This window comes from Schistocerca piceifrons, chromosome 6, assembly GCF_021461385.2.
Source record: "Schistocerca piceifrons isolate TAMUIC-IGC-003096 chromosome 6, iqSchPice1.1, whole genome shotgun sequence".
Lineage (NCBI taxonomy): Eukaryota > Metazoa > Arthropoda > Insecta > Orthoptera > Acrididae > Schistocerca > Schistocerca piceifrons.
Genome location: NC_060143.1, coordinates 199,490,802 through 199,562,890, shown reverse-complemented (window position 1 = coordinate 199,562,890; position 72,089 = coordinate 199,490,802). Strand labels below are relative to the sequence as shown.

Sequence of the window (72,089 nt, the reverse complement as noted above, 5' to 3'; positions counted from 1 at the left end):
ATGGCAATGTCATCAGTGTATTGTATCATTGATATCCTTTCACCTTGAATTCTAATTCCACTCCTGAACCTTCCTTTTGCTTTGATCATTGCTTCTTTGGTGTATAGATTAAAAATTAGGGGCGAAAGACTGTCGTACACCGTTTTTAATCTGAGCGCTTCGGTCTTGGTCTTCCAATTGTACTATTTCCTCTTGGCCCTTGTACATGTTGTATATTACCCGTCTCTCCCTAGAGCATACACCTATTTTCCTCAGAATTTCGAACATCTTGCACTATTTTACGTTGTCGAACGCATTTTCCAGGTCGACAAATCCTATGAACAAGTCTTGATTTTTCTTTAGTCTTGCTTTCATTACTAACTGCAGCCTCTGAACTGCCTCTCTGGTGTCTTAACCTTTCCTAAGCCAGATCAATCGTCATCTAACACATCCTCAGTTTTCTTTTCCATTCTTTTGTATATTATTCTTGTCAGCAACTGGAATGCATGAGCTGTTAAACTGATTGTCCGATAATTCCCGCACTTGTTGGGATTTTCAGTCTTCGTAATTGACTGAATGATACTTTTTTTAAGATAAAATGGTGTCTCGCCTGACTCATACACTCTACACACCAACGTGAATAGTTGCTTTGTTGCCACTTCCCCAATGATTTTAGAAATTCTGATGGAATGATCTACCCCTTCTGCTTTATTTGATCTTAAGTCTTCCAAAGGTCTTTCAAATTCTGATTCTAATACTGGGTCCCCTATCTGTTCTAGATCGACTCCTGTTTCTTCTTCTATCACATCAGACAGATCTTCCCCCTCGTAGAGGCCTTCGATGTAATCTTTCCACCTATCCGCTCTCTCCTCTGCATTTAACAGTGGAATGCCCATTGCGTTCTTAATGTTACCACCTTTGCTTTTAATTTCACCGTCGGTTGTTTTGACTTTTCTGTATGCCGGGTAAGTCCTTCCGACAATCATTTCTGTTTGGATTTCTTCACATTTCATGCAGCCATTTAGTCAGAGTCTCTGAACTTCCGATTTATTTCATTCCTCAGCGATTTGTATTATCTGTATTCCTGAATTTCCCTGAAAATTTTTGTACTTCCTTCTTTCATCGATCAACTGAAGTATTCTTCCCGTTACCCATGGCTTCTTCACAGTTCTCTTCTTTTTACATATGTCTTTCTTTCCAACTTCCGTGACTGACCTTTCTTCAGCTGAACTGCCTACTGAGGTATTCCTTATTGCAGTATCTATAGCGTTAGAGAACTTCGAGCATATCTCTTCACTTTTTAGTACTTCCATATCCCACTTCTTTGTGTATTGATTTTTCCCGACTACTTCCTTAAATTTAAGCCTACGCTTCATCACTACTATCTTGTAATCTGAGTCTGTATCTGCTCCTTGGTACGTCTTACAATCCAGTATCTGATTTCGGAACCTCTGTCTGATCATGATGTAATCTAACTGAAATCTCTGCGTATCTCCCAGCTTTTTCCAAGTACACCTCTGCTTCTTGTGATTCTTGAACAGAGTATTCGCTATTACTAGCTGAAATTTGTTGCAGAACTCAATCAGTCTTTCTCCCGTCATTCCTAGTACCAAGCATATATTCTCCTATAAATCTTTCTTCTACTCCTTCGCCAACAATCGCTTTCCAGACCCCCTTGACTATTAGATTTTCATATCCTTTACGTACTGAATTACCTGTTCAGTATTGTCATATACATTCTGTATCACTTCATCTTCCACTTGCGACGTCGCCATGTGTACCTGAACTAGCATTTTTGGTGTTGGTTTGCTGTTGATTCTGACGAGAACAACCCCATCACTGAACTGTTCGCAGTAACTAACTCTCTGCCCTATCTTCCTATTCAGAACGAATCCTACTCCCTATATACCATTTTCTGCTACTGTTAACATTACCATATAGTCATCAGACCAGAAATCCTTCTCTTCTTTCCGTTTCACTTCACTTACTCGCTCTATATCTAGATTGAGCCTTAGCATTTCCCTTTTGAGATTTTCTAGCTATCCTAGCTCATTCAAGCTTCTGGCAGTCTGATATTCACCTCTTTTCTCCTGGTCACCCCCCCCCCTCCCCCAACCTGGCATTCCTCTCGTCCTCTCGACAAGATCCGATTGGGGGAATGTTCTGGAATCTTTTGCCAATGGAGAGATCATCACGACAGTTTTTTAATTGCAGGTCACAAGTCCTGCAGATACACATATGTGTCTTTAATGCAGTGGTTTCCATTGCCTTCTGCACCCTCATTCCACTGATCATTGCTGATTCTTCTGCCTTTGCGGGAAGTTTCCCTCCCCAAGGGCAAGAGAGTGCCCTGAACCTCTACCGGCTCCTCCACTTCTTTGATGATGGTGTTAACAGAGTCCCACTATACTGCCACAACGGAGCATTCCCTTGTGATTCGGTACCACCCAGGTCTGGAGCAACTGAATCACATTCTCAACCAGGGTTTCGACTATCTCTCGTCATTCCCTGAAATAAGGAATATCCTACCCACTATTCTTTCCACCCCTCCCAGATTGGTATTCTGCCACCCACTGAACATACACATTATCGTCATCCCTCCCTACTCCATTCCTGTTCCCAGCCCCTTGTCTCATGGCTGACATCACTGTAATAAACCTAGATGCACGACCTATTCCATACATCCTACCACCACCACCTACTTTGGTTTGATCACAAGTATCACCAAGGTTGAAACAAGTTTCTCTAAGTGAAATTCCCCGATTTTCGCCACGCAGTCTGAGGCGGCTTGCCACGGTTCTCCCAGCTCCCCCCCATCGGAGGTTCGAGTCCTCGATCGGGCATGGATATATGTGTTGTCCTTAGCGTAAGTTAGTTTAAGTTGGATTAAGTAGTGTGTAAGCCTAGGGACTGATGACCTCAGCGGTTCGGTCCCACAGGAACAAATTCCAAATTTCCTGATTTTCAGTACAGTTTTAACATTTTTCCCAGATAGATTTTGAGCCTGAAGGGCAAGTAAACAGGTAAGTTGCGTACAGAAAAACCATTTTTAGTTAAAGCATTTCTGTATTTATTAACTGGCTAATTCGAACTTTGAATTAACAGCAAGTTTTTGCTCCTCCTCCCGTACAGGATTTATGAACTTTCTAGCGAAGATAACGCATCAGACCAGACAGGAAGCAAGAAAATGAATATGTTGTATAACATAACACTAAAGTTTCAAATATAGAATGACGGCACTGGGGTAAGTAGAGCGACATTTTCTCTGCCAAATAATACTTAGCGTTTTGTCAAACAATAAAAGGTCAACAAACAATTAAAATAAAGTTTCATTGAAAATCAGTCCATGCAAAACCAGTCAAAACTCCTTTGTGAGAGAAGCGGTCTCTTCGTCAATTCCGCTCATTTGCGCCCAGATGAACTGAAAAACTTAGGCCCCTTGAAAGGAGTGAAAAGTGGTGGATGAGTTGTATGAACGAACTTTATAGTGGGCGACGGTAAAATGTTGCTTGTAATATGTTCATTATTGTAGGCTGTTACCCATAGTGTTATGCGCATTATTTTATAGGTGCTGTGTGACTTTTCTTTCGTGAATATATGAGTACATAGAATACAAACCGACGGCATCTGCCGCAGTTTTCTTCCTAGCATCGTCCATATTTTCTCTAGAATACATGAACTACTTTCAGAGCGCAAAAATGTACTACAATAAATAAAATGCCCACTACACAACGTAACTGCGTAGGGACACAATCACAACTCATGAAATTTCTCGCCCATGGCCACTGGACCGTTGACCATGCACTGCAAACCTTAGTCAACAGATAGATCACGAAAATCCTCCGATTTACGTCATGCACAAACGGATCTGGCCTGCAGGCAGATCAGAGAGTTTAGATCTAATAGGCGAGGCCTGCACATTAGTGGAAAACAACCGGCCTCATATTGGCAGGCCCGACTAGTCAGATACCCACAGAACTGTCCAGTAGTTCTAGCCCATCGTGGAAATAGCTCGTGCGTGGCCAGCTACTCATCCCCAGTCATAAGTCACGACGGGGTGTTGATGAAGTTGATGAACTGAGACAGTAGTGATCAATCCGTGCAACGGATAACTTATGCAGATACTCTAAAGACCACTCCTCGCGCCACTCTACCTCTTTCGTCTAGAATTGCTCGTCTAGTGGCAATCATCAGTGACGGTACTGACTGCAAGCTGAGGAGAGCATTGGGGAGGAGAGAAGCGGTAGGAAGGCTGGAATAGGGAGCGGGCCACAACACCTTGCACCTACAGCGACGACGTGTGTAGTCTCTGTACACAAACCATCAGAACTGTTGAGACAAAAAGAGTTTGCCAGTGGTTTTTAGAACTTCACTAAATGTCTGAAATTCCCTGATTTCCAAAACCTTTTGCAACACTGATCACCTATCCCATCAAAGGTTCGGCTACCTGTGAAACCAGTCATCTGATCCAGAAGGTAAGCTGTAAACACTGTGCTGTGTTCTATGTGGGCATGACAACCCACAAGCTGTCTGCCCACATGAATGGTCACCAACACTTTGCAGCCAGTTAGACCACCCAGTTGCTTAGCATAGTGCTTAACACAACGTTCTTCACTTCAACGACTGCTTCACAGCCTGAGCCGTCTGGATCCTTCCTACCAACACCAGATTTTCTGAGATTCACAAGTGGGAACTCTCCCTGCAATATGTCCTACATTCCCAAACCGTCCTGGCCTCAACCTTCGTTAATCCCTTTCCTTCACCCATCTATCCTCTTCACTGCTCCCACTACAGCGCTATACAGCCTTCTATTCCACCAGTAGTCCAGTATTTTTTTTCCTCCTCTACTTCTCGCCTTTTCCCCCCTCCCCCCCCCCCCCCCTCATCCCCCAGTTAACCTCAAGACTCCACCTCGCTGTCCTACCTTGTCCCTACTAGGCCCCTGAATGCTCCCACAACCACTAGCAGCACTTTACCATCCCTCATTACCTGCTACCCCTCCTCTTCCCCAACTCAGCCTCCTCCTTACCCCTCCACCACTGCTTCTCCTATCATGTGCAGTTGCTCGAAGTCTGGCCTCAGTGGCCACTGACAGTGGTCAAGTGCAGGGGTGTGGTGATCAATCTGTGCAGACAGATCTTCTTCTTCTTCTCCTCAGCGATCACAGGCCCTGTAGACCACGCACTGCATCAAAGTGTGTGCAAACAGATAAACAGATAACTTGAACAAATACTCTGAAGACAACTCTTCACGCCTCTCTACCACTCTCATTGGTAGCTGCTCGTGTAGTGCCACAGTTGCTCACAGTCTGGTCTTAGTGGCCACAGACAGTTGTGGTGCACGTGTGTGTGTGTGTGTGTGTGTGTGTGTGAGCTCCAATGTATAGCAGTCATTCTGTCTATTTCATAATACTGTCAAAATTCATTCTAGACACTTTATATTGTTGAAAAGTGAATGGATGCCACACCTTGTTCCTATGAAGTGGTCAGTGACATACAATACTAACGAAATTACATCTGTAGTCTATTCCCACTGAGCAGGAAGCTTATCAAGTTGCAGGGACGACACACTTCCTATTTTGGTTAGTGTATAGATAGAGCAGAGTTGGTGCTTTTCATAAGATTGCTCATAATTAGAAATACTGAGTGGAAATTCTACTCAGTATGATATCTTGTTTGATGAGGTATCAGCTAAAGGTTATCTGGTCTACTTCTTAAAATTCATTAGATGGAACAGTTGCTAAAGAAAACATACTTACTGTACTTGGTGCATATTATAAAACATTTGAGGAACACAAACCCCAGCATACAGAAAGTTAAATGATCAACATTCTTTGTGAACAAGGTACTCAAACTGAAATTGAATTAAGTAATATGTGTGACAGTGGTTTGGTAAGTCTGGTAAAACAATAAGGAAGATAATGTACATTTCGCAAACAACTCGTCTTACTTCTCAATATAGTCTCCTTTGAGTGATATACACTTGGTCCAGCAATCCTACAACTTTTTCATCCCACTAGGAAAGTATACTTTGTCAAACTCTGCAGAATAAATCCTCATTCAATGAATATTTCTTCCTAGCAAGCCAAAGTTTCAAGTTGCGAAAACGAAAAAGTCACTTGGGGCTAAGTCTGGTGGGCAGACTGGATGATAAACTAACTTAACGCCCAATTCATGCACTGTCGCCATTGTTAATGTGATTGGTGGGATGGTGCATTATCCTGGTGAAAGAGCACATTGTGTGCCAGCCTTTGTCTTTCCCAGCCAATGCAAGTTTCAAACGATCAAACAGAGAAGCATAATAGGATCCATTTATGGTTCTGCCTTTTTTTCAAATGGTCTATGAGGATTATTCCTTATGAATCCAAAAAAAAGGTGGACATCACTTTCCCAGCTGAAAAAATGGTCTTTGCCCTCTTCAGTGCACTTTCACCAGCCTTTATACATTATTTTGTCTGCCATTTTCACTCTGGTGTGTAATAATGGATCCAGGCTTCATCGGCAGTCGCAAATACACACAAAAAGTCTTTTGGACTGTGATTAATCACCACCAGACATTGTGTTGAAATGTTGTGCTGGATGAAATTTCGGCTGACTGTGAGCAAGTGCAGCAGCCACCTAGCACACAACTTCTCCTAAGCAAATTCTCTGTGCAGGATATGCATTTGCTCAGTTGAGATGTCTACAGTCTCAGCAGTCTCACGAATTTTTATTCGTCCATCTTGCATTACCATATCATGGATATGGCCATTAGCATCCTTTGTAGTGACCAATTGGATGGTTGGACTGCAATTCATCCTCAGCGCTTGTTGGACGACGTTAAAATTAATTAACCCAAAAGTGAATGGTCTCCAATGATGGCGCAGAGTCCAAGTGAACTTCATCCAATTGTGTTTTGGTTTGTGCAGCAGTCCAGCTCTTCAGATGAAAGTGTTTAGAACAGCATAAAACTTAGTTTTCTTCATGTTCAATCGCAGTCAACACACTGACCAATTCAGATCGCTGTCAACACTGGATTGTATGCCGTACATAGTTTAAATTCTTTACAGACCTAATTCCCTGTAAATGCAGAGCTTGTGAGAGAGGTATGTTATGTCACAAAACTGTTGACAATTTTCACACTTCTGTCGCTAGCGCAACCACAGATAATGTCTAATATGACTACACTTTGTTTAATGGGCAATTATGTACGTACTATATTAAATGTTTTCTTTCGCAAGGGTTCGCTTCCTTTTTTATTTCTTGTGAGGAGAGCGAGCGCCACGGCCAACTGGGGATCGTCCACTGCTTAATAGACAGGCATCTGCTGGGCAGGCCAAAGATGTTAACAGAACGAGCTCCAATACGCCTTCTACACACCGATTCAAATTAATTTGTGATTGACAGATTGCAATGGCAGTGGGGAAACGTTGCTGGGCTGCAGACAGTCACGATACGCAAGACGCTGCACATACCTACAAAACAAGCTACAAAGCGAGCACGTGGCGCTCAAGGAAGAACTAAGATTGGATGGTGGGTGGCCCCTGTCATTCGACTCGCTGAAACGTCAGTCACAAAGTAATTTTATCGTAGTATCGACGCTGTTTTCCATAACAAATTGTTCTTAATTGTTTTTCTGGATTGAGGTTATCACAAACATATCGGAGTATCGACGCTATTTTTCGTAACAAATTATTGTTAATTCTTTTTCTGGACTTCTGAATGTGTTGTTCTACTGAACCAAGGAAAGTCTCTTTCACTATCTCCGACGCAACGGATCGAAGTCCACAGAGGAAAAGCTGTTTCACGGTTCAACTGTAATGAATAGTGTGACCCTTGCGGGATTAGTAAATCACGGTGACTGCGAGATAAGGTAAGACAAGTACGAAAAGTAGCGAGATACCGAAGTTACAGATCGACTACTGCACTGTTTCAACGGGTAAATGTCTAGAATAGGGCCAGTGGTGTTCTGATGTGTTTCATGCAAGAATGTTGTCAGCGCTTGGCGTGAGGTATGATGGGAACAAAAGAAGGTGTGTCAGCTGTTTGTGTTACGCAGCCAATGACAGAGCAGCAGAAAGACGACATGTTTCGAAGTAATACATTCGGAAAAAATGGTGAAACGTGGGTGTGAACGAGGATTATAAAATTAATTGCTCCTTGTTTGAGTCACAGCTGTTAAAATTGCACTGTTATCTGCAAACCGAGGACAAAGTCACAACCCATGCTGCTCTGTGTAGCTAAGCAATCAGCCTGTGCGAGGAAGTGGATCAGTGTTAATTAGATCATGGTAGGAGGTAGATGAATCAATGTTTATTAATATGTGGCGTCTCTGGCGCAGAGTGCCCTATCTTTGGGAACATTTTTCCTTGGACTACCCAGTCTGGCGTGAACTTTCTGCTCGTGATATGTGTTAGCAGCCATCATTGTCGTATGTACAAGTGTTCAATAAATGTATATTTCATATTGCAGTGAGTTATCTCTCGGCTAATCTCCCGTGATAACTACAGATATATCGAAAACGCGAGTATTATGAATAAACATTGATCAATATCGCTTCTCCCGTGATTTAATTAAAAAACACTGATCCACTTTGTACACTCGTACAGATAGATTGCAGTCATTTCACCATCACATCATACACATTTTCGTGTCTCTGCAATTCATCCATGAGACTTGCACCAACGTCAGTCCACCTTACAGCACTCGCTGCCATAATCACAGAATATTGCACTCAAAACTCACTAACACACCGAAAAACAGCAGGCAAAACAAAGGTTTCACATTCGGCGATAGAAATACATTGTCTCTCTTCATGTCTCTCCTTGGTTCTCACAAAGAATCATCCCACTGGCTACGTGAAACTAGCCAACCTATGAGCAGAAGATAAGCACTGCTATGACTACAGCTGGCACTGATCTAGACTTCAGACGTTTCAACGGGCTATTCCTGACACCCCAACTAGGGAAATAAAGACTGAGGGAACACACTCCATTTGGGGACCTCGGCGAAGGACACAAAGAGAAGATGCAGAGACAATAAGGAAGGCTAAAAAATTCACGAAAATATCCGAGGATACACAGCATTGTCAAGGACAACGGAACATATAGCTGTATTCAAGTTATTCACATATTAAAGAAGACATCTGAGCGTGTCTGAGGGAAAAAAGGAAGACATTTGTGGAGAACTGGAGGATATAAATTGCGGTTGTCTTCATTAACTGAGTCAAACGGTACATTATTGTGCGTGTTTACGAAAGGTGGACACGAGTCCCGCACATACAATTCAACATGTAACACGGAAGAGTTTACGTTGTGTTTGGAGTAGAAGATAAACGACGTCTCAGCAGCTGATGGACCTTGAGAGAGGAGCTCCACTTGGTGTGCAGTTTACAGCGCAACGCAGTTATGTGTCGCTGGGGCAGGACAGAAACAAAATATGTTCAGAGACAGGCTGAAAATGACATTCATTGATCAAACAGGCAGCCAGAAAGCAAATTTCACAAAATCAGTCATCCTTATCGCATCAGAATATACGAGGACTAAGGGGTAAACTTAATGAGTTGTTTATTTGTGTTGATGAATTAGAGCTGAGCAAACCAGTTGATATAATCTGTCTCTCTGAACATCATGTGACCACTGGTATAGATATGTTAAATGCTGCAGGATTCAAGTTAGCTGCTTACTTCTGTAGAGAAAATATGGAGAAAGGAGGAGTTGCCACATTTGTCAAAAACTGTTTTGATTTCAAGAATATTGATATTAATAAATTTTGCTCAGAGCAGCACTTAGAAGCTTGTGCAACAGAAGTAGTATTTCATGATACGTCCTTTATAACAGTAGGTATATACAGATCACTTTGACCCACCAGGTTAGCTGAGAGCTACTTCCTGGACTCGGGTAGGTGCACCAGCCACAGATCGAATCTGCCCGGTGGATGAACGACAAAAGCCAGCCTGGGTATGGTTTTTTGGCGGTTTTCCACATCTCACTAGGTGAATACCCGGCTGGTCCCCATGTCCCACCTCAGTTACATGGCTCGCAGACATCTGCACACATTTGCACTATTCTATGCATTACACTAGATGCAGACAGTTGGGGCACGCTTAATCCATTCCAGGGGGTACAGGGTGGCGTCAGGAAGGGCATCCGGCCACCTGTTAAATTAATCTTGCCAAATCCGACTAACCATGCCAACCCTGCACAATTGCAGGACAAGGCGCAAGTGAAAGAAGAAGAAGTATATATAGATCATCTTCAGGAAATTTTAACCTCTTCATAAAAAATCTGGAAGCTCTGTTGTCCCATGTAACAGTAAAACAACAATGAAATAGTGTTTTCTGGTGATTTTAATGTGAATTTATTGAAAAGCTCTGTCAGTGAAAAATTATTGCAGTCAGTAACACTATCATTCAATTTAGTTCCTACTGTGAACTTTGCAACTAGGATATGTAAATGCTCCGAGACTCCTAGTGATAATATCTTTGTAAACAAATCTAGGGCAAAAGTTGTATCACAAAACCGGTGGTAAATAGGCTATCTGATCACGAGATGCAGCATCTTCTATTAAATGTTGAAACTTGTCAGGATAAAAATATCTATTAAATCTGAGTACAGGAGGGTAATAATTGTTGTTGTTGTTGTGGTCTTCAGTCCTGAGACTGGTTTGATGCAGCTCTCCACGCTACTCTATCCTGTGCAAGCTTTTTCATCTCCCAGTACCTACTGCAACCTACATCCTTCTGAATCTGCTTAGTGTATTCATCTCTTGGTCTCCCTCTACGATTTTTACCCTCCACGCTGCCCTCCAATACTAAATTGGTGATCCCTTGATGCCTCAGAACATGTCCTACCAACCGATCCCTTCTTCTGGTCAAGTTGTGCCACAAACTTCTCTTCTCCCCAATCCTATTCAATACTTCCTCATTAGTTATGTGATCTACCCATCTAATCTTCAGCATTCTTCTGTAGCACCACATTTCGAAAGCTTCTATTCTCTTCTTGTCCAAACTATTTATCGTCCATGTTTCACTTCCATACATGGCTACACTCCATACGAATACTTTCAGAAATGACTTCCTGACACTTAAATCAATACTGGATGTTAACAAATTTCTCTTCTTCAGAAACGCTTTCCTTGCCATTGCCAGCCTACATTTTATATCCTCTCTACTTCGACCATCATCAGTTATTTTGCTCCCCAAATAGCAAAACTCCTTTACTACTTTAAGTGCCTCATTTCCTAATCTAATTCCCTCAGCATCACCCAACTTAATTAGGCTACATTCCATTATCCTTGTTTCGCTTTTGTTGATGTTCATCTTATATCCTCCTTTCAAGACACTGTCCATTCCATTCAACTGCTCTTCCAAGTCCTTTGCTGTCTCGGACAGAATTACAATGTCATCGGCGAACCTCAAAGTTTTTATTTCTTCTCCATGAATTTTAATACCTACTCCGAATTTTTCTTTTGTTTCCTTTACTGCTTGCTCAATATACAGATTGAACAACATCGGGGAGAGGCTAAAACCTTGTCTTACTCCCTTCCCAACCACTGCTTCCCTTTCATGTCCCTCGACTCTTATAACTGCCATCTGGTTTCTGTACAAATTGTAAATAGCCTTTCGCTCCCTGTATTTTACCCCTGCCACTTTTAGAATTTGAAGGAGAGTATTCCAGTCAACATTGTCAAAAGCTTTCTCTAAGTCTACAAATGCTAGAAACGTAGGTTTGCCTTTCCTTAATCTTTCTTCTAAGATAAGTCGTAAGGTCAGTATTGCCTCACGTGTTCCAGTGTTTCTACGGAATTCAAACTGATCTTCCCCGAGGTTGGCTTCTACTAGTTTTTCCATTCGTCTGTAAAGAATTCGTGTTAGTATTTTGCAGCTGTGACTTATTAAGCTGATAGTTCGGTAATTTTCACATCTGTCAACACCTGCTTTCTTTGGGATTGGAATTATTATATTCTTCTTGAAGTCTGAGGGTATTTCGCCTGTCTCATACATCTTCCTCACCAGATGGTAGAGTTTTGTCAGGACTGGCTCTCCCACGGCCGTCAGTAGTTCCAATGGAATATTGTCTACTCCGGGGGCTTTGTTTCGACTCAGGTCTTTCAGTGCTCTGTCAAACTCTTCACGCAGTATCATATCTCCCATTTCATCTTCATCTACATCCTCTTCCATTTCCATAATATTGTCCTCAAGTACACCGCCCTTGTATAGACCCTCTATATACTCCTTCCACCTTTCTGCTTTCCCTTCTTTGCTTAGAACTGGGTTTCCATCTGAGCTCTTGATATTCATACAAGTCGTTCTCTTATCTCCAAAGGTCTCTTTAATTTTCCTGTAGGCGGTATCTATCTTACCCCTAGTGAGATAGGCCTCTACATCCTTACATTTGTCCTCTAGCCATCCCTGCTTAGCCATTTTGCACTTCCTGTCGATCTCATTTTTGAGACGTTTGTATTCCTTTTTGCCTGTTTCACTTACTGCATTTTTATATTTTCTCCTTTCATCAATTAAATTCAATATTTCTTCTGTTACCCAAGGATTTCTACTAGCCCTCGTCTTTTTACCTACTTGATCCTCTGCTGCCTTCACTACTTCATCCCTCAAAGCTACCCATTCTTCTTCTACTGTATTTATTTCCCCCATTCCTGTCAATTGCTCCCTTATGCTCTCCCTGAATCTCTGTACAACCTCTGGTTCTTTCAGTTTATCCAGGTCCCATCTCCTTAAATTCCCACCTTTTTGCAGTTTCTTCAGTTTTAATCTACAGGTCATAACCAATAGATTGTGGTCATAGTCCACATCTGCCCCTGGAAATGTCTTACAATTTAAAACCTGGTTCCTAAATCTCTGTCTTACCATTATATAATCTATCTGATACCTTTTAGTATCTCCAGGGTTCTTCCATGTATACAACCTTCTTTCATGATTCTTAAACCAAGTGTTAGTTATGATTATGTTGTGCTCTGTGCAAAATTCTACCAGGCGGCTTCCTCTTTCATTTCTGTCCCCCAATCCATATTCACCTACTATGTTTCCTTCTCTCCCTTTTCCTACACTCGAATTCCAGTCACCCATGACTATTAAATTTTCGTCTCCCTTCACAATCTGAATAATTTCTTTTATTTCATCATACATTTCTTCAATGTCTTCGTCATCTGCAGAGCTAGTTGGCATATAAACTTGTACTACTGTAGTAGGTGTGGGCTTCGTATCTATCTTGGCCACAATAATGCGTTCACTATGCTGTTTGTAGTAGCTTACCCGCATTCCTATTTTCCTATTCATTATTAAACCTACTCCTGCATTACCCCTATTTGATTTTGTGTTTATAACCCTGTAGTCACCTGACCAGAAGTCTTGTTCCTCCTGCCACCGAACTTCACTAATTCCCACAATATCTAACTTCAACCTATCCATTTCCCTTTTTAAATTTTCTAACCTACCTGCCCGATTAAGGGATCTGACATTCCACGCTCCGATCCGTAGAACGCCAGTTTGCTTTCTCCTGATAACGACATCCTCTTGAGTAGTCCCCGCCCGGAGATCCGAATGGGGGACTATTTTACCTCCGGAATATTTTACCCAAGAGGACGCCATCATCATGTAATCATACAGTAAAGCTGCATGCCCTCGGGAAAAATTACGGCTGTAGTTTCCCCTTGCTTTCAGCCGTTCGCAGTACCGGCACGGCAAGGCCGTTTCGGTTATTGTTACAAGGCCAGATCAGTCAATCATCCAGACTGTTGCCCTTGCAACTACTGAAAAGGCTGCTGCCCCTCTTCAGGAACCACACGTTTGTCTGGCCTCTCAACAGATACCCCTCCGTTGTGGTTGCACCTACGGTACGGCTATCTGTATCGCTGAGGCACGCAAGCCTCCCCACCAACGGCAAGGTCCATGGTTCATGGGGGGGGAGGGTAATAAATAAGTAAAAAATTGAGAAATTCAGGAAACTACTCAAAGATATGGACTGGATAGATGTTTACAGTACTTCTGATTCAAGTGTAAAATACAAAGCATTCATTAATAAAGTTACTTCCACTTTTGATAATTGTTTTCCCCTAAAGGTAACTCAAATCACACAGAAGTTAAAAAATAAACCATAGATTACACAAGGAATAAAGATATCACATGGGACAAAAAGGAGACTGTATCTACCATGTAGGAACAGTTCTGATGTTAGAATTGTAATGCATTACAAAGAATACTACAAAATATTGAAGCAAGTAATCCAGAATTCAAAGAAGCTTTATTATGAGAAAAAGATATTACATCGGCCAACGAAATAAAAACTGTATGGGACATAGTGAAGACAGAGACAGCTGGGGCCAAAAAGGAAGAGGAACTGATAACTCTAAAAATAAATGAGACTTGTGTGTTGCAAACCTCTTTTTCTGTTACTGACAGTTTGGGGTTATCAGGTTTGGTGAACAGTGCAATGGGGTATCTGAGACCAGTCTTTAAAAATAACTTCAGTAAAATGGAAAAGACACTCACATCTCCCAAAGTAGTAGCATCCATCATAAAATCCTTAAAATCTAAGTATTTTAGTGGATATGATAACATATCAACAAAATTAATCAAAGTGTGCTCATGCAAGTTGAGTACTATCTTAAGTTGTTTGTTTAATCAATCTCTTATCAGTGGAACTTTTTCACACTGGCAAAACTATGCTGAAGTTAAGCCTCTTTACAAAAATGGGGATAAAGAGGTACCATCAAATTATCGATCAATTTCACTTTTGCCAGATTTCTCAAAAATAGTTGAAAAGGTTGTGTTCAAGCATCTCCTTAAGCATCTGACTGCAAATAATACATTTCCCAAGTCACAGTTTAGATTTTTTAAGGGTTCTGATATAGAGAAAGCTATTTGAGTGAGAATATACTTAATTCATAGATAATAAATCAGAGGCTACTGGCATTTTCTGTGACTTGCCAATAGCCTTTGACTCTCTGAACCACAGCATTCTCTTAAGTAAATTAGAATATTATGGTGTCACCAGCAATGCTGCAAAATGGTTTGTGTCTTATCTAAATAACAGGAAACAAAGAATGTCATTGCAAAATAGCTGTGCAGTAAGCAGTCAGTCTTCATCTGATTGGGAATTAATTACATGTGGTGTTCCACATGGCTCCATTTGGGTCCATTGCTTTGTCTTGTTGTGCAAATTTATATTAAAAAATATAATGTAATTAATTAAACAAATTGATTTTTCGCGCTTTTATCATTTTGATTCGTTATAGATTTTTAAGCGAATGCAATGTCCTTCACTTTTAACTTACATTTATTCCTATATTCTCTATGATGTTGAGATTTACACCATTTGATTATATTCGTCTTCTTCCACCATAAGTACGAGGGCTATCCACAAAGTACATTACGTTTTGGAATTAAAAATAAATAAAGTATTGGAAATTTTTTTTATTATATACAGATGAAAGTCACACTTAAATACTACTTTTCTACATAGTTGCCATTTAAATTAAGGCACTTATCGTAGCGATGGACGAGCTTGGAAATTCCTTCGTCGTAAAATTCGGCCGCCTGCGCCTTCAACCACGTGGTTACTTCTTCTTTTGGGACAGAAAAGGTGTGATTTTTGTGGATTTCCTGGAAAGAGGCACTACAATAAACTCTGAAAGGTATTGCCAAACTCTGCACAACCTAAGAAGAGCAATACAAAACACGCGCAGGGGAAAGTTGGGTTCAAAGATCTTGCTGATTCACGACAACGCCCGGGCCCACACGGCAAATGCTACTCGTGAAGTTCTCGAATCTTTTAAGTGGGAGTTGTTTCCTCATCCACTGTACAGTCCCGACCTGGCACCGAGCGATTTCCACTTATTCCCAGCAATGAAGAAGTGGTTGGCTATGCAGCGTTTTGATGACGACGCACAGCTTCAAGAAGAGGTAACCACGTGGTTGAAGGCGCAGGCGGCCGGATTTTACGACGAAGGAATTTCCAAGCTCGTCTATCGCTACCATAAGTGCCGTAATTTAAATGGCAACTATGTAGAAAAGTAGTATTTAAGTGTGGCTTTCATCTGTATATAATAAAAAAATCCAATACTTTATTTATTTTTAATTCCAAAACGTAATGTACTTTGTGGATAGCCCTCGTATTTCTCATTCTTGACCGTGGATACAATAAGGATTTTTAATCAGACTTCCTCTTCTGATGCAGGCAGCTATAGTGACACGACATTGGCATAATGCGCTGAAGAAAAGAAAGCTTTCATGGTTTTGCACTAAATGAACTCTCACACTTCATAGGATTATTATTCAGACAACACAATGTCTCACAAGAAATACGTCTTCTCGCCACGAGAACTAAAGACAGAGTCTCTCTAATAACTGTCAAAAAAACTGAAAAAAGTTTCCATCATTTGTCTTTCGCCTTCTGGCGTAGCAAAATATCTCTTTGCTGACGCTTAAACTGGCCGCACTAGTGTTTATTGGTAATAACTTTTATCATAGCGTGTCAGGGCTTTTCCTTAATGTACCTATACATTGCGTACATTAATGACCTCTCGTCTGTTACATTGCCAGATGCTAAGTTTGTTTTGTTTGCAGATGATACGAACACTGCAGTAAGTAGCAAGTCAAGTACAGGTTTAGAAATAGTTGCTAATCAAATTTTCACTACCATTAAAAATGGTTTAAAGCTAATTCGCTGTCATTAAACTTTGAAAAGACCCACTATATGCAGTTCAGAACCTGTAAGAGATATTCTTCCAGCATGTATATAACATATGAATACATGGAGATCAAAGAGGCTGACAGTGTTAAATTTCTGGGATTACAACTCGCTAATAAATTCAGTTGGGAAGGGCATACCACAGAATTGCTTAAGCACTTAAACAAGTCTGTATTTACAGTGAGAATGATGTCAGATATAGGAGATATAAATATAAAAATACTTGCATAGTTTGCTTACTTTCATTCCATTATGGCATACAAGATCATATTCTGCGGTAACTTATGACACTAAACAATTTTTTAGCGTGCAAAAGGATGTAATAAGAATCATTTGTGGTGTAAATTCAAGAACATCATGTAGAAACCTGTTCAAGGAACTTTATATTATAACCCCTGCTTCTCAGTACATTTATTCCTTAATTCCTTCTTACAGAATATCTTAGTACAACCTGCCTTCACGGGGTAGCCGAAGAAAACGACACACATGGGACAATATGAGTGCTGCACTTAGACAAAGTTTTATGAGTGATAATTATGTGTTACTTGTTAGTCACATGACATCTTAAGAGGGAAAAGGTGCTTGTAATATATCAACGGAAAAGGTGACAATGGACATGCCCACATCAATTGTGGTAACAATGGAGAGACGGAAGAATTGCAACAAAATTCTTGTGGTGTAAAAGGAGTGTTCTGATGTGCAAATAAAATTATAAATATTGAAGATTGAGTGACATTTATTAAAGAATAAGATTTTAAAAAATTAAGACCCTTGAAAGTTGATGGGTAATCAAGTAAGTACGGGATATTTGGGAATTTCCATTATAAACTTGTAGAGGGGACTGAGTTCATAATATTTTGAAATGGAAGCCATCCGGAAACGAACCATTGCCATGCTACAAACATTTGGAAACATGTTATTTATTAGGTGTGACCTTGTACACCATTTGTTCTAAAATTCCACTCATTATTAATCAAAGAAGCAAAAAGGAAACTTAATCAGTTTTTACAAACACTGGTGTTTACAGTATGGCCTCTTCCAATCTGTATGCGGCGCATCTCCTTGGAGCACCATAGTCATGCCTGCTGGTGGTAAAGTTACCTCTTTTCCGAAGCCGCTGCAAAATTGTAGCAAAAAGGGTATGCAGTGCAGTGGGATGTTGTGGATAATGATCTTGATAAAGGGGACTAGTAGCTCTTCTGTTACCATAAATTTTTCCAAACAGGAGGGTCATGTCAGTGTATTCTACAAACGTGTACTCAACCATGTTGCTCTTAACACTCACAGACTCATGAATGAAGCTCAAACCAGGTCATAGAAATAGGATAGACATCAAATGACATCAGCCGATCAGACATAAGCACCCTCACCCTCAACTTAACTAACCTGTCGCATATCTACCTAGCAAACACGTTTTCAAATGGCTGTCGCACGAAAACGGTACGTTTCTGGACATGGTTTCCAATTCAGAATATTGTCTATTCAGTCTCCCTTACAAATCCTAGAAGTTTGTAACAGGAATTTCTGAGCAACCCATATATTTTGTAAGGTAAGTATTATAAAGAGGAAGAGACACAGGTGCCACCTAGTATTCATCCCAATAAGTACCTGTAACATGTTAGATTAAAATAGGGAAAGAGTGAAAAAGAAGTTCAAATACGGTGACTACTGACCAAGGTAAGCAGGTGGAACAGAGTTATTAGCGAAAGGCATCACATGAAGAGAAGCATAGAAGGATAAATAGTTCGCAATTAAGGCAAAATATCAGTATAGAACTGTTACGAGATGTAAGTTTTAATGCAAGGAAAGATTTGAGGAAAGAGAAATTAGATTAGTACTTGTTCCAAAGATCATGAATACGACACTTTGTAATGATGTGGAACGTGTCAAGTTAATAAAAGGTGTCTATACAAGATATTACATTACACAAAATATTACATGACACTTAATATTTTTTGTGGGGGTTGGGGAAATTACCCACTTACTATATCCAAAAATTCATCTAATGAGTAGAAGGAGTTGCCATTAAGAAATTCTTTTAATTTCCTTTTAAATGCTATATGGCTATCTGTCAGACTTTTGATAATACACCAAGATCACTAGAGTCAAACACAGAAGGAGTAACATCACCTACTTACGAGAGTATAAGTCGGGTAGGATACTTCGTACAGGAATTGAACAGTGATACAGCTTTGTGCCCAAAAGCAACATTAAAAGAGGATAAAGGGTATGTACATGAATGGAAATTACGACTTACACCTTAGGTCAGGTGGATCCACAAAAGGAAAGACCCATACCGCTTTTATGAAGGGACAATTGTAAAGGGACATTAGCACCTCAAATGAAAAGATAATTGAGAAGTATCTGGCCCCAGAATGAGGTGCAAACGTGCACAGGAAGGATGTTGACTTTATAGAAGCATTTTTCAGACTACTATAATGTTGTATGGAACTGGTTGACTGACCTTCGTAGATATGACTACATTTTTAATGTGGGTTAAGGAAGCAAGTATTTGAGGATTCATGGTTAAACAGATTGTTGATTCCAATCTAAGAAGTAACTCTTCAGGTAAATGAATGATTAAGTGAAGTAATTTAAAATTGCAAATAAACATGACAAATACCTCTGTCAAAACCTGGAGTAAAGAAAACATAACAGCAAACTAGCGTCATCTAGGTAAAGCAAAAGTGTAATTGCTCGAGAAACCCACAGTAATGTTTGTGCATGTCAGAATATCCATAGCTAAGTGAAGTAGAGATCATGTAGCTCCAGTAATAAGGATTCTTAAGTGTAATTACAAAATTACAACGTCCAAGTGATGGAGGTAAAATTATACTGTGATAAAGACTGCAAATAGAAAAGAAATATTAGGTGAGACCCATAGCGACTGGATCTGAAGATAGCCTGGTGATGAGTAAAGTTACGACGGGAAGTAATTGAGGAAATATGAGCTGAGTTCAGTGAAAATTCATCAGGAGTCCCAGAGGGAAATGAACGGCGACCAATATTAGTAATTTTTAAAGTTGTAACATTACACAACTGTTTAAAACTAAGTTTATATATACGCACTACATCTTTCAGTGGGAGAATATGAAGTGTAACATGTTATTTACAGAATGAGATATTCCACCTCCTTGTTATCCATTGAGCAATAAAAGATGTTCGTAGAAAGTAGTAAGTAGGAAGCACCTCACTTTCAGGTTTTGAATGGTTTGTGCCAATCGGAACTGACCGACCCTGTGCTACTGTCGCTTCCACCTGCTGGCTGGAGTCGTTTGCTCCGTGGAGCCGCGAGGGAAAAGCACCCACTGCACGTGTCCTATGTGACACCAAGGAAATCATCACAGCATTGATGTTTAGTTTTTTGTTGTACTGTTGTTCCGAGTCTTGTGTGAGACGGACGCACGACAACATCTAGCTGAAATGTAACGAATGTGTTGTCGATTCATTTAAGAGAAGTTACAGTTATACATTGTAAGAAAAACATCGAGTCCGACTTCCGACTGTGTTATCCCGCAGAAACAAGGAAGTCTCTTTCAGCATCTTCGACGCAATGGACCGAAATGCACAGGGGAGGAGCTGTGTCACGGTTCAAGAGTACTGAATAGCACGACCCTTGCAGCGTTAGTATTGCACGGGAACCGTGAGAGAAAAGTAAGAAACGCACGAAAAGAAGCGGGATACGGAAGTTACGGATCGACTACTGCACTACGAGGTCTAATCAAAATAATCCAACATTCATAATTTCGCACCAATGGTGTGAAACGCGGCTGGCATCCCTGCACATGCCTGTGTAACTGCCGGAAGTGCAGTGCTGTGTGTCGTTTAGTACTGTTCAATACTGTATTGAATAGAACGTCACGTAGTACAGTCAGCTTACGCCGTGCTCGGTGTTATGAATGGTTCACTCGGTTTAAAAATGGCTGGACAGAAGTTGAAGATGACCCTCTTTCAGTACACCCTTCGATATCAACCAACGACGCTAATGTCAGGAACTTCAATGGAATGAAAATGTCGTGTGACGAGGGCCTCCCGTCGGGTAGACCGTACGCCTGGTGCAAGTCTTTCGATTTGACGCCACTTCGGCGACTTGCGTGTCGATAGGGATTTAATGATGATGATTGGGACAACACAACACCCAGTCCCTGAGCGGAGAAAATCTCCGACGCAGCCGGGAATCGAACCTGGGCCCTTTGGATTAGCATTCCGTCACGCTGACCACTCAGCTACCGGGGGCGGACAGGAACTTCAATGAAAATGTGCGTGCCAGTCTAAGACTGACAGGCTGACTGAGATTGCAAAGAACGTAACATTTCAGTTGGACCATGTAATGAAATACTGACACAGCATCTTGTAATGCATCGTGATGCCGCCAAGTTCATCCCACAGCTGATGAGTCGAGGCTAGAAAGATCTTCCACTCACAATCTGAATAGTTTTTCGATCACGCAAATGAGAACGAGATGTTCCTAATGAGAATCATAACTTCTATTACTTCCAAAGCTGAAAACTCCGTTGAAAGGACGAAGACGATTTGCGACGATAGACGAGATAAAAGAAAATTCAGAGATGGCGCTTCGCGTGATCCAGCAAGAGGCATACCAACCAAGGCTGCTTCCGGCAGTGGAAACGGCATTGGGAGCAGTGTATCAATTGTCAAGGAGAGTATTTCGAAAGAGACCATGCACAATGAGTAAAAATCAAGTGTAGAAAAATTTTGTGGACATAGGTTTAGAATTTTTTAAGTAGACCTCGTATTTCAATAGCCTATTCCTAACTTCCCCATTAGGGAAAGAAAGACAGAAAACATTCCAAGACCACTCTACATTTTCATAGCATTCTGTATCGGAGGTTTTAAAGGCTGTTGTCTTTACTGACTGGACATGGAGTTTGTCTTTTTGTCTGGTATTACATTCATGTACATTAGTTTTTATTTCTCTCTTTTAAATTCAAATGTACTTACAAGTTTCTAGAATAAAATTACAGGGCCTAGGAGGATTAAGACTTCTGAGAGGCCTGCAGGAACCTAGTCATACATGGTGCAGTGTTCTTACAGCTGTTTTGAGAGTTATGATGACTGAACTATAAGTCTTACTATCCCAGAATATAATTTCGTACTGTATAATGCTGTGGAACTGGACAAAGTATGCAATTCAAAGTATGGAAGCTTGCTTTGTGTGCAAGTGAACATACACTTCAGTACTTTTTGCAGTATTGCCTTTGCCTTTGTTAAGCCATTTAAAATCATGTTGAAACCATGTGCCTAAAATTTTTACTTCCAGTGAGGGTATAATTCTGTTGGTGTTTATTACAGAGGTGTCAGAGGCTTCCCCTTTTAAACAGAAATTAAGATAATTTGTTTTGTTATTTTATTGTTAAGTTTATTTCCTCAAAACCAGTAACTTGGCTGATCTGTAGCTTCATGTAAGTGTTCTTGTAGTTGTGTTGTTTTCTCTGTAAGAAGGGTGGCAATGTCATCCACAAACAAAAGTATCTGTGATTCAATGCATGGTCATTTATGTACAGAAGGAAAAGGGTACACAAAAGTATGGTTCCTTGTGGAACTCCAGTTTTTATTATTTCTGCATCTGAAAAATATGTTCTAGTGCTATCATTTAGTTTGTGTTATTACTGCTTAATGTTTCCCAGTCCATTATGAGGAGAACCATTTTAATCCAGTGCCTCTAATGCCTTACTTTTGGAGCTTTTCCAACAGGATTCTGCAGTCCAAGATGTCAAAAGCTTTGCTTAGCTCTAAGAAAATACCAGTAGCATTTTGTTTTGTATCCAGTGCTTCTAGAGCATTATGTAATAAATTATATATGGCATTTGTCATTGATTTATTTTTCTCAAAACCACACTGGGCATCAGTGAGGAGGATGTTTTTGTTCAGGAATTTGATTAATCTGTTATATGTGATCCTTTCAGTGCATGTGGCAAAAACTGATGAGACTCCTCTAGAATTTTCCAAATTTGCTGTGCCAGCTTTTTTTATGAATAGGGATCATTTTCACAATTAAGACATTCAGGGAAGATTCCTATCATGAAGGATGAGTTGATTATCTCTGCGAGGGGAGTTGCAGTGTTTATGACATCTGGAATACTATCAATTCCTGAGGACATTTTTTAAAGTTTTCGCTATGTGAATGAATTCATTTGGAGTTGTTACATAAAGAGAGATTGAATGAAGACAATAAATTACTTTCTTCTCTTTTCACTTTGGGTAACATTATTTGTATTGTCTGCAGAGTACTCCCTTACGATATTTGCAATCTATTGAGGTTCGTAATTATCTTATTTTCAAAATTCAGGGTGATATTTTTCTTTTTACTATTTCCTTCCTGCTTGATTACTTTCCCAGTTGCTTTGCTTTTATTTTCTGATTAATATAAACTTACGATTAGCCATTATTTTTGCCTAACACGTCTTTCCTATATATCTTAATATCTTTCGTAATTAAATTAAAGAGGTGGGGTATGTTGTAGCTTTTTCTGTAATGGAGCAATTATTTTTTTGTGTTTCTTGAGACTTATGCCTCTTGTTACCTAAGTCTCTGTTTTTGGATTTGTGCTCCTTTCCACCTGTATTTTGAGAGGAACTGCTATTTCAAAATAATAGTTGAAAGTGCCAAAGAACTTTTTGTTGGTGTCACACATCTGAGAAATTTCTTCCCACGTTTCTTTTAATAATAAGTGACTGTTTCTATGCCGTGTGTTGTGAACCTTCTTGCAGCCAAAGTTCTTTTATGGTTTTGTCTGGGTAGTAAATAGCCTGAGAGGGTTGCTACTTGATCTTCAGGATGAGTAAAATTTGAATTTACACAATTTGCAGTACAGAGTATGTTAAATATTTGGTCCACAGCAGGCGCGGCTCGTAATTAAAGGCTCTGAGGCGGAGCCGCCCCAAAATATATGTTAAAGTAAATTTCGCAAGAACGTATTACATAATTTAAATTATCAGGACGAATTTCGCATATTTCCCGTTCCGATTAAAATAACGACGGTCAACATTTTTGGAACTGTTTGTATCGATAGATGTTTTCCGAATGGTTAGTAGTGTTTAGGCTGCGCCTTGAAACGTCCGTAAGCTGCATGTAGTAGCGGTTTGGGGGCGTGGCTTCTACAAAGTACTGCTCTTTATGGGCGACCCGAAGGCTCAGGGCTTGCAGCCTAAGGGTGTCGTACCAACCACCACATATTTTTCAGGTTCCACTATCTATGTAATAAAGGAATGTAGAGTGGCCGAAACTTCGCTATCCAATCTCTGTCTCTGCATATCTCTACTACGCTTCGATGCGTCATTAATCGACACTTAGTATTATTGTTTTGATAATGTTTTACATAGTTGTTTTGTTTCTGCTATTGGCTATTTTATCCACATTTAGAATAAGTTTGCAAATATCCCGCCAGAGTGCACTACACTACAGTAACGTACCAGTACTGCCATCTAGCGAGAGTTTCATAAGTGGTTAGAGGACAAAACGCGCGAAATTTGTCCCGTTACTTTACCTTCCTTGCTTGCTGATGCTGACTGCTTTTGTTGATACCGTGTGATATTAGCAAGTTTCTTTTTCGGAGTATATTTTGCAGGATTTTAGTGAGTTTTACTTGCTGGTGAATACCTGCAACATACCGCGAGTGTGAAACAAGCGCAATATGAATTCAGTGTGCAAATTAATAGGTAAAAACTTGGAACACGGCCATAGGATGAAAGTGAAAGAACTTGGTGCTTCCAGACCCGCATTAAAGATCTCTCCGAAACGCGTCTTTTCATATGATTTGCTGCAAAGTGTCAGAAAATGCAATAATGACGTATAAAAACACTAACCAAAGATTTTAACACGAAGTTAGCTTCTAATGATATTTAATACCTGATTATAGAAGATACAGTACGTAAAATTATGGGTAGAGCGTGATCTGCCCACCCCCTCCCCCTGAATTCTTAGTTGTTTACGTCAGACTAATCTGTAGCGTAACCCGAGGTCTATGTTGGCTCTGATCAATAAATGCCACAGCCTTCCCCCGTATAGAAACCACGAGCCGCACCTGGTCCACAGTAATGGCAGAAGTTTTTGTATTTCTTGTGGGTGTTGTTATTGTTTGTTTTAAACTGGAAGTATGTTAGGTTCAGTTGCAGATCTTTATTCCTGCTTGCTGCAAGAACGTCAGTGTTGCAATACCCACACACCATACTGTTGATTTCTTGCCTGCATGTATCCTATTTAGTAATGTTTCAAGTTTATTGATAAATGCGACAGCCACAACTGTATTTGCACCACTGATTACTACAACTGTTGCTTTGAAGTCCCTTTCTGCACTGAAATACTGAAAACTGTCATTATTTTCTACTTCCACACACTTTTAATTAAAACAGCAGTACCTTCAAGTCCCTAATTTCTTCTACGGAACAAATTTGCAAGTTTGTAGCACGGCACTGAAAATGATGCAATCTTATCTGCCTTTAGTGTAATATATAAGGAAAAAATACAGCAGTGGAAATAAATGGACTGCATTTTACACAATAGCAGTAAAAAAATTGGTAAGTAAAATTTTTCCCACTAAAGACTGCCTTTCCTCTGATTAAGCCTGCTATTTTACAGAAAATCCTCATGTGAATTATCATATCACACATGTTTTGTACTTAACCATGCTCACAATCTACGGTAATCTTCCCTTGCTATTAGAAAAAATGGTTACTGCAGTAAAAGTATTAAAAATACATCTATATGCCTGAGTTTCAACAGACTGTGATGTTATTTATTTTTTCCAAAGATGTAAAGACTGTCCCCTAAAAAGCCAGGCTCATTAAATAAATATTTTTATTGTTATCTAATTATAAAGTCCTACATTTTGTACAAGCTAATGGGCCAGTGGCATATGAAAGCTATGCTGAGGATGCACACATGAAGAACAAGACACAAGTTAGTCACAGCCAAGTGCAGTTGGCAGTAAGCCAACAAAGAGGGATGCCTGCAACAGATGCAAGAAATGGGCCAACAAGCTGTGTACAGGAAATTGCTGCACAGACTATTACTATCAGATGGAGGATATTATGCCTGGTTCACTTAAGTGCTCACAATATTGGATGAAACATAATCTTGTGACATTGCTTTTACAACTAGATGACCCCGCTTTGGATTTTGAGAAGAATATGTCATGTATATCATTTGTAGATTTGGAAAAAAAATGCATTTGACAATGATTGCAGATGCATACTCTTTCAAAGACTGTAGTTATCAGGGATAAAACAGAGAGAGAGAAATATTCTCCATAATTTCAACAGAAACCACACAGCAGTTTTAAGTGAAAAGATACAGTGTGACAGTAGTCGAGAACAGAATGTGGTAGCCTTACACCTGGTTATTCATCCTGTGTAGTGGGCAGCAAGCACAAATGAGGAGAAATCTGGACATGGAATTGAAGTTCAGGAAGAAGAAATGAAAACTCAGATTTGACAACGAAATTTTAATTCTCCGACAGACAGCAAATGCTTTGCAAGATCAACTGAACAGAATTGAAATGTTAAAAGATTAATGAATTATAGCTTCATTAAAAGTCATGTGCTGGTGTGGGAATTAAGATTTTCTGAGCCACTAAGAGCTGTGGACAAATTAGACTATTTGGGCACCAAAGTCACTGGCAGTGACTGAAGTAAAAAAAGGGGGATTTTAAAATTAGACTTACAGTACAAAAAGCTTTTCCAAAAATAAATTTATAACGGAACTAGTGTCTGAAAGTACACAGGATGTATTCTTATGTGATAGTGACACATGGACAATTAGTAGAACATGAAAAAGATAACAGAGGTTTTTGAAATTTATTACAGAAGAATGCTGAATGAGATGGTAGTATGGGTAACTAGTGAAGAGATTTAATTGCACTGGGGAATAAATTAGTATATCAAAACTTTATGCTCAAAAGAAAGGATAAGTTGATAAGACATACCCTGAGTTGTTAGGGAGCAGTTAATTTGGCAATGGAGAGGTGTGTGAAAGAAAAATTGTAGGGGGAGACCAAAGCTTGAATAGGCTCGAATGCAGGTAAGTCACAACTCTTATACAGATATGAGGGAAGATCAGAAAGTAAAGCACAATTTTATTACCCAAACGTTTAATAGGTAACAAAACAAAAAGTTACAAATGAACTTACATCTTTTACCAACTTTTCTGCATACTCACCAAAGTTCAGCACATTTCTCCCATACTAGTACCAGTATCAATAAGCCCTGTTAGTACAAGTTACTTTCATTGGAGTATAGCCATCAGTAGACTGCTGATTTCACTTCTGCAAAGCGTTGGCTGACCACGAATTTCTTAATGGGACTGAACATATGAAAGTCCTACAGTGCAAGCTCTGGAGTTCGCGGTGAATGCTGAAGCAGCTCCCACCAAAATTTGGCATTTTCTCACGAACAGAAACAGCATTATGACGGTGAGCATCGTCATGAGGTTTGACACCATCGAAGTTAATATTGTGGCATTTGCCATTAAGGGCATGACACAACTTAAAGTTTCAATGTAAGCTGCAGCATCCACAGTGGTCCCGTTTTTAGCAAATTTCAACAACACATCATGCATATCCCAGAACACTGTCCCAAAAACTTACCTAGCAGACTGAGTGACTGAATTTTTTTCTATTTTTATTGTAGTGGGGAACTAGCATGTTTCTGCTCTGTAGAGATCTACTTGGGTTTGGGCACATGTGGACCACCAGTGACAATTCCTTTGAGAACGACGTCCTGCAACGTAAGCAAGCCAAGCTTGTCATCGTTCGCTTGCCCTTGCAGTTATCTGCCAGTTCTTCGGTAACCAGCGAGCACCAATGTTACTAAATTTCTAAATGCCTTGAACGATATTGTAAACCACACCATAGGAAATGTTGAACTGCTCTGATAAGGTGTGTGCAGTTGCACACACTGCTTGCTCAAAATTGCTGCCTCAATGATTCCAACATTCTGTGGGGCTGCACCTGATACCAGCTTCCCAGAGCATGAGGAATCAACAGGTTCACACAGCCCTCTTCGAGGAATGCACACACCTGGAGACACTGCTATAGTCCATAAAGTTGTCCCCGTACACACCACACATGTCCCTGTGAATCTGACTGTTTATGCCCTATAGCTCACAAATACTGAACTACACTGCTGCTCTTCACAAGCTGAAAGCACTAACGTGCAAATCACATTTGTTTTGTAGTTCAGCCTTCTCTCTAAAGCTGCACGTGAAACGAAATACTCTCTGTAGCGCAAACTTCGAACTATATCATCATGGAGTTTCAACATTTCAGTTAGCAGAGGAGGAGAAAAATTATTACACATTATTTCCCAATCCTCCCTTGTATGATACTTCCATAGGACACACGTGTGAGGAGCTGCATCAAACCTGTCTTTGGACTGAACACTACATCGTCTCTGTACTTTTTGCCCACAAAGCCATGAACACAAACTTACACAGCACAAACATTCATTACAATTATTCACACAATAGAATGCACAATAGGCAGCAGAATACAATTGCTACCACTGTGACTCTGCCCACGGAGACAATGCATGATTCACAGATCTGTCCAATCCTTATTTCCTCCTAACTGAGAAAGTTGCACTTGCAAAGCACTGAACATGGTAGAATGTAGCTGTGACAAATGGACACACATTAAGTAAAACTACCTGGCTTACAGACCACATATGTATCTATAATTTTCTGTACATATTTTTAAATTCTGAACTTAAAGGGACATCTTGCTGAACATTACGAAGATTTGGTAATTGCCTTTATCCTAAAAGACGCTAATTTACACTGGACAAAAAGCTAGTCAATCCCAAGAGACTTCGCTCTATACCATGTAACACCACCTATAATCTAATGGTCTCAATTTGACGAGTTTCCTCATGTTTCATCAGGTATACTATATTCCGCCGAAGCCACTCATTGAAATTAAGTCTAGTAAACCAACGTAACCACAGGGATGTTGATTGCTACATTTCAGCCAGTGTTACTATTTTCTATGGGATTTAGATTGGGTGATTAGCACACCAGCTGAGGTGCGACAGGGTGCCTAAGTGTTCATCAAACCAAGAACTTATGTGAGCAGTGTTGTGGAAAAGTTATTATCTTGCAAAATGGGGGGTCCACAGCATGAAGATATAGAAGAAAGAGCATCATTTGGTCACTGACAATGAGAAATAAACATACAGACCCATATTTCATAACCTGTGAGAAAAGGCCCAAATCATAGTCTTAACGTCCCTACAAAACATCCCAGAACCACATCTAGGATCAACTACCCTCGGCACACAATTTGCGTTAAATGCATCACTAGGCTTGCATCATCTGAAAATGGGCAAAACCTGAACTGAAGTTTACCATACTACACCCCTTCAGCTACTCCCCAATAGCGATGTTTGGTACGCTGAAGATTGGGAATTTTGTGCGCTACTGGAAGAAATGGTCTTTTGCAAGGTACCAGACACCAAATGTTTGGCATACCATTCACTTTACAATGTATTCATTAGCAGTTCCTGTCATGTTTGAAAACAACTGCCATTGGCAAGGTGTGGTACTTGTCTTTGGTTCCTGTGGGTTAGGATCTTTTTATGACCACTGCTCTTACACTGCATTATATGGCTGTGAGTGGATCATCATTCCTCAGACATGTCAAGAGTCCCCATCAATACACTAAAAATCTGACAACTCCATTCACTGTGTTGTCCAATCCACATTGACCCATCTTCCTGCACTCATTCCAAGGAAGGAAGGAAGATAGGAAGAAATATTCGATTTAACATCCCGTCAACTTTAAGGTCATTAGCGACAGAGCACAAGCTCGAATTGTGTCTCAAAGAACGAGAATGAAATCAGTCAGCCCTGTCCTTTCAAAGGAACCATCCAGGCATTTGCAATGAGCGATTTAAGCTAATCATGGAAAACCTAAATCAGGTTGGTCGGATGCTAGTCCAGTGTGTTATCTACTGTGCCACCTCACTCGGTGCACTCATTCCATAAAATGTCAGGTACATACGAGGGCATTTCGAAAAGGAAAGATACAATGGCTTGCTGTCCTTAAATAGGACATTTATTTAGAAAACGTCAGTTACATCTTATTAACTGGATTATTTGTTATTTTTCGACATAATCACCCCCATTATCCAAACATTTGTTAAGTCAGTGAACAAGCTTTTGTACCCCACAGTAATAGAAGGTTGCCGCCTGTTGTCGGAACCACATTTCAACTTCATCTTCGATCTCTTCGTCGTCTTGGAATGATTTTCCACCAAGATGTGACTTCAGGTAACGGAAGACATGGAAGTCGGCGGGCGCAAGGTCCGGGCTGTATGGGGGATGGTCCAATATGTACCATTTGAATTGTTTGAGTAGTGATTTGGTTACGAGCGCTGTGTGAGGCCGAGCGTTGTCATGAAGCAAGCAGACTCCACTTGTCAGCATTCCCCTGCGTTTGTTTTGAATTGCCCTTCAAAGACATTTCAAAGTCTGGCAATATGTAGCAGCATTAATTGTCGTTCCAGGAGGCACAAATTCCAACAGAAGAATGCCTTGTCTGTCCAAAAAAAACAGAAGCCATGATTTTCTTCGCTGAAATCGACGTTTTGCATTTCTTGGCTTTTGGTGAATTCGAATGGCGCCATTGCATTGATTGTTGCTTGGATTCAGGTGTGTGGTGATAAACCCATGTCTCGTCACCTGTCACAATGTGATCAAGGAACTCATCACCTGCTTCAGCATAGCGTGTGAGGAAGTCGAGTGCAAAGCCCATCCTTTTCTGTTTGTGTTGTTCCGTTAACAGTTTTGGAACCCAGCACGCACACAATTTCCTGTACCCTAACTTGACAGTCACAACGTCATAAAGGGTTGTCAATGACACGTCCTGTATGATCTGATGGAATTCTTTCAATGTAAGACGTCTATTCGCACGAATTGCTTCCTCTGTTCTCTGAAGAAGGGCATCAGAGATCACAGATGTCCAACCCGTTCTTTGTTCATCAGGAACATCGGTCCTACCTTCAGAGAAATGACACCATTTCGTTACTTTTGTCGATGCATAATTTTCCCATAAACAGAAACAATTTCTTTGTGAATATCCGCTGGTCGCTGACCTTTTGCATGAAGAAAACGTATGACGGAACGCACTTCGCATTTGGCGGGATTCTGAATCGACGCAGCCATTTTAAACACGACCTACTCAAAACATAAGCAATGTTCAACTCACGGGGGTGAAAGCTATATGAGAGAAGAGGCAGCAAGCCAGGTAGTTCCTTCCACACCACTAAAGGTCAAACGAAGCTGGAATTGACCAATGAGAGCTATCCAATGGCGGTTGTGGATATTATATCGTCTTGCTCTGTACTGAAGTCAACGGTTACAGTCGTCTTTGCATATGTTTCATATTTACATAGTACTGATCTTCATTATAAACAGGTTTTTTTCTTTAAATTTCATATGTCCACCGTAGAATTGAAGAGATTTCCTGCTGAAAAGAATGTCCGAAATTAATCCTAAGGTAAGACATTTAATTTTCAGTAAATAATCTCGTAGTCTATAAATGAAATGTATTCTATTCTATCGTGAATGAAGCTGTGTGATTTGTTTGCATACTTAAATAACTTTGGTATGTCAGTAGTAGTTTTATTTTATGAACAATTTTATGTTTTTTCAGAATATCCAGCATAACAATTTGACATTGAAATAATCCTGTAAATTCCCCAGCTGTTCATCTGGATATTACGTCGGTTCAACCGAGAAAGTTAGCAACAAGCATTTCTACAGGTTTCCAACACAACTTCAAGAACTGCCTCTGAAATGGAAAAGTGTGAAGTGTCACCTGATGTGAATTGTGCTACTTATTTTGTTTGTGAAGATCATTTTTTCAAGCAAGATTCTATGAATAAAACTAGGCATAGGCTAAACAGGGATGTGTTCCCGAAACATGTGGCAGGTGTTCCATGTGAAATTTCTAACATCACTAGTGAATCAGGTGAAACTGTTGTTCATAATTAAATTTTTATTGTCTGCTTGAGAAATAAAAAGTTTTGTTTTCATTTCACTGTTTTTATCTACCTTTCCTATTTTAGGTACTTAATATTTATGCCTTCATTGTTGTGTTGAAGTATTTACAATCGTAAGATTTAGAAACATTTTTTAAGAAATTAATCGTCAGTAGTGCAAGTTTCCTGGGCAATTATTCAGAAATTACAGTCCTGAAATATAGTGGTAACGATTTTAGAATTCTTCATTAATTAATACTGTGATAAAGATTTCTGCCGATTATTCTCTTGATTATAGTTTTTTTTTTTCTCCATTGACCCCATCTACCGTATCTTCCTTCGTCGTCAGCATTGTCGTTGTTACCGTGAGACACCGTTATACCAAGAGGAAAGGCGCGTCGATCTTAGAGCATGAGATATGATGACCTTAAGCCATTGACAACACGCAACGGTCACGGTAGCACCTGATTCCAGAATAGCTGCAGTAGTTAGGATCTACGAACAATCCCCTCTTGACCAGGTCCCCAAAACTTAACTCATAACGAGATCCCTTCAAATCCAATTGTCATAATGATCGTCTATAAAGGCTTCGTACAACGAGAAGAAATGTTACAGTTTATGGAATAATAACAGATACGACCAAACTGTCTTGTCTCTTCTGTTTTATTTAATATAACTTCGTTCACAGTTTCATTTCGCATTCACCACTCATTCACCGAAACCCTTTGATGAACAGTTTTGGTTGCTTGACACCAACAGTTAATGATAATGATACAGCTTTTCTCCTTTTTATAAATTGAAGCCCGCTCTCCGCGATATAATGAAAAAAAAAACGGTCTCAATACCGCGTCCCTCGTGAGATGCGAATAGACTTATCCCTGAATTGACCGCCCTGTAGGTGTACTCAATTTAATGACCACACTTCGCTATCCGCGATTTCGTGTAACTAAATGTCCATTTCCAGAATGAGATTTTCACTCTGCAGCGGAGTGTGCGCTGATATGAAACTTCCTGGCAGATTAAAACTGTGTGCCCGAACGAGACTCAAACTCGGGACCTTTGCCTTTCGCGAGCAAGTGCTCTACTCTACCAGCTGAGCTACCGAAGCACGACTCACGCCCGGTACTCACAGCTTTACTTCTGCCAGTATCTCGTCTCCTACCTTCCAAACTTTACACAAGCTCTTCTGCGAACCTTGCAGAACTAGCACTCCTGAAAGAAAGGATATAGCGGAGACATGGCTTAGCCACAGCCTGGGGGATGTTTCCAGAATGAGATTTTCACTCTGCCAGGAAGTTTCATATCAGCGCACACTCCACTGCAGAGTGAAAATCTCATTCTGGAAACATCCCCCAGGCTGTGGCTAAGCCATGTCTCCGCTATATCCTTTCTTTCAGGAGTGCTAGTTCTGCAAGGTTCGCAGAAGAGCTTGTGCAAAGTTTGGAAGGTAGGAGACGAGATACTGGCAGAAGTAAAGCTGTGAGTACTGGGCGTGAGTCGTGCTTCGGTAGCTCAGATGGTAGAGCACTTGCCTGCGAAAGGCAAAGGTCCCGAGTTCGAGTCTCGGTCGGGCACACAGTTTTAATCTGCAAGGAAGTTTTAAATGTCCATTTGTTAGTCTGATTATACAACGTGGCTATTTAAAATTTGCCCCTATATTTTTCACAACGCACAATTAGCACTTCTTTACTTGTTTTTTTCTTTTTCTTTTTTTTTTTAAGAGTAAATAAAAAACAAAGACGCCGTATCATCGGCTTAGTCGATATAAAGCGAAACATCTTAATATGCCCAATTTTACCTCTTCTTATAGGATCGGCTACCTTACTCATTAATTTACTACATATTATTTCCAGTAACACTAAACAGGTATCGCCGTTATATATTAATTGTATTCAAAAGCATGTTACTATTATTATGACCGACCAAATCGTAACAAATCGCGCGGCGTGCGTTTTCAACGATAACTTTACGCTATTCAAGTTCCGTTACAGCTATCTTGACTCGTAATGTTACACCCATAGTTTATAAGATTTCAAAGTATGAAATTATTCAGTAATTAGCTGCAACAATTTTTATTTAGCTTGTGACAGTTATTTAGACTAGAAGCTTGTTTCGACTTACTGTCAGTTTCAAGTGTTGCGTCTAGTTTTTGTGACGCACAAAACGTCCTGGAACTTTTATATGTTGATAGAAATCAATGTGTGTCAGTCTGGAAGTCTATTCTTGACAGTAGCGCCTGACAGTTGATGCTCAAGAAAACATCATTGGAGCAGCGACAGTCAGACGCAAACGTCAAAAATAGACTTGTAAACTGACGCACTTTACTGGTTGCTATCAACATATAAAAGCTCCAGGATGTTTTGTCCGTCATAAAAACTAGATGTAATACTTGAAACGGACAGTAAGTCGAAACAGGCTTGTAGCTTAAATAGCTGAAGCTAAATAAATTTGTTGCAGCTAAATTGGACCACAAATATTTCTGAATAATAGGTTTGTCACTGTTGTACTGCAATGTGCTATAGCTGTGTTCCAGTTATTTTATTATGATGCTAGCCAAAATAATTACTTAGCACGCCCAGAAAATTGAGATAAGAAAATTAAAAGAAAAAAAACAGCGTACGTAAGCTAGGAGGGATGCATTCTGCAATGTTTATCCTTTTTTAGTTCATCTCCATAGCACTAGAGGCGCTGCTATCGGCCTATGTTTCCCTCTTTCAACACGGGAGTTGCACTTCTCTTTCCTTGTTGTTCTGTGGTTCAACAGCCGAACGACCGCGAGGAGAAATCTAACGGTGCAAGGTGAACACCAGTGTTACCAACTTGCTCGCCAAAACACTTCTGTTCCTCTGGCGTACGGATCTTTACTTTCCGAAATACCCTCGTACATACTTCTTTACTGTCATGACTTATGACAGCATTGAATGGTTAAATGCCACCTCCAAAGTGAGCGTTTGCTGTTTTAAAAGGGTGTTCAGTGTGAGATTACCTTTTGTAAAAAGTACCGTTCATTACAATTGTGACGGGTACGGTATCGAGATTGGACTGTAGATCAGTAGAAATGTGTCGCCTGCTCAGATGAACCATATTCCTTGTTAAATCATATCAATGGTTGTGCCCAGATATTCCAGTACGCAGGTGAACAGCTTTATGGGGGGGGCATATTATGCTGTGGGAAAGAATAGGAAAAAATTTGAAAATACAGGAGCACGAAAAATTATGAACTCAGCTGTTTTTACAAAATTCGTGAAACTTTACATTTTTCCCCATATAGAAGTGTTGTAAATACGAGGATGACAGTTTGCTAATATTGATAATTGTTATTGTATGTTGAAATTGGAGTGCCTTTCCTCAGTCTTGAAGTTCATGTTCAATCTTAAAATGGCAGTACATTTTCTGCCAAATGAATTATGACTTGACATCAAAAGAAAATATTCCATTCCAGTAACAGTTTTAATTGCCACTACTTTTAGAAAAAATACTTGTTTTGAAGCGATCTTCAATGTTGTACATTAATTACAACACTACTTTACCATACATACAAACCAGCATGTCTCTTTGGTTTGCTTCTACGAGCCAATCGCAACACACAACCTGCAATGTTACACAAAGATCACAGCTGCCCGATACTACAAATAGGACGAAGTATGATGAGCACCTCTGAATCACATTCATAGGTTTCATTAACTTGCAACCATCTGAGCATTACCTACCTAAACTTCAGGTTTCCAACAGATCATATTATGACTGAAAACTGCATTCTCAAAATAGTAAAAATAATACTGAATTAAACACTCAAGGAATCTTGTTTTATCGTCGTCACAAACCCCTAGCATGACATGTCCTTTGCTGTAACTAACAGAAGCAATCCGAGCAAGCATCTCGTTGACTTACGTGTTTGTGAAGCTTAAGTGCTATATTTTGAGATTTTCGTATTTATACATGTGAACTATGAAAGTATGTATTTACCTGATGCAGTAAATTAATTGTTGTTGTGGTCTTCAGTCCTGAGACTGGTTTGATGCAGCTCTCCATGCTACTCTATCCTGTGCAAGCTTCATCTTCCAATACGTACTGCAGCCTACATCCTGAATCTGTCTTTCATCCCTTGGTCTCCCTCTATGATTTTTACCCTCTACGCTGCCCTCCAATACTAAATTGGTGATCCCTTGATGCCTCAGAACACGTCCTATCAACCGATCCCTTCTTCTTGTCAAGTTGTGCCACAAACTTCTCCACAATTCTATTCAATACCTCCTCATTAGTTATGTGATCTACCATTTAATCTTCAGCATTCTTCTGTAGCACCACATTTCAAAAGCTTCTATTCTCTTCTTGTCCAAACTATTTATCGTCCATGTTACACTCCATATAAATACTTTCAGAAACTTACTTCCCGACACAATCTATACTCGATGTTAACAAACTTTTCTTCAGAAACGCTTTCCTTGCCATTGCCAGTCTACATTTTATATCCTCTCTACTTCGACCATCATCAGTTATTTTGCTCCCCAAATAGCAAAACTACTTTACTACTTTAAGTGTCATTTCCTAATCTAATTCCCTCAGCATCACCCGACTTAATTCGACTACATTCCATTATCATCGTTTTGCTTTTGTTGATGTTCATCTTATATCCTCCTTTGAAGACACTATACATTCTGTTCAACTGCTCTTCCAAGTCCTTTGCTGTCTCTGACAGAATTACGTCATCGGTGAACCTCAATGTTTTTATTTCTTCTCCATGGATTTTAATACCTACTCCGAATTTTTCTTTTGTTTCCTTCACTGCTTGCTCAATATACAGATTGAATAACATCGGGGACAGGCTACAACCCTGTCTCACTCCCCAACCACTGCTTCCCTTTCATGCCCCTCGATTCTTGTAACTGCCATCTGGTTTCTGTACAAATTGTAAATAGCCATTCACTCCCTGTAGTTTACCCCTGCCACCTTCAGAATTGGAAAGAGTATTCCAGTCAACATTGTCAAAAGCTTTCTCCAAGTCTACAAATGTTAGAAATGTATGTTTGCCTTTTCTTAATCTAGCTTTTAAGATAAGTCATAGGGCCAGTATTGCCTCATGTGTTCCCATATTTCTACGGAATCCAAACTGATCTCCCCCAAGGTCGACTTCTACCAGTTTTTTTATTCGTCTGTAAATTAATATTCATCCCAAACTGCATATTTATGTTATATGTAGTGTAAAAATCTGGAAATGTGCCATCATCAAAACTATAACGTCTATTCCAAATTAAAACGCTCTTTCATTGTTGTGGGTACAGGAATGTTTGGTGGCAAAACCGGAGAACTGTTGAACATGATGCTAAAGCATTTCAGACAAAGGGAGGACTTAAACTCACTGGCCTGCAACTCCAAACTAGGTTCTTACAGCTGCAGATCTTTGCAAGTCTGGTTAACACCCTTAAGTTCTTGTTTCAACCTCTGAGCTCTATTAATACTGATATAGCACATCGGTCACGAAATGCACCTGGAATTCCAGGTATCAGCCATGTAAGTTATCTAAACAATGTTCAATATTAGTGCAAAAGCAACTTTCAAACAGTAGGAAACGTGTACGTTGTGAAAAGTCATTTCCACACTATGCTGAAGTGCTGATATCCGTAGCATGTTTCAGAAGATAACTTAAGTTACGATAATGCTTTCTTCTGAAAAACTTTACCATGGCGTGTGGTTCCAGAGTCTTTCTGTATGATTAGGTGTAATACGTTAATGTAAAAGATTTTTTGTAATTTAAACATATATGACCTACAATGTCAAATCAATGTAACTGACATTTTTCATTTTCAACAAAAGAATGAAAAACTAAGATAAAAATAAGGAACATACAGTACTTCAAAAATAAGCAACAGAAAATACATGAGCTGGCAGAAGAGGTACCAAAACTGACAAAAAATTGCTGATAAATGTCAATAATATTGAAATCTGTAAAAAAAATAGCATCGAAATTGGCAAAAAAAAAAGACAGCACTGCAATTGGCAAAATAAAAAAGCATTTTCTTGTTTCTAGCTATGGGGATTTCCAATGGGGTTCCATAGTGGTAGTATGATTAAGGCACTATGATATAGGAACACTATTGCAGGCCACTACTGTACACCTCTGCATACTTTATATCTTCCCATTTGAGGATAGCATCTTCCAGCAGTTTAACAGCCCGTGCTGAAAGGCCAGAATCGTGCTTCAGTGGTTTGAGCAGCATAATAGTGAACTCACACTGTTCTGTCTTAGCCACTGAATTCGTCACATGAACCTGATGGAACACATCTGGGACACTATCAAGGCTCAGTTCCATACCCGAAAACTGCTGGCCCGTAACTTACAGGAACTGGGGTAACCTAGATGTAGAAATCTGGTACAGCACACTTCCAGAAACATACCCACGACTTGTTAAATTTGTAATGCCCAATTGCAGCTGTGTTGTACTCCAAATGCAGGCTATCCCAGTATTAAGCTCAGAGTGGTCTACAGAATGTTATTCACAAATGCTTTTACCTACTTCTTTCCCTGAAACTTTCACTCTCTCCTACTGGCTGCAGTTTCTTAATGTTAAACAGCAACAGCAAATTACAGAAATTGCACCGGCTGAACCAGAAAATTTTAAATGGAGTTTGTATTGGTACAAGTCCTTGGTGTTGACATCCGCTTCAACTCATTTATGAAAGTTCAGATCCTGCAATTTGTTGATGAGAGTCCAATTGTGATTGTTAGAGGTCAAGCAGTACGACACAGTCACATATTATGCACAACTAAATCCTTGGTGGTGTTGTTGTGGTCCTCAGTCCTGAGGCTGGTTTGATGCAGCTCTCCATGCTACTCTATCCTATGCAAACTTCATCTATCTCTTGGTCTCCCTCTACAATTTTTACCCTCCACACTGCCCTCCAATGCTAAATTTGTGATCCCTTGATGCCTCAGAACATGTCCTACCAACCGGTCCCTTCTTGTCAAGTTGTGCCACGAACTTCTCTTCTCCCCGATTCTACTCAATTCCTCCTCATTAGTTATCCCTGCAGTACCAAAATGTTAGTAGGATGTATACAGTGACCATTCTCTATTTACATCGAGGGAGTCTCTGAAAATGTCCAGCAGTTTTACTCTCCGTGATAAAGGTCAGAATCATTATACTGTGGTTTGAGGAGCATAATAGTGAACTCCCACTGTTATCTTGGTCACTGAATTAGCCACAAGAAACCTATGAAACACACCTGAGACACAATGAAGGATCAGTTATATACCTGCAAAATCAAAATGTTAATGTCTAATTTTGTGCATTCGATTAATGATTGTCAGTTGTTCATTACAGCAAAGGACAAGAATATCTGTACATAGTGTACACTGAATGACAATAAAAAATACGAAAGTTTCGAAAACATACAAAGAATAAATAATTTATATATGAAGTTTTATGTCAGTTTCCTGCTTATAAAAACGAAAGATTTTATGGAGAGATATGCATCCGAAAAGAATGTTAACCAAGTTGGCGTCCACTGCTGAATACATGGTTACAAACTCCAGATATAAATAGAAACTCAAAGATATGTCAATAAGAGCAACAGCAACAACAGGCAATATAACACAGGTGACTGTACTGCTGGTTTTTAAGCAAGTCTAAACAAACCCAACTTTTTTTCTATTTCATGTCCTTACTCACCTGCAAAATAACTACTTAGAACACATAACCAGATCAAAAATCATTACAAATTGGTGCCCATACAATAATGTAAAAAACACTTAGGATTGTTAATTTTTTTCACTCAACAAGAAAGTGGAAAGCTGGTGTAAAGAAAATATCTTCAAAATTTCTTACTCACAAGAACAATTATGCTTCCTAAAATTCAAAACAACATATACATAATTCTGGGCACAGTACAAATGAAAAAAGAGGTCCCACAAGCAGCAAAGAGCATAATTACAGCCAAATAGTGTAAAGAGACTTGGAACAAAATCAGTAATTCTCAGAAATTTGCTTTATTAATCTGGAAACATCCACTATCCATTTTGTGTTAAGGCGGCCACAATACATTATTTACAATGTAGGTAATGATAGGCCGCTACTATACTTACCATAAAAAGTGACACAAAGTTGAAGACAGGCGCAATTAAAAGACACACACGTAAGGTTTTGTCCACAGCCTTCATCAGAAAAAGAGAACACCATTCATTCACACAAGCAATCAGACCTCATGCACACATGATCGCCAAACCTAGCAGCTTGTGCCAGAAAGCCTGGCCCAAGCTGTCGGATGATGATCAGTTTGTGGAGTGCTCAATCATGTGGTCATCAGCACCCATACAAAGTCCTAGATTTTACACAATCCAATCTAGCCACTGTCACAAATGATGATGATGATGATACAATGAGGACAAGACAAACATCCTGTCCCCGGGCAGAGAAAATCCCCAATCCGGCTGGGAATCAAACCCGAGATCCAGAGGCAGCAACGCTAACCACTAGAGCACCCGAGCTGCCAGAGTTGGCGGTAATGTGCACACGAGGTGTGCTTGCTTGTGTGAATGAATGGTGTGTGTTTTTTTCTGGCCTAGGCTGTGGGTCAATTCTGCCGGTCTCCAACTTAACATGTCATCTTTATGGTAAGTAGCAATCTGTCTTCCTACATTGACGGTATTCTTGCCTCAAGTTCCCAATGTTTGATAATGATGTTGTGGTCTTCAGTCCTCAGACTGGTTTGATGCAGCTCTCCATGCTACTCTATCCTGTGCAAGCTGCTTCATCTTCCAGTACCTACTGCAACCTACATCTTTCTGAATCTGCTTGGTGTATTCATCTCTTGGTTTCCCTCTACAATTTTTACCCTCCACGCTGCCCTCCAATACTAAATTGGTGATCCCTTGATGCCTCAGACCATGTCCTACCAATCAAACCCTTCTAGTCAAGTTGTGCCACAAACTCCTCTTCTCCCCAATCCTATTCAATACGTCCTCATTAGTTATGTGATCTACCCATCTAATCTTCAGCATTCTTCTGTAGCACCACATTTCGAAAGCTTCTATTCTCTTCTTGTCTAAACTATTTATCGTCCATGTTTCACTTCCATACATGGCTACACTCCATACAAATATTTTCAGAAACGACTTCCTGACAAATACTCGATGTTAATGTTTGATAATACATACTTTATATTAACTTCATAAAAACCAATCATATTAACACTTTCACTGCCACAGACGTGCTCTCTGCGTTCCAAGCTGATGGCGGCTTTTGTTATGGCTGTACTGCTCACCAGATGCTGGTGCCTGTGCTGAGATGGCATCCTGGCCGATAAATACTTACCCGCTTTTATTAAAAACTATTACATAAATAAACTATTTTTGCGCATCTTGCAGTCAGATCTTCTCGATAAAGAACTGAATTTCTTTTCATTACATGTCATACTTACAGAACTGCATCATATTACATAAAACAATGCGTAAAATTTCAATGAGTTTGTGGAGGTAAAACTGCCTTTCGTAAATTGAGCGTGTAGTCGATTTTCGCCAGTACATAGAAGTGATTGAAATGCAAATAAGGTATCAAAATTTTATTTAAAATTAATAGCGGAATACTTATCTCTTTTCATTTTAGAGTCATTGGGTTTTAATCCAATGGATATCCATTCTGGCTCGAGATGCTGGAATTGGCAGTCGTGTGAGTGTGAGATGTGCTTGTGTGTACCTTTCCTGACAAATGCTGCGGCTGAAAGCTACATGTGTCTTAATCGTGCCTGTCTGTAACTTGACATGTCTTCTTTACAGTAAATAGCAATCTATGTTTTCCTACATTGTTGATGCAAAGATTTTTGCAAATGATAGCACACAATGAGGTACATATGTTGTACAATAAATACTCCCTAAACCTTTTTATTCAGAGATGTGGAAGTAACTCATCCGCAGCAGAGGTCGGCAGCTCCGGATTCATACATACATCCATAGCACTGCTGGAAAGCCCAATGGTGCACTTGTACGTGCCCACAGCAACTGGGGAGCAGTGTAACAGATCATGTGTACACATCCACAGCAGTGAAAGGGTTAATTCTGGTCAAACAGTCTTTTCAGTGCACTTCACACTATTCTCACAATGAATCCTTTTGCTCCGTAGTCAAAACTGCTGAATATACAAGGTACAAAGTAATTCCACAATGTCAATGTCCGAAAAGATACTTTATTAACATAACATTTAAGTACACTTCATTAGAAGAACTTCACATGAAGAAGTGAATTTAAAGGATTTGTGGCATGCAAGCCTTCCCCTTATTTGCAGCTATTACTGTCCTACTCGACCCACCTGATTTACTACACACTTGTTAAGTTAAAGACAGCTGTCGCAATACAGGTATGACCAACCATGGAGAAGACAAGCATTTGAATAAATTCAGTTATGACGTGTATGAGTACAAACTACAGAATCTAAGGTAAATGCTGAAAATTGACCTGTCATGTGTACCTGTTATTTTCACAGGCAGGTACATTTCTAAATTTTTATTAACTATCTGCAAAATCAAACAAGTACACTTAAACAAGCCCCACCCCCTTCTCTCTCTCTCTGAACAGGTGGGTGGAGTGAACAGGAGATGGAACAGGAGACCGGGGGGGATGGGGGGGGAGTGAGAGAGTGAGAGAGAGGCGCAATGGCTTATCACTCAACTGTCACCACAAGACAACTGCTCTTGATATGGCAAACACGTGAAGTTCTTAGTACTACTGCGAAGGAGCTTACAATCATATTATAGGCTGGTGCCCAAAATGACATCACAGAACTGAACTGAAAAATACTGTTGCCCAGTACTGAGGTGGTTAACTGTATCATTCCAGTGAGATCAAAAATAAAAATCTCTGTCAAATCACACTATAGGAAACTATACTTCATGTGAGTATACGAGCTGATACCACTCAATAGTTTATAAGAAAAGTATAGAATGTGTTTTTAAATACAAACCTGCTGCATTTGTTCACAGGAACCTATAAAAGGTACACTGTTTACAAAATGCATGTCCAAATCTAACACTGACAGTGAGTACCGCAAAAGTAGTACTCAATACAACATATGGAGAAACATTAAGTAATAAAGCTTAGCCTAATTCATTCTTTAGTCAAACAAGTGCTGGAACATTTTAAAAGCATTACAAGAGTGACTTAAAAATATAATCTGGAAGTTCCAAGCTGTCTAGATGCCTCCCAGCAATCACCAGAAGGTCCAAGATGAGTGTTAAAGCAAAGCAATCAATCCCGTTCATTTGTGTTAACATCCCCATTGCGATCAGGAGAATCTCGTGCCCTGAAAATAAATGTATAATTAAACCGTAATATCTGACAAATGTAATATTTTAAAAAATTAACAACCATACAAATCTATTATATAATATTAAACAGATAAAGCACAGCAAGGAGTCAGTACTAAGTATTATTTCTAAATACTTGGCAGATCATGTACTGATGACCATCCACTGTACCAAAACAAAACGGCTGTATTACCTAAGACTTTTACAGTCTTTCTGATTAAATATTTTCCCAGTCTTCCTGATTAAACATTTTCTCAAATCTTATGTACAATTAGCAAGATAACTTTTGTGAGCTAACTCCAGCATTCCATTAAGAACATGTCAATGTAACATTAAGTCTAATGCTCCACAAAGGTTTTAATTACAATTGAGTGATGGGTCAAACAGCTCGTTCTAACTTTTTATTGTGTGTTTTGACTAAGTAATCATTCATTTTGTAGGTAAATTTTTGACATCTGGCAGATTATTTAACTATGTCTTCAAATATGTAAGAAAGTGTGTCCAACCAATAATAGCTTTGTACCTTGCTAATAAGAGCTGCCTCCAGAGGTGGCGTTATCTTTAAAGACAGACCAACCTGTTGGTCGCGTAGTGAGACTTGGAATTTTCATGGCAAACAGCACACATGCTGTGGTACATTGTGATTTTTTTTACAACCACAGAATCCAAGTTTGATGAAGCAATTCAAAGCGACAAGTAGCATTTGTTTTAAAACAGCCCTGTACTAAATCAACTAAAATAGAATTGAAGTCCCAGACCCCGAACAGCAAGAGTGTGTACGACTTCCCAGAAAACTATTTTCTACACCATTCATGATCTTTTTAAAATCACCATGTGGCGGCACATAGAGCTCCTCCAAAGAAAAAAATTGGTAATTGTATTCTATACTGTCATTTATATGAAAGTTGCCAATCTCATGTGGTTTTCTGTCAACAGTCAGGGTATTTTCAATATACTTTCAGTATTTGTTTTACAAAATTGAACACCTTTTTAATCCTGCAATACTTTAATTTCCAGACTTGTTCTGCCTTTTGTACCAAAGCCGCCTTCTTTAGATATTTAGTACTTTTTACCTATGCTAGCAATTTCTGGATTTCCTTCCACCTAGTCGAAGGTTGAGGAAAGCACTTCCACTCCAGTTAAGTAACTTTTGAAACATCTGCATACATTTCTTTGTTTTTTCACATTTTTTGTGTATTATATGATGCGAAACACTTCGCTGATGATCAATTATTTCTGATCTGTAACATGAGGACTGTGACACAGATGAACTACGCACTTAAGAGATTAAAGTCTATTTCTTCTGATTCCATATGAAAATAGTAAAATCTTTTATGGACCATAAGACACTACACCAGCTAAGACAACTTAATTTTTAAGCAATTATTAAAGTATCATTTGTACCTTTTTCATTATTAGATTGCAAAGCCAGGCCGAAGATCATCTGAATTTTCTTCTTCTTCCTCCTCCTCGTCGCCGTCCTCTTCATACAGAAGGTTGTCTTCACTGCCATTGAGTGTTACTTATGCTGCACTTCTTGAAAGATTTAACAACAATGCCTTCCCTTACTCTAGACCATGACTGTTTTATCCACTGACATTTCTTTTATTGTAGGAAGTTTTAAAGCACCCTTCAGCACGATGGGTTTCATCCATCGTCCATTTGTTCCATTCCTCTCTCACATACACTTCACATGGTTTATTTATTGAGACATCAAGCAGCTGCCTGCCATTGTGAAGTAAGTCGTCCTGGAATAACAGCCAGCTGTGTATTTCCCCGTCTAAATTTCTCGTCCACAGAATTTTTCAAATGACTACTGAACTGATTTAGCATAAGGAGAGAAGTCTCTTCCAAAAAGCACCTTTCCTTCTCTCCCACACTCTGTTAATCCATAATTTCATATCAGCCTCATCCATGCAACCCTTGTCACACTTGTGAACACCACTACCTGGCAGTATTTCAGAAGGTTTAGCCATCACTCTGCACTTGAAAATGACCACTGGGTTAAGTTTAGTACCGTCATCACAACATGAAAGGAAAACAGTATAGTGCATTTCTTCATGTCCATTTGCTTTAATAGTTTCAGTCTTAGCACCTTTCATAACAGTTATGTTACTCGGTCCATCAAATGTCACGAATTTCATCCATATTCACAATTTGGCTTAGCTCCACAATGGTTTTCTTTCATTGTTGAATAATAAAGTGATGGAAAGATAATATTCTCTCTTCACACTCCTGTGGCATTTTCTGATACATTGTTCTAGCTCACATACTAAGTCCATGGCGCTTCATAAACCTGTACAACAACCAACTCCAACCTTAAAATCTGTCAAGTTTCACTGCAGCACTAGCTTGCGAGCGTGTATTTTAATAATTGCTGTTGTAATTCCAATGCAATTTTGACGGAGTCCTTTAATCTATTTCAATACATCATCTAGTTTTGGCCACTTTGCATTTAGTCCTCTTTTTGCACATTTAGTCACAGCATGCCAATATTTTTTTCCTTTACTTGGTGGAGGGCCAAAATGCCGCTCAGCTGCTCTGTTTCCATGTATTAGCATACACTGTCACTTTCAACTTGAAGCCCATATCATATGAATACCTTTTATTTTTTCCATTAAAAAGCCAGCTACTAACACAAACACTGTACTGTTACCAATAACACAAATCCCTTTCAGTTCAAGTTCACTGGTACCACAGACTGCAATGATACACACTAGGCTACACAGTGTTCTGGGTTGGTGATGACAGGGCAGCAGGGAGACTGTTAGCAAGCTTGTGAATCCGCACAATTCACATTCGTCACATCCGTTTACTGCTGCTGCTGCCAGTTGAATCCAATGTTGCCTGATAAGAGATTTGTTTCCCGTGGCATCATATACATGGCCATTTTTAAGACTGGCGGGAATATTAATCAAACACTGGATATTTTTATATCAATTCTGAATATAAGATGCACCTGAATTTTGGAGGAAAAAATGCATCTGGAAGTCAACAAAATATGGTAGCCATTCTCCGCTACCAGTCACTAAACAATTGAGACAAAACCTTTTTTAAATTTATGACTAACTACAAAGAATCTCAACACAATTTCTCCCCTGGTTTTTCTCCACATTCTATTAATAGACCTACAGTGCTCCGTTACTATCCACGCATTATCTGAGAATGCAGAGCAGGTACATTGTAAGAAATACCATACTGAGAGAGGCATTTCTGCCTTATGTAACTGGCAAACAATTGGCTTTTACATCTTTGGACAATACAAGAATTTCTAGGAATATAAAACAACCCTTACTTATCACTCACAATGGGATCACAAGGACAAGATTAGACTTTTACAGCACAGCGAGGCATTTAACAGTAACTGTAGCATATTATTTAGTGAATTTTTGTTCTGTTTGTTATAATTTGTGTGGTAAGCAACAAATTCTACAAATGCAAGTAAAAGAATTTTTATCTTGCAAACTTCCTTCAGCTGCAAAGCCCCTCTACATGCGTATCGTAACTGTTGTTCGGAACACTGCAATTCCTGTCCATGCCATGACTTGTGCAGGCTACCATCATTCGTGAATCAGACTGTAACATAGTATGATTTTCACATTTAGGTTTGTCTAAATCACAGTGTACTACATTAGTTTGCATGTCTTTTACTCAACCAAAACAGTCAAAAAAGTTCCTATTGATTTTGCAGAACTTGTAAAAGTATCTTGTACAGAAACCTGTTGCACTAAATCTTCAGTCAACATCTGCTCTGTGGAAAGGTCATTCATACAGTGGAAGACAATAGAAGTGAATTAGAGGTAAACATTAGATAAGCAGCAACTGCATCTAGTGATTTGGGCTGGGCATTTATAAACAGGTATTTGCCTGGGAATTTGGCCAAAGCAGTTTTAAATGCCCAAAATCTGGACACTTATAAAAAATTTACTGCTAGAATAAAATAATTTATGAACTTGTTGTACCAAGGAAGATCATGTGTTGCTGACAGCTGCTTATCATTTATAATATCCATTTTATTTTTACCAGTGCATGCTCTCTAAGCGGCATGTATTTCTTTGACAAATGTACTCTTATATGTGAAATTGTTTCTAGTAAAAAACAAAAAATGGTTCGTTAAATGTAGCAACATTTGAGAGATTATAGTTTCCTATTCCGCTCCTTTATCTACTTTTGTATGACTGCACTGCTGTGAAGATAAAATGAGTACACTAACATAAAAAATGATTTAACAACAAAGAATCGATGTCCAAAACACTGGAACCATTCGATTTCAATAATAGCCCCTTCGTAGAGAATCCACAACTCTTGAAATTGTGAAATTGGAATATTCACTCTAACTCCAGTTATTCTAAGTAAATATTAGTGCTATTGCTATTCTTGCAAATAGGTAGTAGATGATATTTTGAGTGAGTGGCTGGTAATTTCAGGCAATTAATGCAATTCTGTTGGTTATTTAGTTGACTGGAATTGGCAACACTGGTCCGACTGACTTCGACATTCCAGTCTATATGGTTGAGAGAGAAGCAATATAATCTTGTGTGTGTTATTTACAATGTTACAGACAACAGGATACTGAACAATTGCAAGATTGTTAAGAAAAAAAGGATCTATTTGGAACTTTTTCCATTTAAAATGGAAAGGAAAATCTTGTAAATATTGTTTTTAAATTAAGCTTATCAATTACAGATATTTTAGAACCCATAACTTAATTGACTGTAAGTACATAAACTGCAACCAGTCACTTTTATGAATAGTTATTTAGCATTCCATGAACCAGTTTGCAAACCTTTTCAGGTTTATCTTCCGATGTTTTCCCACAGTTACATCACTATTTCTAGCACAATGCTGGGTACTCGCATGTGACACTATGGGTGGCTTTTTTCTGTTAGTGTCCATCTGTCTGCTTCCATCTGGTAGCCAGTTGGTTGACCACTTCACAAACACTTACTTTTAAATTTGAGTGCCCTCTTTTTATTATGTACTACCCCAAGAACTGAACTCATTAAAGATGTAAAAATTTATGTTTACATCCATTTATTTCTCCTAATTATTCTTCCCCAACTCTAAAGCAGCTTTTTCAACATGGTAACCCAATCACTGAACAAGCAGTGTTGCAAAACATATTTTCCAATACAAAATATCAGCCTAAATTTTCCTTTTATAAGCGCCACTTATCAATTGAACTTTAAAATGCATAAATGCCTGGGAGTTTATGAAATCCGGGCATTTGCTCCTACTTACAAATGCCTAGGCATTTTACACCACTAGTTACACCTTTCTGAAAAATATAATCGTATTTTCAATTACTACCTGAACCAATTTTCTAACATTAGAATTTTATTAATCACAACATGACATGTTCTGTGCTGACCTAGTAAACTATCTAAGAGATGTATCAGTAGCATCTTTGGTGTGACATCACACGTGCTGGACTACTGTTGAAATTGCTCATCACTATTTTATTAAGTTCTAGTCTTTAGTTACTCATTTTAAACTGTGTTAATATTTGCTGTAAAAGTAACTTATTGGTGGATTTTCATTAATCTCAGTGGTGTGTTTACATTATGTAGCGTGCAGTTGCTGCTGTAGCTAAGTACTAACAAAGTTATTTGTGCACTGTTATACAGTTATTAAATTTAATAGTTTTCAGCAGTGTTTCATGCTGTTTCTGGCAAAATAACAATTTAGTAAATTTTTGGAAACATTCACTAGCTGTGTTTTTTCAGTTTTCTGTGCGTTGAAGTCGTTTAGTAAATTTCGTGCTTTAGTTTTCAGCTGACATTTCTCACTGTTTCTAGCGAAACATTTCAGTAAAATTTTCATTCAGTGTTTTAATTTAGTTGAGTGTTCCAGTGGCTGCTTGAATTTTTGGTTCTAGCTAATAATTTTGTGAAGTTTTGATGGTACTGGTATTGGCTGTGATCTAGTAGTATTAATACAAGTAGCTGCTTTCTTAGTTGTCAGAGAATTTCGAGATCACTATTGTTAGTTCTATAAATAGTTCTACAGGTGTAACTGAAATTAGGTAATGTAGACATATAGTTTTTTCAGTAACTGAAAAATTTTACCATGAATGAGAAGTGTGGGCTCTGTCATGGGTTTGTGAGTAGGGGGTTACTGTGTGGGATTTGTTAAAAGTATTTTCATTGGGGGGGGGGGGGGGGGGGGGGAATATAATGGGGAAGCCAGTGGGCATTCTAGCGAGATACTCTCCTGGGAACATAGAATCTGTAGTAGAAGTAAGTTTATGTAGGAGCAGGAGCATAAGATATGTGCCCTTCAGGTGCAGTTACAATGCACAAAGGAGGAACTAGATACGTTGAGGAGGGTGAAGGGTGGTGGGGAATGGGAACTGGCAGTTGGCAAAAATGCAGCTAGGAAGAGGAGGTGGTATTCAGACAGTTATACTTTGCATACATTCAATAGATTTAACCAACTGTCAGAATTAAGTGGAGAGGAGCCTCTTGTAGCTGTAGATGTAGGGAACATGCAGCAGTCCTCAGCAGTTAGGAGGCCTAGGTCAGTTGCAATGTCTAACAGAAAGAAGGTTCTGCTGCTAGGTAGTTCGCAGCTGTGGGCCAGCAGTTGCAGGAAGTGTTGGGGAGTGAGTACCAGGTCACCAGCATTGTGAAGCCTAGTGCAGGGTTGGTTCAGGTGACTGACAGCATAGGGGGCTTGTGTAGGAATTTTACGAACAAGGATCAGGTAGTGAGTGACCAGTGGGTGGAGCAGGGAACGGTCTTGATAGGGACGGGGAAAATGATGTAGGTGGTGACCTGGTAAAGATAGCTACTCAAACTGGTGGCACTAATGTGCATTTCATGCAACTGTTTCAGCATCATGATTGGCCTAATCTTAATGCAGCTTTTAGGCACATTAACATGGGGCTGGAGGGGGTTGCTGATGGCAGAGGGCATGGGTCACATTTCAGTGGTGTCACTCAGGTCTATCAGTAGGTCGGATTTCACTAGGCATGGCCTGTACCTCAACAGGTATGGGAAGGGGAGGCTGGCAAAGCTTATAGGTGACAGTGTAGTGGCTGATGGTGGGATCACTTGTGGAAAAATTCCTGTAGTAGTTGGTGTTAGAGCTGCACCTTTTTTTAGATTGAAGTCAGCTGATAGATATACCTGCTTAAAGGAAGTCCCTCTACTGAGGCTCACCTTCAGAGGATATCATGTTTCCAAGTAGAGAAGGAATTAACATTTCACCAAAATATAAGAGGTATTAGAGATGAAGTTAGTGAACTGCTTATAGATGTTGACTCTGAAATTATTGGTATATCAGAGCACTACTTAAATAATTTGACAATTCAGAGGCTTCGTTTACCAGGTTACAGATTAGCTGGTTGTTTTTCAAGGAGTTCCTTACAGGGTGGGGGACTGGCTATGTGCGTAAAGAACAGTATTCCATTTGACTCCACAGACTTATCGCGACACTGCACTGAACAGATATTTGAACATTGTGCAGGGACAGTTGATTTAATGAAACTAAACTTCTAATTATTGTTGTTTATAGGCCCCCTAACAATGACTTCAGAGCATTTTTGTTAAAGCTAGAGGGGGTTCTTCATTCACTTTGCAGGAAGTACCAGAAATTAGTTATTTGTGGTGACTTCAGTATAAATTTTGTACGTGAAGGTGCAAGAAAAAGGATGTTGGTAGATCTCCTAAATTCATATGATCGGATGCAGACTGTATTTTTTGCAACTAGGGTGCAGGGGAACAGTAGCACAGCCATACACAATATTTTTATTCATTCTTCATTACTAGATGGGCATTCTGTTAGTAAAACGGTGAATGGCCTTTCAGACCATGATGCACAAATTTTAACACTAAAAGGCTTTTGTACTCAAATGCCACATATAATTACAAACTACATAGGAAAGGTAATCCAACAGAAATGGAGAGTTTTTTAAACCTTGTCCAGGAACAAGAGTGGCAGGATGTTTATTGTGCCAATAACAGATGATAAATATAATTCTTTCCTTAACACATTTCTCATGCTCCTTGAGAGTTGATTTCCACTAGAACGTTCTGAATGGGGTACTAGCAGCAATAGGCAGCTTGGGTGGCTGATAAGTGGGATAAGGACATCACAAAGAATGAAGCAGGAATTATATCAAAATGTTAGAAGTAGTCACAATCAAGCTACAGTACCCCATCACAAACAGTATGGTAAGGTGTAACAAATAGTCTTCACGGGTTTGCTGCCGGGATCACGTTGTGCAAATTCCACAGTATTTCCTTGGAGCAACTGTCCGACATCTTCAGATGTTTCCACCTCGCTGGTATGACTGACTGTATCCACCCGTCGACACTCCGTCTCTCAAATACGCGAGGGAAGAATGCGCAGGCATGGGAATCGCGCATGCACAATCATTTGCAGATAGATGGTGCCACATTCAAACTCCCTCCACCGAAAATCACAGAGTGGCTCTCCCGCACTGCCCAGTACGCTGGGTTTGCCAACATTGCGGCCAGACATCACTCACCAACAGCCGTACTAGATCAATGTTATGACCGGCCTGTTACCAAAGAAGCTTTATTTTCACACTGTGATTTAATAGCAGCCAATGCATGGTTCCAGGCTGTGCTCAGCTGAAATCTTGCATCCTTGTTGATAACATTATCGGCTGTACGGATATGTATTGTTTCCTTAATGACTCAATCCCAGAATGACGCCGGGGATAAAACTTCCGTCTTTTCTTAAATCATCCGCGGTCCTGTATTCAGACAGTGTTCCACAATTGCCAACCTTTCCTGTTGACGAAGGCATGTATGACGCTGATGTTCATCACAGCATTCTTGTATTGTGCGGCATATCTGGCCTATACGCACTGTCCCACAACCGAACCCACAGGTTTCTCAGTTTTGCAGATGGTTGAAAAACACTTAATTTCATGTCTTCCTAGGACTCTTCCAATTCTTGACGACATGGCACCAAAATATGGCAAAAAGGCCAAAGTGGTGGGTGTCTTCACATCATTCTGCTCCATATACTGAACTCACCTGGGCCTGAATGCATTACGTATCTGTCTCTCAGAATAACCATAGGAGACGAGAGGGCTTGCCGTGGCAACACCGTCCACTTATTCAAAATATTGGTCATGAAGTAACAAGTATGTTGAAGTAAGCACATGTTTAAATAATGTTACTATGTCCTCTTCAAACTTGTTACTAGTGTGCTCCAAAGAGTACTGAAAGGGCACCTTTGTAAATAAAGACACAACATCGAAACTTAGTAACAGATCCGATGATTGCAATCTAAGAGTTTCCAGGCGACCTATAAATCTTCAGTGTTTCGAATGTGATTGTCGCATTTGCCTAAGAGGAGTCCCAATAGTGATGTCAGATATTTGGCAACAAAATAAGTAGGTGCTCCTATGTTACTTACAATGGGACAGAGAGGCGCCCCATTCTTATGGATCTTGGGTAGGTTGTAGAGTTTAGCAGGTAGTGCAGCCTGTTGACACAAACCCTTAGTGACTTTCAGTGGAATCGAGCTCTTCCTGATGAGTTCCACAATCTCTCTGGATCCTACCCGTCAGATCACTTTTGAATTTTCTATGTGCAGGATCGTCGAGCAGTTTGTTTCCTTTGTCAGCAGGTAAGGTGACAATGTCTAGGTCTTCTCTCAATTCTCGTACAGCATTTCTTTCAGCTGAGGTGATGTTAAAGTTGGACCTCTCAGATGAAGCTCGAGTCAAGATGTGGCATGTGTCACACCTAACCTCTTAGGCAGCCTCCTTAGAAAGTTTCGAAACAGCCTAATCACATCTGAGGGGAATGGTCCCTAGTGTAGGTACAAAATTCAGATCCTTCTCTAGCACCAAAACTGCAGCATCACCCAAAGTCTTCTCCGTGAGACTACCGTATTTACTCGAATCTAAGCCGCACTTTTTTTCCGGTTTTCGTAATCCAAAAAACCGCCTGCGGCTTAGAATCGAGTGCAAGGCAAGCGGAAGTTATGAAAAATGTTGGTACGTGCCACCACAACTAACTTCTACCGTCGAATATATGTATCGCTACGCGGGCATGCTTTGTAGGCACAAAGATAAATACTGGCGCCAAAACCTCTGCGTCAGTAAATAATTTTTTTTTTAAAAAGTGGAAGACGAGCATTTTTTCTCCGCCGCGAGTTTCGACCACTGCATTTTCATACATTATCCAACGAAGTAAATCCAAATTCCGTATTGTTCATCTTCGAATGTAGCACAATTTCAGTGTACTACGAAAATCCGACTGGCAAGACTATTAGGGATGTTTGTCAATGTGGCCAACTCTACGTTCTGAATTTTTTCCTATCTGTGAGAAGAGATGGTTGCTAATAGGAACCTGATGACATTTGAATCACATACAGTATTCTCTTCACCATAATAATAATACGAATATAAACATTTTGCCATGTATTCTTTCGTGTTTGCTGCTATCTCATTTAAATCCTGTCTGCCTAATAAACTACGAAACTAGAGTGAGACAACAGCAAACGCGGAAGAATATACGTATCGTGTCATGTTTATATTCGTATTATTCTTATGCCTAATACTGATACAGTCAGAAATGAAGCACGGCAAGTGACTAGATTTTTAAATCTAAGAAGACTAATTTCTGTGCAGAATTTGATGTAATAAAGAAGCGGCCGCAAAGATTTTCAAACGGAGAAAATTTTCGCCTAACCCTCGTTCAGAACATGTTCTCTCTATTATTTGATTCTTGTTGATCATTATCAAAGAAAGCAGCAGTGTAAGTAACGTCTCTTGCCATTGTTTCGCTAATGAGACGATTCCTCTCTCTTTTTTTAAATTGTACGCGGCGGTAGCGCGCACAAAAGCAAGCCATGCCGCGAGTCGCGACAAGCCGTAAACACGCACTATCAGAATGCGACAAACAATGCATGACACAGTGCAGTAATGCATTTTCAGCTTAAGAGTGACACAAACACCTATAACAAAGAAAACAGCACTTGCCAGATCAAAGCAAAATAAGCAATCGATTCAAACCAGACGAAGCACGTGAAAAAGGAAGGGTACCCGTACAAATACGGACGGAGCGCCTGACGCATAGCAATGGCTACGTGGCAAAGCTTAACTGCTAAGGTTACGACTCGAACCAAACTACTGTAGCTGTATCGTCATTCATTCGACCTAAATTGTGTCTCATGTCACAATGGACCAACTTTGTTTCGATTTGGAGGTGCGGCCTAAAACTTTTCTGTCCCCTTGAATTTCGAGTCTCAAATTTCAGGTGCGGCTTGGATTCGGGAATTTTTTTCCCTTGATTTCGAGTCTCATTTTTCAGGTGCGGCTTAGATTCGAGTGCGGCTTAGATTTGAGTAAATACGGTAAACACTGTAGGTCTTCTTGGCAAGTCATCTTGCGCTCAGGCTTCCCCGGGTCAATTGTATTTAGTCATTTGACGAAACTTAGCTTGTCATTCAGTCCAGTCAGCCAGAGTGCAAGTGGCACCGTCTACTCAGTTCCAGGATACCACTGAAAGGTTCACTTAAATCTTCAGATGGAGTGATACAATTGTCTGGACCCAAGCACAATTCCTAACACATATAACGCACCCTTTCTATCACAAGTGCCGCACTCTGCCGTCGTTTAATGGCAGCCACAGAATCTCTACAATGTTTAAATTTAGCAAAAGTACTGCATTGTGCAGAACCACAAGCTGCCATCATCCTGCACAACGTAGTAGTGCATTATGTACGTTAGTTCATAGAGCACATGGGGTATCTGATCCTGAAAGCCTGTAGAGTGAAATACAACATTTGAAGACTGTTCCGACAAAACTGTTATTCTGAGACAGACACGTAATACATTCAGGCCCAGGCGAGTTCAATAGATGGAACATAATGAAAACATGAAGACCCAACCGCTTTGGCCTTTTCGCTGTATTTTCGTGTCATGTCATCAAGAATCTGAAGAGTCCTCGGAAGATATGGAATTAAGTGTGTTTTCCAACCATCTGCAAAACTGAGAAACCTGTTGGGTTCAGTTAAGGATGACCTTGGCCTGAGGAAATGATGTGTATCGGCAATTGTGGAACACTGAATACAGACATTGTATGATTTACAAATGCAGCATACAGGGCATGCGCAGGAGAGCCGCTCTGCAATTTTCAGCGGAGGGAGTTTGAATATGGCACCATCTACCTGCAAATCATTGCACATGCACAATTTCCGCACCTACGCATTCTTTCCGCGCATGTTCGAGAAACGAGGCGTTGACATGCATATACAGTCAGTCGTACATAGCCACCAACAAGGTTGAACCACCTGAATGTGTGTGACAGTTGCTCCGAGGAAATATTGTGGAATTTGCACAAAGTGATACGGCGGCAAACCCGTGAAGGCCATTTACAGCACATACACCAGGAAAGCTTGAAGAGTCAAAGTATTGTAAGGTGCTTAAAAATGCTATTAGGAAGGCAAAGAGTATGTGGTACGCAAATAGAATAGTTAATTCACAGGATATAATTAAAACCATATGGCCAGTTGGAAACCAAGTGTCTGGTCGGCAACACAAGGTCAACAATATAAAGCCAGTTCGTAGTAAAAATATTTCTGTTACTGATAAATCAGATGTATGTACAGTATTTGGCAAATGCTTTTCCAAGATTTATGTCTGAAATACTCCTGGGTTATACAAGGGAAAGATTGAGTCAATAATTACTGAAGACTAAGGACTCATGGGTACGAAGGAGTGCCTAGCAGAATATGAAAGTACTGTGCTGCACATGTTAGCCCTGTATTTTGCGACATTCGTAATTTTTCTTTAGGAATGGTCAGTTGCCTGAACAATTAAAGTACTCAGTAGTAATGCCGCTTTATAAAAAGGGAGAAACGGATAATTTAGACAATTTTAGAGTTACTTCTATGCCATCAGTGTTTGCTAAAGTTACTGAAAAGCCTGTGTATGTAAAGATAATTGATCATTTTATATATCACTATTTGCTACCAAATGTACAGTTTGGCTTTAGAAGTTGTTTAACGACTGAAAATGCTGAATTCTCTTTTCTCTGCGAGGTACTGGATGGGCAAAACAAAAGGTTTTGAACACTAGGAATATTTTTTGATTTAACTAAGGCATTTGATTGTGTAGATCACAAAATATTGCTCCAGAAGTTGGACCATTACAGAATACAGGGAGTAGCTCAGAACTGGATCACCTCTTAGCAACAGACAGCAAAAGGTTATTATTCACAATGTTTAGAATGGCTGTGATTTGGGGTCTGAATGGGGTACAATCAAGTGTTTTTTTTTGGGGGGGGGGGGGGTTGGGGGGGGGGGGGGGGGGGGCAGGGATCAGTGTTGGTGCCACTCCTGTCCCTTATTTATATAAATGATATGCCCTCTAGTATTATGTGTAACTCTAAAATATTTCTGTTTGCTGATGACACTAGCTTGGTAGTAAGGGATGTTGTGTGCAACATTGGCTCGGTTTCAAATAATGCAGTTCATGATTTAGAAAATTAACGCTAAATCACAGTGAGAATCAACTCAGCAAATTCTGATGTTTTAATTTCACAGAATTGGCATATGATTAGTGAAACTGAACAGTTCAAATTTCCAGGTATTCAGATAGATAGTAAACTGTCGTGAAAAGCCCATGTTCAGGATCTTGTTCAGAGACTTAATGGCTGCCTTTTTACTATTCGAATGGTAGGTGAAGTGAGTGACCATTCGACAAGAAAATTAGTCTACTTTGTTTATTCTCATTCGCTTATGTTGTATGCTATTATATTTTGGAGTAACTCTTCCCATTCTAAAAGGATATTTTTGGCACAAAAACAGGTGGTTGGGGCAATAAGTGGTGCGAGTTCACGAACCTTTTGTTGACCCCTGTTCACAAGTCTGGGCCTCTCAAAATATACTGCCATTTCTAGTTAACAGTATTAGCTTAATCCCAAGAATAAGCAGCTCTCACTCATGTAGCTCTCAGCAGAAATCAAACCTACGTTCGGATCTGACTTCCTTAACTCTTGTGCAGAAAGGTGTGCAGTATACTGCTGCTTCCATTTTCAATAAGCTACCACTCAAAATCAAAAATCTTAGCAGTAATCCACACACTTTCAAATAGAAACTGAAGAGTTTCCTCATGGGTCACTACTCCTATTCTGTCAAGGAGTTCCTTGAAAAATTAAGCTGATTCTTGGTGTATTGTTGTTTGCTTTTACTTAAACTTATGTACTGACTTTTTTCGGGTTCATCAACATTTTTTTTTAAAATCTGTTATTACTCTTATGTGTTAATTTCATGTACTTTGAGATTTGCTCCTCAATTTGATCCAACGGAACTTGACGTGTAAATAAATAAATATAAAAAACGAAGATGCTTTAGCTTACCAAACGAGATAGCGTTGGTATGTTGATGGATACAATAAGAAACACGAACACAAGCACAAATATTCAAGCTTTCGCAACCCCTGGTTGCTTCATCAGGAAAGAGGGAAGGAGAGGTAAAGACGAAAGGATGTGGGTTTTAAGGGAGAGGGTAAGGAGTCATTCCAATCCCAGGAGCGGGAAGACTTACCTTGGGGGGAAAAAAGACAGGTATACACTCGCCTCTGTAATGAACTGTATACCTGTCCTTTTTCCCCCTAAGGTAAGTCTTTCCGCTCCCAGGACTGGAATAACTCCTCACCCTCTCCCTTAAAACCCACATCCTTTCGTCTTTCCCTCTCCTTCCCTCTTTCCTGATGAAGCAACCAGGGGTTACGAAAGCTTGGATATTTGTGTGTTTACCAACCAACACTTTCTCGTTTGGTAAGTTAAAGCGCCTTCAGGGGAATGTTCCCTCTACTATATAAATAAATACATAGAAAACTCCATGGAACATCCTGTAACTTAAGTATGTTTATCAACGTAACTAATCACCATATCAGATTAATGTTCTATGTAACCCCCCCGAACCTAAAATATTGACTGCTGAAGCTGTTAAAAGTGTTCTAGATAAAACGCATAGCTTGTTTCCAGAACCTTTAGTTCATAGAAGTCTTATGATAGGGGAAAAATCTGCCACTTTTTGTACTCAATTCTACAACAAATCTTCATTCAATACTTGAGTATGGTCTCAGGCGGCTGCCGCCTCACCACGACAGTTTGCAGGCTACCGTATTTACTCGAATCTTAGTCGCACCTGAAAAATGAGACTCGAAATCAAGGAAAAAAAATTTCCCGAATCTAAGCCGCACCTGAAATTTGAGACTCGAAATTCAAAGGGGAGAAAAGTTTTAGGCCGCACCTCCAAATCTAAACAAAGTTGGTCCATTGTAATATGAGACACAATTAGGTCAAATAAATGATTATACAGTTACAGTAGTTTGGTTTGAATCTTAAGCTTAGCAATTAAGCTTTACCACGTAACCATTGCTGTGTCAGGCGCTCCATCCGTATTTATACGGGTACCATTCCTTTTTCATGTGCTTCGTCTTGTTTGAATTGATTGCTTATTTTTCTTTGATCTGATAAGTGCCATTCTCTTTGTTATAGGTGTTTACATCACTCTAAGCTGAAAATGCAGTTCTGTGCTGTCATGCATTGTTTGTCGCATTCTGATAATGAGTGTTTACGGTCTGTCGCCACTCGCGGTATATCTTGCTTTTGTGCATGCTACCGCCGCTTACAATTAAAAAAAAAGAGAGAGAGGAATCGTCTCATCAGTGAAACAATGGCAAGAGACTGCTATTTGTTGTTACTTACACTGCTGCTTTATTTGATAATAATCAACAAGAACCAAATAATAGACTGCGTATGATAGAAGATGTTCTGAACGAGGGTTTAGCGAAAATTTTTCTCCGTTTGAAAATCTTTGCAGACACCTCTTTTAGTACATTACATTCTGCACAGAAATTAGAGTAATCTTAGATTTAAAAATCTAGTCCATTGCCGTGCTTCATTTCTGACTGTATCACTATTAGGCATAAGAATAATACGAATATAAACTTGACATGATATATATATTCTTCCGTGTTTGCTGTTGTGTCACTAGTTTCGTAGATTTAAATGAGATAGCAGCAAACACGAAAGAATACATGGTAAAATGTTTATATTCATATTATTCTTACGGTGAAGAGAATACTGCATGTGATTCACAAAAGTTCCTATTAGCAACCGTCTCTTCTCACTGGCAGGAAAGAATTCAGAACGTATAGTTGGCAATATTGACAAACATCCCAAACAGTATTTCTAGTCGGATTTTCGTAGTACATTGAAATGCTGCTACATTCGAAGATGAACAATACGGAATTTGTATTTACTTCGTTGGATAATGTATGAAAATGCAATGGTCGAAAATCGGGGTGCAGAAAGAAGCTCGTCTTCCACAATTTTTTATTTAATTTATTTACTGACACAGAGGTTTTGGCGCCAATATTTATCTTTGTGCCTGCAAAGCATGCCTGTGTAGCGCTACATATATTCGACGGCATAAGTTAGTTGTGGCGGCACCTACAAACATTTTTCAGAACTTCCGCATACTTTGCACTCGATTCAAAGCCGCAGGCAGTTTTTTGGATCACAAAAACTGGAAAAAAAGTGCGGCTTGGATTCGAGTAAATACGGTAGTCTCGCAAAGTGTCTAGTTTGTCCCCCTGGAGCAGCCTTCTAACATCTGACACCTTTGCTGTGAACTGGCCCCGTTTGTACAGTTAATAGTTTTCAGCAAGAATATCCTGTCATTCAGGGTGAACATCTGCTTGAAAATTGTATGAATTTTGCTGACTGCAGAACATTACACATATGTTAGCCAGTCAGATGAAGGATCAAGAAGTCCCAAAACTTTTGCCTCTTACTTTGAAGCCTTTTCTGTCTTCAAATGTTTTTCACAACATGCTTTCCAATACACAAACTGTACATTAGAAGTTGCAGGCAGAGCACCTACTGTTGAAAAAGTGCCCTTGCAACGACTGTAGAATAGTTTCCTTCTTTTCGTTCTCACCAAAGCAAATGCCCTATACGCATGGACAAAAGGGTCTACACGTGGAAAAATCACAAACTGAAGTTTCTTCTTAATAAAATGTTCTTAGTTTTCAAGCCAAAATTCAAATTCGAGCTTTCAATGCATATGCACCATCATCGTCAAGAGATTCTCCTGTGGGCAGAATCGAATTGAGAAAGTAGTGTAATTTTTGTTTCATCCCACAAAAGAATCGGAAATGTGGCAAAGTCCCTTCACTGTTTAGTTTCTCACTTCCCATTTTTTTGAAGTGATACTTCATTGTAGCCCCTTACATGCTCTGTCTCTAGCCACCTGTAGAAGAAGACTATCCTAGTTCAATAACTTCTCTAGTGTGTTAAGTGCTATGCCATATGTGTAATATCATATTTGGCATGCAAAGTGTACTGCCCCTATGGTGGCCTTCACTGAAGATTGGTTCTGCATGAGATCAAAATTGACACTTCAAAGTTCCTTCAGGGAGCAGGCGTTTTAAAAAATCGCTTTGCTCGGTTATTAAACACGAGATACGAAACAATGACCTGCTGCTTTTATTGTGAGTTTGTTTCAGCTTTGTCACAGTTTTAGCCTCAAACATTCACTTCAAATACCAAACAAGGAGCCACAACAAAAAATTAAAGGCTGAATGACAAGCATAATACAATGAATACTGACATTTGTGTGATTTTTGTCAGTAATCTTAAGAAATTCTATGCATTTTGCTTACAGTTAAATAAGCTGGTAAACATTTTCTGCCAGGTATGTTTCTCCTACTTCAATATAATCCTTTCTTTGTTCTTGAAGCAAATTCATCTTTTCAGTCACTCGATTGCCACCTCTTCTCTTATCTATTTCTTCAATAGATATTTTTGCAGCATATTCAACTTTGGACCTTCCTATGCTTAAAAAACAAACTACCTGGGCCTGGTAAAGTTTTGGTAATGTTTTTAGCACTTTTTTCCCTGCAGTTAGGGGTGGAAAGTTTGTTGTACTCATAAAAGTACTCCTTTGTAAAGCTAACGAATTTATAGGAATAACATCAAAGTGTTTCACAATAAGTTCCGGACTTTGTGAGATACTATTAAAGAAAGACAATATATTCAGTGGAATTCACAGGTCCCTCTTGTGTATGAACGGAGTATTTGCTGCTATCTAAATAGGATTTTTTGAAGTATGTGTATTAAATACAGATACTCAAATATTCCACTGAATATATTGTCTTTCTTTAATAGTATCTCACAAAGTCTGCAACTTATTGTGAAACACTTTGATGTTATTCCTATAAATTCATCAGCTTTGCAAAGGAGTACTTTTATGATTACAACAGACTTTCCACCCCTAACTGCAGGGAAAAAGGTGCTAAAAACATTACCAAAACTTTACCAGGCCCAAAAGGGACTGACAGAAACGCACTTACACCTTTAGATGCATATTATTTTGTTATCACTAAAAACATGATAGAAGACATCTTAGCTCATACAAACACGTGGACTGGGAAAAAAAAAACGTAGCGATAGCAACTATTCTAGAGTTCATGATTGCAAGACACTTCAGCAGAAGAAATTCATGCTCTTTTTTGTGCACTTTTTTTGATTAGCATAAAGAAAGGACATCATGCCAACTGCAGTCAACTGTGGACATCTGATGGTACTGGTGAGACTATCTTACAATCACTTCAGTTACAAACTCTCCGGTTTTTACTTAGAGCAATTAGGTTTGACAATATGGAAACAAGAATTGAACCAAGGTCTACAGAAAAAGTGGCACCTCTATGTGAGCTTCACCAAGAATTTCTAAGTAACTTTATTACTCACTATAATGTCAGTGAATTTGTGACAATTGCTGAAATGCTGCAGGCCTTTACAGGCCGTTGTAAGTTTGTACAGTACATTCCAAATAAGCCTGCAAAGTATGGCATCAAACTATACTCCCTTAGTGATGCAAAAACATTTTAAACCCTCAATTTTGAAGTGTATTGTGGCAACAGTTTACTGCACCTTATCTAAAATCAAATAAACCTGAAGACGACGTCAAAAGACTGGTAACTCCCATACAGGGCACAAACAGGAATGTTATGACATAACTATTACACCAGTTATAGTCTAGCTCATAATCTACTAGATAAAAAGTTCACCTCCATTGGCACTTAACAAAAAACACCTGAATTTCAAGCTGGTAACACAACGGAAAGCAAATCGACACTCAATGGCTTTCAGTACAATCTGTATATCTTCAACTGACACTAGAAAACCAGAAGCTGTGGTCCTCCTCTCTATGATGCGTGATACAAATGAAATTGACATCTAAAGTGAGAAATCAGCAGTAAATTTGGACTATAACAGAACCAACGGAGGAGCAGAGACTGAATCAGATGTGAGCATCGTATACTACAGCCAGAATAACCAGACAGCTGCTGGCATTATTCTATCGACATCTTGATATTGCAGGAATAAATTTGAATATCACCTTTAGCCACAACACCCCAGACAGACAACCGATGGCTTTTTCTAAAAAACCTGTCATATGGTCTTATGAAGGCTCATCTAGTGCAAAGAGCGAAACTAACGAACCTTCCGAAAGCTATACAAATATTTCTTGAAAAATTCAGAAAAGGAAACCCAGTTCATGACAAACCTACACCTGGAATAGATCACATATTTGGATGACACAAAAATGTCAGGACGAAGAAATCGTGCAACAATTGTAGAAACAATGTCTGCAAGAAGCATTCTTGTCAGGATGTTGTGTGTTTCTCTTGTGATGCTAATGGCCAGCGGGTGGAAATTTATTCTGACTGAAGACATTTATTTATGTAACCTATTTTAATAGAGTTGACTGATTTTTTTCTTTTACTTTTAACGGAAATAAATAAATACTGCAAGGACATGCTCTTTTATTTCAGTTTTTACCCTTTGGTTTGCCTAAAAACGATAACAATGGGAAGACTAAATTGCGGTGTAAAGGAATGCATAGCCCAAGTACCTCAAGTACGAGTAACCACACGTAAAGACGCGACTGGTCAGCTTGTATAGAATGCCGTCAAGAGGAGCAACTACTCCAGTAACCTACTGGTACTGTCATACCTGCTCATAGTACCATCAACATGTTCAACCATATCACACAAATGCTACTTTAGTAGTAGTGCCAGAACTGAACAACAGAACACTGTAGGCAACTTTTGTGTTTGACAGTAGTGTGATAACTAGGCATTCAGGAGTTGCATCTGCTTTAGAAAGGAATTTGAACACAAAAATTATTACGTACTGAAAGTACATATTCTTAGAATCAGGCAGAACAGAATTATATTAATTGAAAGAATTCCATTTTTGGGGCCCTCAGGGCATCCAGGTCCCACTAAGTATGGTGGTTATCACCCCCTGCTGCCGCACTCAGCACACACTGGCAACTACCCTTTCCTCCACTCACTCCATACCGAACTTAAATGCACTGAAAATGCCTTATTCTGTCCTAAGAAAGACTAATGTGATCTGTTTTACTTACAAGTCATATAATATTTGAGTTAGTACAATGCTCACTAGATAAAGAAAGAAAGCAAGACAAGAGAGGTCAAATGATAAAGGCAGCTGATAAAGGAAATAGTTGTGCATTTACTGTGTACGTGCAGGCACATGCAATGCAATTGGTGCTTGCAATCTTGTTTTTATTTTGCACAGAAATTGATGTGTCACGGTTAACTGCTTACAATTTGCATGATCTTTCCACGCAAATTGTGGGAGCAATGTTTTCCTAACTTATTTTTGTGTGAAAGCCTTTAAATTGACATCAGTTTTGTGTGTTTGTATGTTCAGCTCTTTTAGAAACATTAAAAACTGAATGCAAAGACCTATGTTGTGTGTCAATGTTTTGTTGCTAAACCTCACGTATCATTAAACAGGGCCATAAATACCATAGAACTGCTAAATAATGTACAGCAGATAGTTACTTCTGGATTCAGCATTTCTTTACAGTAGTATAACTTGCATCAATTAAAAACTGTATGCACTAGAAATATTTTTAATATGAAATAAAGGAAAGGCTTATAGCTGACTGACGTATGGAACATGGAGCCACTGTGTGTGTGTGTGTGTGTGTGTGTGTGTGTGTGTGTGTCAGGGGGGAGGGCATGTGGCACATACTTCTGCTACAGAAGGAGATCTCAAAAGTTGATATGAACATTGTTTTTGTTGCCTTTCTTTTGTTTTACCTACTATTCCATCCTGTAATTACAACTACAGAAAGTTATTTGTGTTTCATATGAAACACATTTCCGCTATCTTAGCGAAGATATTTCCTTCAACAACAGTGTTAACAGTATTGGCAATATTTTAAGAATGCTTTCAGTACTGTCTCAAATAATGCTGTACAATTTTTTCGGTATGTAATTTATTTTTAAAACCTTTTGGGCGTCATTTCAGCAATGTGAAGACATGTGTATAAAACTATATAGCTTCTGAAGCTAAAAGAATACTCTTTCCAAATACTGTATGATAAAAAAAAAGACTATAGAACATACACTGGAGATAGTGTCCCCAATACGCACCCAAAATGCTTACATCAATTTTTCAGTTGCATGTACTTTGACAGAGAAAGGCATGTACTATTGATGGAAAGCACAAGACAACAGGGCTAAGTGCCATTAAAATTTTTGGTTGAATCCATTCATAAAACTACGATTTACAGCTGATTAAATATGGATTCTCCAAATCACATGATTTTCTGCATTTTTTGTAGTACAGCTGTCATTACAGGTATTAGAAAAATAATCAGTAATGTGACGAAATACGCCTGGAGAAATTGAAGAATCATGCAGGAGCTTGTAAGGTAAGAGTGCCTTTCGTGTAAGTTACTTGAAGTTGGCATTTCACCATGTGTGTAGATGGTGCAAGCTTGGGACCCACCTACGAGAGGAGAGACACGCTGAGCCTTTGTACATATAGATTGATGACACTGTGTAGCCTTCCCATACAACATCAGATTCAGAAATTCAGTACGGACCCTGGTCTACTCTATTGCGAATCACATTTTTGCCACTATTATCATACAAGGCTGAACTATTCCTCCAATTAATAAGCTTCTAGTTCACTACACAGAATCTGTGTCAAGTTCATGAGACGGATCAAAGAATGAAAGTGACACCCTTTGTCCTCTACTTGCAAAAGTCCTTAAACAGAAAAAGTCTGCAACACAGGCCAGAAAGCTTTAACTGTGTCAAGCCAGCTAAGAAACCTATGTACGAAAGAACGCTGAAGTCCATAACCACTATATTTTGCTCTGTTCAGGGTTTACTTATCTTCCGCAGATTGACTTGACATGCACAACTCTGTATTCCATCCAGAATTTTCCCTAATGAATTTGGTAAACAAAATAAGTGAACTAATTCATTGTTCTCCCATATTGTGCCAATTCTGGTAAGTATTATATTACATTTACACGAATCCTCTAAGAGAAAAAGGCTCCAGCACAATTAATGTGTTTTCCCAAATTGTAAGACTTGCCAAAAATCACAAGTTACTTACAATAATTAGCACTCATGTTAATGTAATTATGGGCTCTTTAGGATGTAACTTACGGATAATGATCAAATGGAAAATGCAGTGTGGCTAGTTGCGTGTGTGTGTGTGTGTGTGTGTGTGTGTGTGTGTGTGTGTGTGAGAGAGAGAGAGAGAGAGAGAGAGAGAGAGAGAGAGAGAGATGGGTCGAAAGCTTTGTGACACTGTTGTGCCTACTGTGACTCAGCATCTCCACTATATGGTAAGGGGGCAACTTTCTTTTTCTTAATAATGATCATGTTCATGTGGCTGCAAAATATTGCCACAGCATAAGTACATCACATTTTGACATGGCAGTGAGTTTTGTATTCAACGAAATAATTTCTATCAGTAAACTTCCAGCCTCCACCAAGGTGACATCATCATTACTGTCAAGACCATATCAGTGTTCGCACTCCCATCTAACAACAGCTAGAATGTCATTGAAAGCCAGCAAACTACAAGGGATATTTGCTAGAAATAGTCTTAACACAATCTCTGCTACAAATACATTTCAATTTCAGCACTAAGGATAGTTTTTCCATCTTCTAGCCTCTCAGTAGTTGCCTAACAGTAATGTATGGGCTGAGCAAAGCAAAGCTGAAACACCGAGCTTTTACCATGTTTAATGATTTCTGTATTTTCAACTGACCTACGCATCAAGTCTTAATAGGTGTTTCACATGATTTTTCGAACAAAAAAAATTGGGGAAATACATTAGCATAAAACATGTTACCTGTCCATATCTCAAATTCCTCTGGACAAGCTCACTGCCAGGAAAGTGTAGAGGTCTGTAGAATGTAAAGTACGTAAGAATTATGAATTTTGTTTCTAACCTGCTTCCACTGCGGCTTCGTGAGCGCGGTGTCCTAGAGCGAGCTGGGCTGCGAGTGCGAGAACGTGACCTAGGTGTCTTCGAGCGACTGCGAGATCTCGATCTTGTTCTTGAACGACGGCTTCGTGACCTGCTGCGGCTACGTGATCTTGATCTTGAACGTGAACGACTACGTGAGTATGACCTGAGGATGAATAATGCATATGAAAGTAACAAAAATTTACTATGAAGTACACAATGTAAAGATCACTCCTACAATTGATACATTAAACGCACAGCTGCATACAAACTTAATGAAAATGTCTCACTATCTGTAACAAGACATTAAATATTCATCTCCAATGTGCAGCTAAAATCTGAAAAAGCAGTAATATGTCTCCCGACCTTGCAAATAACAGATCAGAAATAATAAAATGTTCATGTGACAAAGGAAACCTGCAACAATTTTCTTTGTCCCAATAAAAATGTAGGGTTATGAATTTTAGTAAAAAACAACATGGCAACTGAAAGTCAGCTACAATTATAACATCGAAGCTTCAGTACTGCTACTCAATTCTTTCACCATTTATTTGGGGAGCATGCAGATGGGAGTGAAATTAACTCAGTTGAGTATTATTATGGACTACATAACTTGATATTAATTGCTGCTCGCCAGACAGATGGCGTGAAACACCCTGTAATGGACAGTAGTCTAATGAAGACTAAACCCTACACAGTGTGACTAATTCGGGATAAAGATAAGCAAATATTGTAACTATAAACTGGATGAAAAACTGTGCAAACTACTCCTGAATAGCCAGATATGCTCTGAGTTAGCCCTCAAAATTCCCTTTACTTTCCAAAGGGGTAACAAAATGTCCGCACTACATAGACTGCACAACGCAATTAAAATTTAAAAGCTTGCCTCAATCCAAGCACCAAAGGCAGTAATGTGTATCAGGAAGTTTGAAGTTATGTAAGTTATTGCCATGTGCCAACATCAGAAAAATAAATGAAAATTTTCAGTAATGTAACAGTAATAACTTAGAAGTTACACATTGATGTATTTTACAATTTAACAAACTGAAAACTTCAAAATTGATCAGTATGGTCTCAATATTGTATTAGCAAATGGAACAATAATCAAATGATACTGAGTATTGTTATGAATATGTTATATAACAAATAACTGGGTCTCAGAGTTTAACAGCCAGCCCAAAGTATTCCCATTTGTGAAAATTTAAGAACTCAATGTTTCCTTCCTGATATGAATGGTCCTATAGTAATTCTCACAAAGTGGACTACGTTGGGCCAATTACAAACTCCCTGTCAACTGTGATTAACAGTCTGCTCAAAGACTTTAAACATTTATAAATATTTCACAAAAATCACATTAAAAGAAACATTTGACAGCGAGTTGAAACTATGAAACCCATACTATTAGTTTCTTGTCATCTCTGTACAAGTTACAGACTCACTTATTTGTGAACAGTAGCTCTAGAGGTTCAAGCACAGCAGAACTACGAGAAATTCTTGTCGACAGTGTGCAGAACATAAAACCCGTAGACACAGAAGAGGGAGAACTTAGAGATGGCTGGTGAACTCGAAGCTGTAGCCCACTTTACGCTAAAACACTACGCAATGCTCGCTCTCGCGGCTCTGTAGCTCTGCAGAGCAGTTGGGTTGTGAGGTCGACTTGACGAGATATGTCAGCCGTACGGGTCGAAGAGTGTGTTTTGTGAAATTTGTCTGCCGCTCTTCCTATAAAAACGTTAGGAACAACAATTATAACTGTGAGCAGGGCATGCGTGTGTGCAATATTTTCAGTACGTGGCAAGCAGCCAAGGCCGCCGATTTGGAGGGTCAGAACTCCTCCCCAATCTGAACAAATTACTCACCTGCGCCGTCCACTGCTACGAGAACGGTATCTGTAGCAATCACGGGCATAGTGGCCTCGCTCCCCACATTCGTAGCACCTGTCTTCTGGGTGAAATGGCCGACCTCGTCGTGGTACTGAACCTCTGAAACGGCCACCTTTGCCACCTATGCCATTTGACATTTCTACACGAACTCTTCTGCCACATATAGTTCTGTTTAATGAAAAAGTAGTGATAAGGGAGACATGATTTAAATAACAAAGACAAAACTACTGTACCTACTATTAATGATCAGGACAAACCGAAGGGGTCTGCACAAGAAACTGCTAGCCCAAAAGAGCAATTTTGAGGAATTGGATGTTATGTATAATGTTAAATTCAAAAACAAGAAAAATACAGGACAAAAAATTTATAAAGGAAACAGCATTCTCCAGCAATATATATGGAACTGTTTGTTACCAGCATGCAGTGCATTTGATAACAGATAAAGCCTTCTATTCCTTACTGAACTGAGATTTCTTTCTTCCACAGTCCCCTTCAAGTCCGACAGAGCATAGAAAATTAATCACCAACAATATTCAGAATACAATGAGACACACGAAAGGAAATAAGGTAATTAAATCACAGCACATGCATGATAAAATTTAAGATTACAAGATCAAGCAGAGCTAAACACCAACAGTAACACACACTAAATATAACAGTTACTTTCTATTGAGTGAAATAATTTTAATACAGCTTAATATACTTCGTATACAATGCACTCTGACAATTCTCAACGGAATTAACATACTTCTGCTGACGTAAGTTTTTACAATAATAAACCAAGGTTATACCCTACTGACTTATGGATGCTACAGAAATGCATGAAAACACAAATTCACATTTACCCCAGAAAACATTACTAGTCAAATTTTCGAAATATTTGTTCATACTGCTTGTCACCTTCAGATGAATGGGATAAATATTTTACAACTACATAAGCCTCCCCCCCCCAACTCCATGTGTGTTCAGATGGGTTAGCTCTCAAGTGACTTCAACAATGATACCCTACTGATACAATGCAGCAGCGTTACATCGCTGTGAGAGACAGGGGTACATACCTTCCATCCAATCCCCGAATTGCATCTTCTGCGTCTCTCACGTCCTCAAATTCCACAAACGCAAAGCCGGGTGGATTACGAGCGACCCACACATTGCGCAAAGGGCCGTAATACGAAAACGCTTCTTCAAGTTCCTGTTTGGACGCCGACGATCCTAACAACAAAGGATCCCTTTACTTCTCTTCCTGTCGGTGGTGTCTGAACATTTCAACTGAATTTTCACAATGCATCAATCAACGCAATATATAAATGTGAGGTCTTTCTTACATACCTAAGTCTCCAACATATAACTTAGCATCAGATGACCCCGAATCTCGATATCGAGACATTTTGGTGCCTGAAACAAAAAGCTACTAAATTTAATTTACATCTGCCTGAAAACAAGGAATCTATGGTGCTTATAAGACTCAAAGCCAGGTCTACAGCTTCGCCATTACACTCATTTCTGAGCAAAATAGACACCAAACAAAAATTCGTACATCTCGCCGACAACAAAGTTACTCTAATTCAACGACGCAGGCTTATATTTTGCACTCAAAAATTTACAAGGACATTTAAACACTTGCTGTGAAAAACTTCACATACTCAATCAAAAATATTCACAGTACGCTTACCCTACAAAATTTTGCAACTGTCGCATTCAATACAAACGTAATCCCAAAATGGCGATCGAATCAAACGGACGCACAGTCGCAGGAGCTCATGGGAAATACGCGCCACAAGAAAAAGTACAACCCCAAAGATGTTATAGCTTAAATTCAAAATATTTCAAAGAATAGCCAATTTGAACGTAAATGTATTGAAAAATGAATGCAAAAGTGTGCACACACGCTTTCTAAAAGCAGCCTTTCATTTGACATTATCAAAGCTGTACACGCTCAACGAACTGTATGCACGAGTTTCTGCGCACAACAATCTGCACAGACAGATTGTTGCTAATGAATAGCAGATATGCGAAATGTGATTTTTTTGTGAATTGTGATTTATTTGTATCATAACGTGCATAATCTAAATCATTTGATTCACGTACAGGAGACACGTAAAAATTGCGGTAAAATTTCACCATAATCGTAGAACAGCTCATGTTAACAAACAGCAAGAGAATAATAGTACAATTTTGTTATTTATACAAACAATAATACCTAACACTTAATTACCCATTGCTCAAATTATCATTTAATCCTCTATGAATTCTTCTATAGAATAGTAGCATTTCTCCGACAGAATCTGCTCCAATATCGTTTTTAATATTTCTTGTTTCATGTTAAATATGTTTTGCCAATAAACTTGTTATATGTTGTCGTCCCCAAACACTATGGGGTCTGTGCACACAGTTCCAACTGCTGTCTAGGTAGCATAAAATCAGTTTTATTTCTCACGTTATACGTGTGGTTAAAACTTTTTGCTTGCTGTGCAGGAAGATTATAATTTCATGAATGTATATGGAGAGAACAGTTAGGATTTCTAGTTTCCGAAACCATGGGCGACAAGATTCTGTTTTCTGTGCTCTACATATGTATCTGACAATTTTTTTTTTTTTTTTGCAGTTTCAGTATTTGAGATACACTACTCGAACCTATGCAGATAATTATGCCAAATCTAATAACAGATTCAAAATAACTATGATAAGGAATTTTTCATGTACTCAAGTTAGTGGAATGCAAGCATTTCCATTGCAAATGCAAAACTATGTAGTTTATTTGATAGGAAGTCAATGTGTATTCCAGCTTAAGGTCTTGTCCACATTTAGACCTACGAATTTGACCATGCTAACTTCTACTGTAAGTTGATTATTAGATTGTATTTTAAGTTCCACACCTTTTGAATGTTTCGTTTTGAAATGTAAGATATAGGTTTTTGCAATGTTCACCTTCAAACCATTTAACAGGAGCTAGTTTTGTAAGATATCCAGTGTGCTTACGATGGAGCTTGGAATTTTTTCTGTAGCATCATCTACAATTAAAACAGAAGTATCGTCTGTAGACAGAACTGATGGGGAATTTATATCTATGAGTTAGTCATTTATGTAGAATAGGAACAGGATTGGACCAAAATGAAACCTTGAGGCACACCTTGTGATACTGCACTCCATTTAGAATAATAATTCACTGCATCTAAAGCAATAGTTACCCTTAGTTTTCTTATGTGTAAATATGATGTTAGCCAATTTAGAGTGTTGTTTTTAATCCTGAATTTGTATAATTTGTAGATAAGCATGTCATGGTTCACAGAGTGAAATTGTTTTGAGAGATCACAGAAGATACCTGCAACTTTACTCCTCTGATCCCATCATTTACATATCTTTTCAGTGAAGTTATTCACTGCATCCAGAATGTTTTATAATAATAAACGAAAAGCACCAGTTTGCTTTTGTTCTACAAAAGCAAACTGGCGCTTTTCATTTATTATTATAATGTTGTTCTACCAAGAACCGATGGAAGATTCTGTTAATAAGATTGTTTTATCCTTGTTGAAATCACAATTGGTTACTTACAATAAAATAATTTTTATACTACAAATATTTGATGTGATTTGCAGCTACTTTCTCTAGCACTTTTGACAGGACTGGAAAAATGGAAATAGGATGGTAGTTTCCCAGGTCTTCCCTCGACCCTATCTTGGCAGAGCTCAGACTTCAGCATACTTCATAACATTGGGAAAGCATCGCTGTTCAAAAGACTTGTTGAATATATTAGCCAGGGGACATGCTATTATGCCACTGCACACAGTTCCAATCGCTTTATTGGGTATCCCATCTCACGCAGCAGAGTTTTTATCTTTTAATGATAATATAACATTTTCCACATCCTTCACTGTGACTTTTTTTTAAATCCATAATTTACTCAGCTTCTGGAGTCTGATTCTCTGTTAT

General features: G+C 39.2%; 1 protein-coding gene across 2 annotated transcripts; it reads right to left on the bottom strand.

Annotated features, from left to right (window-relative positions):
* Positions 1-41,817: 41,817 nt before the first annotated feature.
* Positions 41,818-69,926, bottom strand: LOC124802612 (serine/arginine-rich splicing factor 7-like). 2 transcript variants are annotated; one of them, XM_047263497.1, is made up of 6 exons: positions 69,832-69,926; positions 69,489-69,554; positions 69,218-69,371; positions 68,136-68,327; positions 66,260-66,442; positions 41,818-42,950 (listed from the first exon to the last, which is right to left on the bottom strand). In XM_047263497.1, the coding sequence occupies exons 2-6, from the start codon at positions 69,544-69,546 to the stop codon at positions 42,896-42,898; spliced, it is 642 nt and encodes a 213-aa protein (XP_047119453.1). In that variant the 5' UTR covers positions 69,547-69,554; positions 69,832-69,926; the 3' UTR covers positions 41,818-42,895. The 2 variants fall into 2 exon arrangements, with proteins under 2 accessions (XP_047119453.1, XP_047119454.1); XM_047263498.1 differs by having other exon boundaries at positions 69,489-69,567; positions 69,832-69,886.
* Between the last annotated feature and the right edge of the window lie 2,163 nt (positions 69,927-72,089).

What these genes read in the sequence shown, in the direction of transcription:
- LOC124802612 (XM_047263497.1), bottom strand. Translation starts at nt 69,546, where the DNA reads ATGTCTCGATATCGAGATTCGGGGTCATCTGATGCTAAGTTATATGTT. An exon ending in ATTCGGGGATTGGATGGAAG is followed by an intron (nt 68,328 to 69,217) that starts GTATGTACCCCT and finishes TTCATTAAACAG; the next exon opens with AACTATATGTGGCAGAAGAG. An exon ending in CGTAGCAGTGGACGGCGCAG is followed by an intron (nt 66,443 to 68,135) that starts GTGAGTAATTTG and finishes ATTCATCCTCAG; the next exon opens with GTCATACTCACGTAGTCGTT.